Here is a 72089-nt window from a genome sequence, read left to right as displayed (position 1 = left end):
TCCAAACTGGCCCTGGGTGCATCTCCAGCCTAAGTCCAGAAAACCTGGTAGATCTCAGACCTGCCAGGTTTCTGCCCCATTCCAAGGAGGCCAGTGGGGCGACCTTGCATCGATCTTCTACCTGCCCCCCTACGTCAAGGGGGTGTGGTTGGTGGAGATCTAAAACGAACCTTCCAAAGACACCAAATTGCAGGTGGGAGCAGGTAATCAACTGGGGAGGGAATTGATGGTCTGACAGCTTCGTTGGGAGCTGCAGAGTCAGGCCCACTCCATGTCTGGGAAGGGCCTTCTGAGGCCTCTCATGCATGGCGCTGCTCCAACTTTCCAAACATCCGTTGGGGAGGGCACCTTTGATGCACCCCTGCAGGTGCAAGTGGTCCACCCCGAGAATGTTAATGCCCAATCCTGCAATTTGGGATGGAATCTACAGTGGGTTGAATAGATGGCCTGGAGTTCTGCTTCACTGCACTATGGATAGTGGAGCGGGTCCCCCAGAATTTCAAGATTTTGTCACCAAATAATGGAGTCACTCTGCTTTCTGCTGCCTATAGATGGTTCCGCATGTTTTTAAGATATATTTCTGGTTGGGAAGGGATAAGTTGTAGGCAGGACAATTCATCCATTGGGCAAATATAGTAGTCAAGCCAAGGGGGGTGATTTTAAACCCCAAGAACCGGTGGGTTGGGGTGGGTGGGAGTTGAAAACAGTTGTTTTTTTGGGTCGCGATCGCAAAATCTTTGGACTTGGCATTCCCAGTGGGAAGCCTGTAATTTTCCGCTCTGACGTTAAACCCGGAAATAAAGCCGGTTGCGGTTGCGACCCAAAAAACAACTGTTTTCAACTCTCACCCGCTCCTAGCCCACCCGTCCTTGGGGTTTAAAATCACCCCAAGGTCTCCCATATCAGAGTGACACAAATGTGTCTTACAGCCAACAATGGGTTGTAGTCGCCATCCTTTTCAGGGAGCTTCTGATCTCCTACTGCAATGGAGGCTTTTGAACTCCGTAGCTGCCATGAGAATGCCTCTTTGTAAGGCATAGTTGAGCAGCATGCAGCACACTACTACAATCTTTACTATAACTTGACAATATTGCAGGATGCCCCATGGGTGATCCAGTCAGCTCAACTGCACCTTCAATATGCCAATGGTGTGCTCGGTGATCATTCTGGTCAATAAGCAGACCTTATTAAATTCCATTCCATCTTCTCCATGTGCCCAGCAACCCTGGATACTCATATAAAATGGGTGTGTATCAATCAGCTCAAATGAGACAAAAATGACAGAAAATGGAGCATATGAAAGCATGTTATTACTGCCTCATTTGCATGTGCCCAATCAAAAATAGGTGGGCCCTTCTGCCAGCTGCCAACAATGCCAACACTTTAGCTGGGTGTTAAAGTGAGCTCTGCTACCCAGCTGATTACCATCACAAAATCAAACCAACAGAAAATCTAGGCTAGTGCCTTATGTGGAAGAAGTATCAACACAAATGGTCTCTTTCTGTGCTGTAATACTCTATGATTCACTGATAGGGAGACCCATTGGTACCAGCAATGGTGTTGGGGGCAATAAATATTCAATTGCCACAAAAGGCTCATGAGATCTTAAATGCCAGCAGAAAATAAAATCACCCCCCAAAAATGGTTAAGAAATGACTGAAAAGCAACTTACCTTAACTTCATATGGCCTTTTACATACTTACCGAACCTGTCAACCCAGGGTATCCATTTTACATGGGCATGATTACATATAGATCTGAACTTTGGCAACTGGCATGCAGGACTTCCCTGCCCCAAATCAATATTTAAATAATGCTCTCATCTGTTTGAGGTAGGCACTTCCAATGCTTCCATTGCTCACCCATGGGAAATTATACGTAGTGTAAAGTGTCCCAGATCATCTACCCACTTTTCCAATTGGAATCACCTGATTTAAGGGCATACATCAGGCAGATCCAATCAGAAAATCCAGGCTCCCTGGTCACTGAAACTGGGCCATGGAATATTTAAGATGTGATATCATTATTTCTTATGTGGGTGTAAAGAGACCATTTCTGTAGGGAGTGTCTGTGGTAGCAGATGATAATGTAGAATTCTGTAGAGAATAATATGGAATACTTCAGCTATTCCCAGCAGGGCCAAGTAATTTTATAATAATGAACGTTTGCTGACTAATGGGCACAATCATTCTTAATGCATGACAATGTTTTATGACCAACAAAGCAAACAGCAGTGAGGAATTGGCTAACTCACCCTTGTAACTATACGTAATGCATATGTGGTAGATTTAGTTACTCTAATTTTTAGAGTGGAACATTGCAGCCATGTACATACACACGATTCTGTGTACTGTTGTTGGCCAGAGTACACTGGGACATTACTTCTGTTGTGCTGCTTCAACCAATGTTAACCATGAACTCACAGGAATGAAATTATATTTCTGTACTTGAGATAACAGGAGTGATATGATTCTCACTTCCAACAAGGAGCAGTACTTGCAGGAGCACATTCGGGAAAGTTCGGGAATGCAGTCTGTGATTTTCTGTCTATTTAAATGAATAATTAAAATTGAATTAATTAAAATGAATGGATGGAAAATGACAGGCTACACTCCCATGATTTCTCAAGATTTGCTCCATCAGAGCTGCTCACCACTGGAAACAGTGGATTGGACAATCACTCCTAACAGGTCTTTATTGCACATATTTATTGGTCATCAGGCAAATTTATTCTAAATCTGTTTTCCAAGAACCTTGAAATTGAAAGATTTCACACATCAACACATAAGTAATCAGTGACGAGAAGTGTAAAGTTTAGAGCCTTCTGAAACCTTCTCGGGATAAACGGAGGTTGTTTCTCCAACCCTTTGTAGAACAGATCTGCAGGTGACATATCAGGGTTGTGCGCGATTAGCAACAAACGTGTTAACACATTCATATTAAATTATTTTATCCACTATTTTAACAAAGGTGTCAACCTGTTTACTTCAAATAGATTAATGCCTTTGTTAAAATAGCAGACAAAGGAATCTTGTACAAATGTGTCAACGTTCTTATATTTGTTCTGCAGCATCTGAAAGAGAAAGTGTGCGGGTGAACTTTATGTAACATTAATTTTCTTTCTTCTTATAGTTTATATACTTAATGATTGGTCTGTCCCATCAAGGCAGTGTTAGTATGAACATCACAATATGCTACGTGCAGTAAAACTTGTTTGTGAACAAAAAGGTCTGGGTTTTAGAAAAAAAAGTGGCTATATGTTAGGATTAGATTTCTAAAAAGTTAACTCCGAGCAATTAGGGGGAAGAAGTCTAAAGGTTAACTACTTTTTCTTGTGTTTTAGGTCCTCGGCACTCCAGGTACCGAAAAACGGCTCCAAATGCAGTTATAAAGAGAGATAGTGACTTCATATATTTTCCAGTGATTTTGCATTTCAATCCTATATTTACAGGACTTCCTGAATTTCACAGGAAAAGTTATTTATATGCAGATGCAGGAAGGAAAATAAGGATAGCTAGTAATCTGCTAGAGAAACACGAGAGATGGATAGAGAAGAAAGTTGTACAGGAAATATGGGAAAAATGTACAATCTGTAATGTGTTCAATTTTATTCAAATCCAGTTCCTCACATACAAGTTTATAAGAAACTTTTTGAGAACACTGGTGTTATAACAATTATTTTACAATGATGGATTCATTTTCCCTGTGTACACACCAAAAAGAAAAACACAGAAAAGCATACATTTTACTGTTTCACATTCCACTGTTTTTATACCAAAAGTAGGACACGTATGGTGTGTAGGAAAGATCTATTCATGAAATGCTGGTAATTGCATTTTAAAGGCAGTCAGTTCCTTCATTTAATCCTGCAATTAGGGGGGAGCTTTTTGACATCATTAAGACAGGATGGTATTGCTGTGGCCGTACATTCCAATCTGTATCAATTAGCTGAAAACATTTACATACATCATGCCCTGTTGGGATTAAAGATTATCCTTTCACAAATGTCAACATGTTTTACTGTTTAGAAGTTTAGAAGCAGAACTAGAGACACTTGAAATGAATGCAGCCTTTGTGCAGACTGTTGCTTGATAAATGCACTGCACTTACTGGAAGATTTTAGAAGGTTTAAAAATTGCAGCCAATAAGATATCCTTTCATGTTTCAGCTCTGTTTCCTTTTTATGCAAAGATCAGTAAGGCGATGTGTTTGGAAAAGATCTGCCTTTTTCTTTTTCAGATGGAAAATCGATGTAAGCTTCCATAATTAAAGTTCTATGAGCTCTGCTAGTGAGCTTGTCATGCTAACAGCAGTCAGGATTTGCTAACGGTGACATCAGGAACTAAGGCTAGCAGAAGCTAATAAAGAAACATTGACTTGAAAAGAGCAACATTTGATTCAAAAAGGCATGGAGGAAATGAAAATGTGCATAAATGCCAGGGGTGCCAATATATGGCACTTAAATGATTGTGACTGTATTAGAAAAAATAGTGCTGAGAACTTAGAGATAGATTTTGTGCTGTGAATAAAGTTAGAGAGAAATTCTTTTACAGAACTGTCCCTGTTAACCTCCCTGGGCTGTAACGGTGCAGTGGGAAATTAGTAGTGAACACACTAATGTGTTTGTATGAAATTCTTCTGTCTGCTATTTAAATAAAAACATTCATTTAAATAGATTAGTACCTCCATTTAAATAGAGGATGAAGAAATTCCATACAAGTGTGTTAATGTGTTCATCACTAATGTCACAAAATGCCATTTCAACCCACCCCAGTATAATCGGTGAAGGAATTCTTCCTTAATTTTGCACACAGAGCTACATGTACCTCTAACAGTGATCTTGTCCCATTTGTACTTATGTACAGCAAAATATACTTTTTTCGATTAATGCCATTCTCTTCACACCCGACCTTTCCATATCGAACTGGTTACTGAATAGAAATAAATTTGGTCTGATTGAAATCCATAGAGGGTATGTCCTTCTGGACTTGGAAAGTTCCATGACTTCTGACTGCTAGGATTTTAGGAGGTTCTTTTCTTAGGAATTTCTCATCTCAAAGATACTTTTCAATTTATCTGACTACTTTGTAAGCTTTAAATAGAAAATTTGGAAATATTTTGCCAGTTGAGTTTCCATAATTTCAGAGCAGTAATCAACAGTGAAAGAGGTCTGGCAGCTCTCTCAATTGTGGCAAAGCCTCGAGCTCATGTGTTGGTGGCGAATTTGCTAACATGATTTACAAACTTGATTTCCAAATGATCAACTGTTCCCAGAGTTCTCCCCTAAGGACAGTGCTGTAAATGTGTCGTGTTCAGGTGCTTTACAGGAGTAATATTGTACTTGTAGCTGCCTGTATGAAATTGACAAGAGTGTCAGTTTTTATTTAGACAGTAAAAGTACCTGATGTCAACTCTGAAAAAATATTCCAACTTTATAGGGGAAATCAGATGGGCAGGCAGTTAAAATCGGCCAGGGAGCTCACCCGCCGATGTCCCACTCTCTTCCCGCCGACTCCAGTTTTAACTTTCTCTTCTAGGCAGGGGAGAAGGACACCCGCCGCAAACCGACAGGGTCCTTCTTCAAATTTGCAGATCGGCCTCCAATTATGTCATCGAGGCCTGACTGCTATTTTAACCATGGGCCTGAGCCATGAAGCTGCTGTGGCTTTCCTGCCCGATCAATCTAATGGGAAGAGGATCCGGGGCCAGAATAGGCCCAAAGAGGCCATTTTTAAAAATAACTTTTTAAAACTTTCCTTGTGGGGCCATGAGAAGCAGAATTCCCACCTTTTAAAATCTGGGCTTATATCTTCATATGGAGTCAGAAAACCAAATATCCCTAACAGCACCATGACTTACCTATGATTATCCTATACATTCAACCCTTAGATTGCTGGCAGGCCCAATGAAATTACTGTCTTGTAAGATACACATTAATATTATGGAAGTAAAATTATTCAAGCATCAGGAGTAGTTTTATTTCCGTAATATTAAACTTAAACCACTAAAAATACTAAAAGTGCAATTTTAAGTCAAATGTAAAAAAATTAAATTCCACTAGCCCTCATGCTGTACTCCCTTTTCTCCCCATTCTCTCTCTGTTGTGTTTTAACTTTAGTTTTAATTTTATTCTTTCTCTAACTAATATAATTTATCCTACCTATTCTAACTTTTTTAATAATTTTCTGTGTTTAAAGTCACTAACTTTCCAATTTCCTTCTGTTTCTCAGTTCCCATAATCCCCCAAAAGTTTCCAGTTACAAAGCGTTCTTTTTTTAACCAATCAAATGGTAGGAAACTCAAGCTTGATCTGGTCACAGCATAGATACAATCAGGTCAATCTTTGAACTTTTTTTTACTCCAACATCTTTCCTAAAATACATTTGTTACCTGTGTCAAAAAATATTTTCCTTGCAACAGCCTCACAGAGACTCACTAATTTAGATCTCCTTCATTTTTATAGCTGCTCCATGACATTTGGTACAGGGAGTTGCTTTATGTATCAAAGAGCAGCTCCATTCACTACAACAAGCACGAGGAACATGAGTAGGAGCCATCTGACCCTAGTAAGACGCAGAACTGGCTGAATACTATTGCGTGCAGTATGCAGAACAGAAAGTACACCCGTTACATTTTCATTCCCCTTTTAGTGTTTTTTAAAGGGCATCTTTTCCATATCTCCATGACTACCACTTTCACTAATGTTTAGGAGTGTCAATTGGTACTCATTTCCTCTAATCCTGCCTCATAAACTCTTGAGAGGCATCATATAACTGTTATCTGAGGCCTAAGATTAGCCAATACCTTGAAGTCACTGCGTAGTGTCTGGTAGTGCTATTGGATGAAAGAGATCCAGTGTTAATAAATTATGAGTATAGTAGCTATCAGGCAAGAGCTGGTTGTCAGTATACTCAGTGTGATTGGTGTGTAATAATGTTCACATTGAAGGATTAATAATTGTGGTGTCATAACAACAGTTTTATCAAGAAATCATTTGCAGTTGATTATTGGTAAATCTATTGCTGATTATCATCTGGTAAGTGAGAAGAAGTAACATATTTTTTATGATGAAATTTAAAGCAGTTAACAAAATCAGAAGAGAAATGTGACTTTTACAGAAAGTGGATAAACTTGCAGAACCCAGCCTGAAGTTAACAATATGTTTGTGGGCACAGCAGAAAATGAATGTGCAGCTTTGTAAGTACTACATGGCTACTGGGATATGCAGTCTAGAAAGATACAGTGTATTTGGGAAGAACAGCAGGTCCTTGGTTTTTGTGCATGTGTTTTTAATGGAGTTGTCATTTCCTATCCATTACTTTGCAAAACACCCCCTCTCAATTGCACAACATGTCCTTGATTTACGAGCATCACAATCTGCTCAAACCATCAATTTTGATCCTATTTTTGCCACATGAAAAATATCCCAAATGTTTCATTTTACCACCACATGTGGAGCATGAGCCACACCCTAGGTGGAGAAGGATGAAGGGTCATTAAACTGTTCAGCATTTGTGAACGGAAGAAACTGCAGCTTGTTGTAGCGGGGATAATAAGGAATGTTAAAAACAGAGAGCATAAAAAAGGGCAACACTGCTAACGTTAAACCAGATTAACCCTTAGATTGCCAACAGATACACAGATGGTCATTTTCACATATACATGGGCTGATTGGTTTTGTAACTGCTCAATTGTCAAGAGTACTTTCCTTGCAGTAATATTAACTCTAAACGACTAAAATAAGCACCTAATATTTTATTTCTGCTGACCCCATCGTCTTTTAGCCCCATTTCCTCGAACTTTCCTTTTCTCTTTCTCCCATTTTTATATTTTAACTTTAATTTTAGTTTGTTCCCCCACCTAATCTAACCTATTATATCTCTTCTATTCCTTATTTTACTCAAAAAGCATTTACATCTTTTATTTGCCATCTTCCCCCGGCTCTCACTGTCAATTATCGAGTTTAGACCAACTTTCAAAAAAATCAGAGTTTCCATTTGCTGAAATTCAGCTTTCACGGCTGATTTTCCTCCCAATCAAAAGCTTAGAGTATAAAGGTCAAGCGGATCAATTTTTGACATAAAAAAGATGTTAAACAACTGAGAAACTCCACTGACAAGTACATTTGGCAGCAGCTTCTGGGTAGCCAACACCTATACAAGTAACATTTGTGGCAGTGAAAGGGTCAAGCCTTATTTTTCCCTCTTACCCAAAAACAAACATTACATTTCCCATGTACTGAACAAGAAGTGGGATGACCCAGCCAGCTCCTGGCTCAGCCAAATTACCATAATGTGAGTGCAATTCATTGGGAAGTTACCATTGTGGGGAAGAGGCTTTGTGCCGCTGCAGGATTTAAAGGTCTGTAACAGCTTAGAGGAAGAGCAGACCAATCCTTTTTGATGTATCTTATCCCAGCATACCGATAACCAGCAGCTGCTGGAAATCTGATGTCAGAGTCTAAAACGTGTTCTTTCTTTTGGTAAATTGTTTCAGTGAAGTTCCTGTTCTCTGAATGTGGTTTCCACATTACCTTGGTTTTGTCGGCAATTTTCCTGCATTTATCAACACATAGCTAAAAAGCCACAATCATTAGCGAAGTTTAATGGTTCATCTCTGGTTGTAGAGCTGTGATGTGTGCATTAGTAGAAGTTATATTCCATTGGGTGGCTTAACTCATTATCAGCAGCAATTTACTCTGCCAGAATTTGAAAGTGGCATTCTAATGACTCAGTGCATCAATGCATAGTGCAGACAGAGTTACTACCAAAGGTGTTTTACGCACGTGCACAGGATGATTCAATCCTCTATCACTGTGGCACGAGTCACATGGTATAATGGGATTGCAATATGACTTGCATGGTACAATATTACTGCAGTTTAAGTGATATGTTTATATCACACAGAAAATTTTCACTGTCAACTTTAATTATGCATTGTAAAAGATTTGAAACCAAATATAGCCCACCACCCCTTTGAATCACTGCTCGAACATTAACGCATAGGAGTGCATTATAAGGCAACAGCACAACTGGACAATTTGGACGATATGGACAAATTGCTTGACGTTCGCTATCGCACTTTATATAATGTGTACCTCCTAATATTTTCCTGTGTTGTAACATGCTCCTAGCTACATGTTATTTTGCATCTGCTGGTAATTATACCCTTTTGTATGTCAAGTCAGTGAGACATGAACAGTAATCAACCACATTCCAGGTTTTGTGATCGTACAGCAGAAGCAGAAGAAATCTATGTTTTAGTGGGAAGGAGAAACCTCCAGAAAAGGGGAAGAGCAGCCCAACTCCCCTTAGTTCTCACAGTCTGCTTCCTCCTTGAATGCATACTTAAACTGTGAACTTTTACAAACACTATTATTTTGCATTGGCTGTAACAGTGGCTGTGTAATGGAGTCAGACCCTTAAAGGAAACAGTACTGTAAAAATATTTCTATCAGTCTTGGGGATAAAGATCATGGATTAATTATAGTTGTTATTCAATTGTATCTTATTTATATACAGTACTTCAGTGCAGTACTGAGAGAGTACTATGTGTCAGAGGTGCCGTCTTTCAGACGAGGCGTTAAATCGAGGCCCTGTCTGCCCTCTCAAGTGGACTTAAAAGATCCCATGGCACTATTCAAAGAAGAGCAGGGGAGTTGTCCCCGGTGTCCTGGCTGATATTTATCCCTCAACCAACATCAATAAAACAGATTATCTGGTCATTAACACATTGCTGTTTGTGGGACCTTTCTGTGTGCACAATGGCTACCGCGTTTCCTACATTACAACAGTGACTACACTTTAAGCACTGCATTGGCTGTAAAGCACTTTGGAACATCATGAGGTCAGGAAAGGCGCTATATAAATGCAAGTCCTTCTTTCTTTCTTCCTTTGTTTCTTTCCTAATTTATTCAGGTGTGGAGACAGGTAGGAAGGTAGGAACAGAAGAAGAAGGGGCTCACCATCACCTTCTCAAGGGCAACTCGGGATAGGCAATAAATACCGGCCTTGCTAGCGACGTTCATATCCCAAGAATTAATTTTTTTTAAATCTAGAGGAAGTCATTCAGTCACTCGAGGCTGTTCTACCATTCAATTAGATCATGGCTGATCTGTACTCAACTCCATTTACCCGCCTGTACTCCATATCCCTTGATATCTTTAAATAATAAAAATCTGTCAAAAAAGTGCTTCATGATTTCACTCCTAAATGGCCTAGCTCTAATTTTAAGATTATGCTCCCTTGTTCTGATTTCCCCACCAGAGGAAATAGCTGCTCTTTATTGAATCCGTTTATTATTTTAAAGACAATAAGATCAACACTCAACCTTCGAAACTCAAGGGAATACAAATCAAATTTATACAACCTATCCTCATAATTTAAGCCTGGGTATCATTCTGGTGAATCTACTCTTTACCCATTCTAAGGCCAATAAATCTTTCTTGAGGTTCGGTGCCCAAAACTGAATGTAATACTCCAGACGGGTCTGACCAAGGCTCTGTACAACTGGAGCATCATTTCCTCACTTTTGCATTCAAACCACCTTGAGATAAAAGCCAACAATCCGTTAACCTTTTTGATAACTTTTTGTATCCTTACACTAGCTTATAGTGATTTGTGTACATGCTCACCTAAATCCTTTTGTTCCTCCACAGCTCCTAGTTTCTCACCATTAAGAAAATATTTCAATTTGTCTTTCTCAAGCCCAAAGTGAATGACTTCACACTTCCCCACATTGAAATCCATCTGCCATAGTTTTGCACATTCACTTAGTCTGTCTATGTCCCTTCATAACTTTCTCCTTCCATCTACACATGTGACAAGTAGTGTTCCCCAGGACTGTGCTTCCTAACATAGTACCATCTTCAGATTTGGGTGTACAACTCTCTATTCCTTCATCCAAGTCATTAATATATATAGTGAAAAGCTGAGGCCCCAGAACAAATCCCTGGGGAACTACTTGTCACATCTCGCCAATCAGAGAAATGTTCCCTTTATCCCTAGTCTCTGCCTACTACCTCCCAACCAATTACCAACCCATGTAACAAGATTATCTCAATTCTGTGCATTTTCATTATTGCCAATAAATTCTTGTGCGGGACCTTATCACATACTTTCTGAAAGCCTATATAGACAACATCTGTAGACCCTCCCCTATCTACCATGCTAGTGAACTCCTCAACAAATTCAAATAGATTAGTCAGACATGACCTACCCATCACAAATACTTGCTGACTGTTGTCCAAGTGCTCAATCACTCTCTCTGATGATAGATTCCAGTAACTACCCCATAACTGATGTTAAACTGACAGGTCTGTAGTTGCCTGGTTTCTCCCTCCCTCCATTCTTAAATAATGGAGCGACATTTGCAATTTTTCAATCCAAAAGCACAGTTCCTGAATCTAGAGAGCTTTGGAAAATTATGACTAACGCATCTGCAATGTCAGCACTTGCTTCTTTTAGTACTTTGGGGTGGAAACCATCAGGGATGTACAGGGGGAGGGGATGCCTATCACAGCCAACACCTCCTCCCACCCCCTAACTAGTTTAAATCTATCCTCACTGCCCTATTTACTCTTTCCACAAGGACACGATTTAGGTGTACAGCCTTCTCTGGCACCAAAAGTGGTCCTGGTGTCCCATGAATCTGAAACCCTCCCTTCTACACCATCCTTCCAGCCATGCATTGACAATCTTAATCTTTCTCTCCTTGTCTGGTCCAGTGCATGGCACTGGGAGTAAACCAAAGATTACTATCCTAGAGGTTCTGCTCCTTAATCTAGATTTAACTCCTTGAAATCCCTTTGCAGAACCTCAAACCTACTCTTATCTATGTCATTAGTTCCCATGTGAACCATGACCTCTGGCTGCTCGACCTCCCATTCCAGAACCTTTTGTATTCGTATAGTCCTTAGCCCATAGAGCCATGTCTCCTGGGTTTATGATGCAAAATGTGACGTTGGAATAATAGGCATTGCACATAGCGGCCAAATACTGTAATAATCCTGCCGTGCTGGAGTGCAGACATGTTGGAACCTATAACAACATGTAAATGCAGTCGTAAGATTGTGACACTGAAGTTAATGTGTTTTTTTGATACTCATGATGAGAATACAATCAAAGTTCAAGCCTAGCTAAAGACCACAGCTAAATGTGTGCTCACCATATAAACTGAAAATCAATCTATTATTTCCATGCCATGATATGTACCAGTGAATGTCTTTCAAATTGAGAATGCTGTAATTGCAGAGCCACTGTGAGAAATAATTCGGCAGTGGTAATAACTGAGCGTACTACTCCCAAGCATTTATGTTTTGTGGCAAAACAGGTTTGTGTTGTAAATATGGCAGCAAAAGGCAAATGAAAGTCTCAAGGGCTTATGCTGCATTCAATTTGTCCATGTAGTAGCACAAACAAAAGATATTTAAATTACATGTAAATGGTATGACTGGCAGGGCTGTGCCCTAATTACACGGCTGCAGCATCTTTAAAAATTTAGGAATTCAAATTTATGCTTTTTAAAGCAAATTACCAACAGTGAAAAAAAAATGCCTGATACAAATAAAAAAGCAAGGCTAGGTGAGAATGTGTTCCAAGAATCACAGTAAGAAATAGCAACACATTTTATATGATTAAAATGACTTTGTAACGTAACATAAAAAAACACACCATTTGTGGGTTATGTAAGTTGGAGATTACTACATGGGCAGATTCTGTGGCATGTTCACAACTATAGAAGGAGGTCTGGGCACAACACATCTGCTATTCCACTGTTATGGTGTGGAGATGCCGGTGATGGACTGGGGTTGACAATTGTAAACAATTTTACAACACCAAGTTATAGGCCAACAATTTTTATTTGAAATTCACAAGCTTTCGGAGGCTTCCTCCTTCCTCAGGTGAATGTTGTGGAAAAAAACATTTTTTCCACAACATTCACCTGAGGAAGGAGGAAGCCTCCGAAAGCTTGTGAATTTCAAATAAAATTGTTGGACTATAACTTGGTGTTGTAAAATTGTTTACAATTGTTATGGTGAACTGAAACACAATAGCACTGTACAATGGCAAAACATGCCATGAAAATTTTCAAATGCAAAAGTCATAAATTATCTGCAAATGGTTTAAAAATAGACTCCGAGGAGTAGATATTTGTCTCGGCCGGTAATGTAAAACGGGCGGTATAACATTGGCCCCCTCCCCGTTATACTCCCCACCTGATATTGAATTCCATTGACTGCAATGGACCTGAATATTGAGCGGAGCGGATAATGGGCAACCAATGCGATACAACCAGTTTTGCATTATTGCCCAAGGCGAATCCCCCGAATTTCTACCCCAGAGTATTTGTATCCCACAGTTTTGGTACTAGGATTTTGGAATAAATAGAAAGAAGGATTCGGAAGAGATACAGCAGACAGATAGCACGTTTCAGCCAGCCTTTCTCAGTACAGTCACTGGCAATTGAACGAGTGTGACAAGGCCCTTCAACATAATAATGCTAACGCACTTAAGCTGTACTGAACAACTCTATTACAAAACACAGTACAACTGCTTATAGGGGCCAAACAATATTTAGTTTCTAAACATCTCCCAAAGACTGAGGTTAAAACTGTTTACAAAAGCAATTTTCAAATGAGCTCCACCAGTTAGTTTCAGAAAGCGGAACAATATTTCAAGCTGCACTATCTACGCCAAAATGTATTTGACAAGCCAATTGTATGTGAGGAGGGAGAAGAGAACCATGAATAATTTTCATCACAATGTCACAGACAGAAATCAGATAGAAATTCCAGAACAGATGCAAATCAGGTGGGAATGGGCACAGTGGGACACCTGTCCAACATACTATGCATGGTTGTTTCCACTGAACTTCCGATTAAGCCCCTAATTAGTTATGCATGGCTAGCTCCCTCTCATGCAGTGAGCTGTCCTGGGATGTTTCACGCTTCAAGTGGGATTTCAGCTACAGCCCTTTAGAAGACTGCAGCAGTAATAATGTAGAATGTCAAACCCCCCCCCACCTCGCATTGTACTGCAATCGCTGATAACACAATGGGGCGAGCATCAAATCTGCCTGATGTCATTAGTTCAAGGCTGGGGCAATTTTAACTTCTGGACCTTCTGGCTTTGGGCAAGTCAAAATTGCAGGGCCTAGAGGCCACCTGCTGGCACCAGGCTAAATCACACGGGGGGATCAGGGTCTTTTCATGGGTGGAAGGCCCATACCGTCCTTGTGGGGCCCGGAGGAGTACTCCTGCTCCTGCTCCTCCTGGCCCCACCAAGAAAAGTTTTTGACTTACCTTAGAGGACCTCCTCTTCTCTCGTCGCCAGGATTTACTGAGCAAGTCGTCTGGATCTGGCGCTCAATAGGCCATTAAAATGTCATCGCGATCCTAATAACATCATATATTAGCACGTATTAATGAGGCTCCCGTCTGAGTCTCAGCCACCTAAAACAATGGCCGATTTAAAATAACGGCAGACAGGAATTTAGCGGGAACGGGGTGGTTATTTTTAACTGTGTGCTCACCCCAATCCCAACAGGCGGGGTGTGTGATAAATTGCTTGCTATGTTTTTTGCAAATAAAATTACAGCTATCAGACCATACCATTGGATGAAAAGTGCACAAACAAGGAAAATTAGTGCACAGTTTTTATTACATTAAAGAGGGAGAAATCACAAAGGGGGTGAATTTCCTTAGAACTTCATAAACTCCGCCTCCATAAACAGGGTTTCTGCTGAACTTCCGCTGACGTTATGGCGATAGAGCAAGAGAACGGATCCCCAGAAAATTCACCCCCAAAGTTGAGAATGCACTGAACTAAGGCAGTTTGCATTGTAATGATGCTGGAGTGTTCAGCATCTTTCAATTACTTTAAATCACTAGTTTGAATTTTGCATTGAAAAGCAGAATCTGTTCAGGTCTGAAATTAGTCAGATGGTGAGATCTCCTTATGTTTCAAAAGGTGTGCTGATCAAGCTGCAGCAAGTTTTATAGGAGGTTTTGCCTCTAATGTTTCTTGCTACCTGTGCTGTTTTTAAATACTCGCCTCCTTAAAAAAATTATGAAACCCTTGAAGGCAGCTCCTGAACATGATCTGTTAAAGAGTACCATAAAAGCACTTAAGCTCCAGTTTTGTGAGAGTGGCAAAAATGGGTTTGAGCTGGCTCACCTCTGCCAGCAGCTCAAAGGGTGGGCTGCCTTGAATTTTGTAATGAGAGTCTCTCCCCCTAATTTGAATAGTTTACTTAAGTTTGCCAATAAAGGGGAAGCTGTGGTGATGGCAGAAAAGTGGGCTAATTGCTCACAGTGGAGATATATAGACAAACTGCTCCTCTTGATGCTGAGAGTTGGAGGAGCAGTGGCAGTAAATGCACCAAAGGAGGGTGGCCCTATGTGTGGCTGAAGGTCACTCTCCAGTAAAAATACAGATTACAGGTGCATGGAGCAATATCACTAACCAAGTCAACCTGGCTACAAATGTAAAATAAGTTTGTTGGCATCAAGAGTACGGTGAAGGTAACTCTGATTCTCACTTCTACATACATTTTTTGTGGAGCTCATCATACCAGGTAGAAACCTAAAATGTGACCTATCACCCCTCCCTTCCCCTCCCTGGGGGGTAACATTTAACGCTCTGGACAGAGCTTCTGCCGTTTTGCACATACTTTTCATTGTGACCTATGCTTTCCAAAAATGCAGGACTCATGGACTGCTACATAATTCCCACATCGGCATGCATAATGATGTTTCTGCGGTCAGCTACCACCTGAACATTAATTAAGAGCAAACCCTTGGTGTTTATGTAAGACATGGGGTTGATTAAAAGGAGTCCTGATACATTCATGAGTACTGTATGTGGAGCCTTAAACTTGAGGGAATCCTGGTACCCTTAAAAACCCTGTAAATCCTTCAACCTGTCAGCAGATGCCTCCTTTCCACAGGAAGAGTGATGAAGGTGTTCTTCTTGCAAACGTAGTGTTTGATACATGTGCATACTGCAGATTGCCTGATTTGGCAAATGCCACCTATGTTGGCTTAGAAAGATCTGGTAGCAAAAAATCTTCACGTTGTGATAACCTTCATTTCTACAGGAAGAATAATCCTTATTCTAGATGTTAGCAGGTCATCCTAAAACAGATGGCACAACTTTAACATAGCCTGTCTTATGATTCAAGACAGTAAAGGAAGGTTTCCTCTAAAATATTGAGGTATGTGTGGAGGAATCTATAAACACAGGTGTGGACAAAATGCCTTAGGGGTCCTTGGACCTCCATTTATTGATCCCCCATTGACTTCTCGTCCTCATGCAGCACATTTAGAACCTCCATAGGAATTCCCATCTTTGCCCATTTTGTATGGTGTCGTTCAAATGCCAGAAGCAACCAAGAATACTGAAAGAAAGCACTGGCAGAAAGAAACCCAAAAATGTAAAAATGGCAGATTTCCCAGCAAAAATAATTAATCCATGGAATAAAATGCAGCAAAAAGTAATTGAAAACTTTTACAACAACTGAAATGATTATCTTCCTTGAAGAAGTTTGCTTGTGGAGGCCAGGTCCTAGGAATTCCATTTGGCCAGTTTAGATGGACAAAGTGCCTGCCGCGGGTAGCGTCATGCTCGAGCCCACAAGATTCAACATGGGAGCAGATTTAGTCCATGTTTCTGAGGTACACGCATGCCAACAGTTGTAATTGGATATAATATTTTGAGTGAACTTTCCTTTTTCAAATCATGACAATATGTGTAAGTGTGGAAGATCTAAAACTGACACACTGTAGGCACAAATATGAATGGTCGCGCTCTTTCACCTGAAGAAGGAAAGATCTAAAACTCATTCGCATCTGTGAGATATTCTAGTTACTCTATGACCACTTGGCCTATAGCAGACCTTTCATCCAGCCTCATCCCCCCACCACCACCTCATTTATGAGTTATTTATTTCTCCTCTTTAGGTCTGCCTCTTGGTTGTCCTGCAGGGTGATTTGGCCACCATCTCTTCCAATGCTCTCTATAGGAGATGATAACAACCCAGGTAATTCACTTATGATTTTCATTCTTTGGGAAGCACTTTATCTTTGCACCTCATCTATTCAGCGTCAGTAAAATTAGAAAGTCATTATGTGAGGAATATCCCTGTGGGGAGGGACGGGGGTTGATGGGACTAAGTGAAGTCACTTTGGGTTGAGTTGACAGTAAGATTACTTGTCTGGCAATGGAATGTTTGAATTGAGTCAATCTTCTGTGGTGGATTTAGTAATTCCGATACCTGAGCCAGGTGGTTTTGCAGTATTCCAAAGCTTTGTGTATTCTGAGTGTATTCAGATATGTGTAAATAAAAAGACTGAGACGGTAGGTAGTAAAGATACTAATGAGCAAGTTTTGATGTTGTTCCCCATAGACTGTGAATAATAACCACTTCATTAGACTGTCTTGGCAATCAGGCACCTCACACCCACAATATTAAAAAGTCTTTGTTCCTGTTTTCTGGCTGTGAACAGCAAGAGATAAAAAGATAGAAACTGAAATATAATCTGGCAGAAATATTTTTTTTGACAATCAGGTTTTTAAAGAGAAAACTGGGAGGGCTTTCACTGAGACTAAGAGGTCAGAAATGCTGCAGGAATAATCCTCTTGTTTAAGTCAAGTAAGATGACTCACTGATGTGGGGAAGTGTGGAATGTTCTTTATTTTGTATTAATACACAAAGATAAGCTGTAGTATCAAATTAAGTGAGTCTGATTATAACTGCCAGTTTGTATACTCAACTTACTATGAAACAAAACAGTTTATCAATTCATATCAAGTCACACCTCACCAAATGTTTGTTTGCTCCATCTTTGGATAGATTGAAGAAGCACTTGTGCGAAAGACATAAATATCAATCCAGATCGCGAGCGGATGCTATTATTATGTCCCTTGGTTACATTGTCGTACAAGTAGATATAGGCATGTGAAGCAACTCCTATAAAAATAAGACGTCAGAGCACTTATGAAAGTAACTGACGCCGCTGAACCCAAGAAGATATCTGAGGCAGACCCACATTTATAAAACTTCCCCTCTGACATACAGCATCCTATACTGTGAGGGGAAAGTGGCAGCTCTCCATGGAAAGGGAGGGGAAGGCAGAGGGGGAAATCAGTAATGATCTTAGTGAAGTGTTTTCTATCAATTTTTCAAATGATATTTCATTCTGAAGACCAACCCATGCTATCCCTCTTTAAACAAAGTGGCAGAGGCTTGCACCATTCAAATAAAAAAAATGAACAATTATCAACTACTCCAAACACAGTATAGTAAATGTAATCCCTATATATAAACTAAATGAAACATGTTAGAGATGGTATTCATCCACCATAGACAATATTTAATAAGCAATATCACATCAAAGACTTTGAATCACTTCTCTAGGTTTCTAATCTTTCTACAGTGAAGGAATGGAAGACAATAAGTGAATTTGAGAATTGGACTTTTATTCCTGTAGTATAGTTGAATATTTAATTCAAACGATTTTGAGTAAAAGTTGAATATTGATGAGGCAACCATTGAAATGTTCCATTTTTTTCCCAGAAATATTTCACACACAGCAAAGGACCTGAACAACATAATTTGCAAGAAATTATTGGGAGTCACAAAAAAATTATTTTTGAAGAAAGTAATTTTTGCTCCATTAAAAGAAAATTGAGCTTTTTTGCCAAAAATAATAAGCGCAGAATATCCCATTTGCAGTTTTTTCACTGAAGGAAGGGGTTTATTACCCTTTAACCCCAATAACATCACCTCCAATTAAAATATTCATGAAATCTGAAAAAGTGCATCACTTACACTCATTATTTTTACATTTTGTATTAATTCAATCTAAAAATGAATATTTAAATGTAACCCCCCCGCCCCCCCCCCAACATTCCCCCCCCCGCAAAATCAGGCATGACTACGACAAATAGTGCCATATTCTCAGAAGGACACACGAGCTGGTAGAACTTAAACATATAGACTGGTAAACTCAGGCTCTGCGCAGTTGAATTCTGAGAACATCAACTGTTTTTCTGGGGGTTTGGACTGAAACCACGACTGCTCGGTGCTACACACATTCTGAGCCACAAAGACAGAGGAGCTCACACACGGAGTGAAACTAACCAGTAAAGAGAAAAAAGTCTCAGATCAAAAACGGAGCATCGTTATTATCTGATAATATCGCAGCAGCTACAGTATTTAATGCATGTGTTTGTTTCACAACTCGTTAGCCACAAGAAATTCCCAGTGATTCAACCAAATTTTGAAGAGCTCGACCACGGGCTTACCAATCTCCTGCTCTAAACCAATAGCGAGGGCCACATACTTACAAAGAAGATTGATGACCTCACGCACCATGTGAGACGGTTTTCCAATGAGCAAGTGACTAGCTGGAGATTCTTCAGGCACAGAGCTCTGGTTGAGCCGACACTCTCTCGGGCCTCACTTTGAACCACAGAACCACAAGTGCGGTGCAGCCTACATCTCAAGACTGCACCTGAACCTCAGCGGGTTTATATATTTTTTTTTAAGCAGGTTACCCCCAGCTGGACCTCCGCACGTTTACGGTAAGCGGTAGCCCCATCACTGAGGGACTTCATAGAGATGCCACACTTCCACTGCTGCTGCTTCTTGATAATCGCTCTTTATTTTGAGTGCCTGCATATAGCTCTTGTTAAGCTTGTGGCTGAGCATTCCTGTGGCAGTATAAACCCAGACTCTTGGTTACAAACAGACACTCAGTTTCCTTTGGGATTTTTCTGCTTTTTCTTGCTTATTTCAGTGTACCGTTCTGAAGAGTGACAAAAAAACCACAAGGACCGAGAGTATCATCTGCAACGGACCATGGCATCCAACAGCATATTCGATTCATTTACAACCTATCCGCAGACCTTCTTGCGGGGTGAGTACAGGCCTCTTTTGTCTTTCAAGGCAGGAAACCTCACAGTATAAGAGTAATCTTTTTGAAGATGTATCACTAGTTCTAGTAAGTTCAGTTCAGTGCTGCTTTCCAATATATGACTGATTACAACTTATACTACAATGAAATGAGATGGAACAGAACAAAAATCTTTACATATTGGTATCGAGTTGAGTGACTTAATGATTTCAACAACTTTGGTATTTAAGAATGAATTTGTGGCTTCATAGGGCAGAAGGGTGGGAGTCATAGCCAACAGCACAGCAACCAAATCATTATTTTCCAACTCTTTGCTTTGTAATAGACTTATGGCACATCAGACGCAGTATGAAGTCAGCACTGACCACAAGAATTAATCAGTTTTTTGAAGCTAACCTTTCCATCTGACTAAAGTTATTTCTTTGCAGGAATGGTTCATCATTATCCAACACCCCCTCCTCCCTCTCCCCCCTCCGATACTTACCAGGAAAACCAAAGGCACGTTATTTTCCTGGATTTAAGATAGAATGGTTTAGCTGTAATCCATATCTCGAATTTTGCCCATGGTGTCCAGAAAGCAACACTTAATTATTGCTTTAGTTTGAATGTGTTAAATTACAACTTTTCTTCAAATTGTACCACTGACTTCCTCATTTCAAACTGAATATGAAGCCCTGCCCTCAGGACTCTAATTGGTTGGGCTACGTTTTCTTTCTGTAATAGTAGGAACACAAAAACCCGACTCAAATTATTAAATTGCTAAACGATGAAATATTCATTTACATTTCTTACATGGTACGTTTGAGGCACTTTCCAAAGCACATAAAAGCTGTTTGATGCCCATTACATACTTTAAAGTTTACCATTTTTGATAAATTTGTGGAACAATATGGAACTTTACATTTACAGGTTGTCATTTAATTGAGCACAAGAGCAAAACTCAGCTTAAGAGTTGAATATCCAGGAATGATCCAAATATAAATTATTGCATTAGATTCAGTAAATGAAAATAGTATATGTCTGAACATCTGATTTTGTTTAGCTGAGACTATCGCTTCAGGTACCAGCTTCTTTTCAGCTTCATTGCATTTGCACTGTAACCAGTGCTCTAACTGGAGGGCCTGGGCTGGGAGTGCTGAAGGTTACTATCAGTTCCTTATGTTACTTATGAGATTCTGGCAGTGACACCTATGAAGAATATTACAGTTATCTTAAATGAATACTGTTGAGATGTTCTCTGTGAGTAGCACCAACAGTGGACTCAGTGAAAAAGATCTATTCCACCCATAGTTTTTTAAATTGAACTGCTTTGTTCTCAACTTGTGGGTTTGAGCATCAATTGTTTTACTCAAAAAGCCAATTCCAACTTTGGTTGGCACACTTCACTCAGTAAGTTGATCATGAATCATTTCTCCCAGTGTAATATTGCAATCTTCTAACTCTTTTCATTTTGATAGAATATGAGAACGCATTTATGGAAGTTCAAAATTTTTTGCTACCAAGCATTTCTGCAGCATAAAAGCAAAATTGCAACTAGCTAAGAAACAATGCATGGGAAAAAAAATATTAAAGACAGTCAGTAATTAGAGTTAGACTGATGCCATCTTCACGTCATCAACATAACCGGCATTTCATGCTTTTTGTATAAATTAGATTGCATTCAGTCCACTACAGTAGTGTTTGTAAACCTACCTTTCTCACAGTCATTTCGACTGAAATAGATAATCACTGTGTAAAAACGCTTTCATGTGTTTGTTTCACAAAGTGGTGTGTTACAGTTTTTTTTTATTTCTGGTTTACACATGAATTACAAAGATTAGATTATGCCAAAGTTGGTTGGCAGTGACCATGGAGAAGTCTGCCACCTCAACCGCCCAACCCTCCCAACCAAAAGAGGAAGTATTGCAGTGGTGGGCAGCACTGGTAAAATCTAAAAAGAGAAACGGGGAAAAACAAAATTAAGCTTAACAAAGAGCTACACTAAACTCTAAATATCAGTTACATGGTTATGTTTTGTTCCGTTACAATGGAAGTTACATTTTACTGAAAAATGCTTCAGTTCATTATTGTTGAGCATTAGAATCACTAATAAAAGCAAAGGCTTAAATAGCATGCCAGCTATAAAGAGAATTCAACTGTTACGTGCGATTTACAAGAGTTTAATTACCAGTAGCTAGTACCACTGCTCCTGACCAGCTTCCAGATACCTGCTGTCTCCTATATTACTCTGTCTCCATAAGTAGCAGTGCAGCACTCACCAGCTAATGGGCACCCTGTTAACAGGAACATTCAATAAAAATAAGATCTTTGCCCACCACCAGGGTGTTCCCATGGAGAGGCTTCTACTGTATGCATGACAAAATCACATATGCTTCTGTTCTGTTCTGTTCTGTTCCATTCAAAGGCTGGTGGTCGGCTCATCACAAAATGATGTAAGATGAGATTTTATGAAAGCTCTTGGCATTGGAAGGTTTACAAAGATTAAGATGACAATTTTTTTTAAAACAGCTTTGTGCAGCTCAGCACGAATTGTAACTAAATATCACAGAACAACTCATAAACATCTTCTTGGACATAAGCATTCAAAGAAGGGGGGGGTGGGAGTCTGCTTCACTTGAAGAAAAGTCAAGCTCTAAATGTGGTCTGCAGGCCCAGTGTTCTTAATTAAAGGCGATGCTTTGCCAAAATAAGTTACAGACTGTTTAAGAAAAAAAAATTGTATAATCATTTTCAAAACCTCCTACTTTTCCTCTGATCCAGATGTGCGCATAGGGGAAGGTCCTAGAACATTCATTTAATCCCAATTGGCAAAAAGGCTACAATTTACTGAACACTTGGAACATTCTTCACAGCTGTTGAGCAATTAGAGACACAGGAAGAATATCCTTTTGAACACTGCACTTAGCATTTATCGTGGACACATGTAAAAAGACAAAATGGCTTTAGAAATGAGATAATCCTTCTGAAGGTACAGAGGGAGGGGGCTGAAATTGGACCTCGCTTCGCCTGTTTTTTGGGTGTGAAACGGGTCCACAACATATCAATTTATAGCGTAGATTGTGTGCGACCGAAACGCACCAGAAGTGCAGTGATAGCAATATTGGTGTTGCTGCCTCTTAGGTGTCCCAGGCGCTTGCCTAAATTAAGCCCGGAACCAATTAAAATATTTTAATGAGGGCCCTTGCACTGATTTAGGGCCCATTTGGGAATTTAGTTTGGGCCAATGCCTGATTCGTCAGTTCTTAAGCCCCATAGTAAATTATGGAGGGAACAGTCAGGAAGCAGCCTTCACAAGTGCAATTTAAATGGATCTTCCCCTCCATTAAGGTAAGTCTCTTGTTAGTCATCTCAGGCTAGCAGAGTGCTTGCTGGGCTGGCTTTGGCTGTTATGGCTGCAATTGCAGTTCTTTGAAACATCTTCAATCTACTGTTTAGAGGTGCAACAGCTATATTATCTTCACAATTCTGCGCAGCTGCTGCTGTCACAGGTGTTCTGTTGAGCCTGACATTGGGGCTGTCGGATGAGGAACAACAGCACCAGCAAGAAAGAATCCACAGATCTGCATTTGCTGCAAGAAGAGGGAGAAGGAGGTGAGGCTCCAGGAGGCCCGACACCAGATGTGGAACCAACTGTCATACCTCAACCTCATTGAGGAGCAAAGCATTGCACTCCTCCGCTCCACAAGGGAAGTGGTCACAGAGCTGTGTCATCTGTTGCAGCACGAGCTCGAGTCCCAAACCAGGGCCTGGACAGCACTGCCTGTGGTTGTGAAGGTCACCGTGGCCCTGAATTTCCACGCCACAGGGCCATTTCAGGCTGCAACAGGGATGTCCCCGAGAATCTCTACTCCAGGAGGAACGACTTCATTTCCTTCCCCATGGATCCAGCAAAGGAGGATGAGAGAGCTAGGGACTTTGCCAGGATTGCAGGCTTCCCAGGAGTGCAGGGAATAATTGACTGAACCCACATCACCTTGCATGCACCGCGTTAAGACCTGGGCATGTATGTCAACAGGAAGGGATTCCACTCCCTCAATGTGCAGGTGGTGTGTGACGACAGGTAGAGCATCATGCAGTCCTGTGCCTGGTTTCATGATGCCTTCATCCTTAGCCGGTCCTCAATACCCCATATATTCCACCCAGACGATTGGCTATCAGGCTGGTTGCTAGGGGAGAGTGTGGGGGTTATGCCCTGAGCACGTGACTCCTATCTTCTGTCAGGAACCCAAGCACAGAACCTGAGGAGCGCAATAATTGGAGCCATGCATCCACTGGAGCTCTAATTGAGCAGACCTCGGCCTTCTCAAGCAGAGGTTCCGCTGTCTTGACCAGTCGGGAAGAATTCTGCAGTACAGAGACTGCAGTACAGAATTTCGAGCCTCAAAGTTCATGGTTGGCTGCTGCATGCTCCATAATGTAGCTCTCCAAAAGAGCCAACCCTTGGAACCACCTGGGGAGGAAGTAGTAGCTTGAAGATGATGATCAAGATGAGGATGACAAAGTAGACACGGGGCGACCATTTGCGCTACCTGTCAGACAGCAATTAATCGAGATTCACCTGAACGATCCCTCCCCTCCCCAATGCACCAACACTTCCTGCTCCCATCTCTCCAAGGTCACCCAGCTGAGGTCATTGGACTTCTTGTGGCATTGCAACCATGTGTTGGATGCAATGCTCCTGGCATTGATCCCCTCTGCCACCTCTTGCATGGTCACTTGTCAGGAGACTCTTTGCCACCACCCCACCCCAGGGGAACAGCACCTCCCTCCTCCGGTTGATCGCCCCAACTAGGACCCCAAGTGTAGCATCTGAGAACTTGGAGGCCCTCACAGCAGCTGTTTCAGGCTTGTCTGAAGTATCCGCGACAGATTTCTGTGTTCAGCAGCCAAAGTGCACCTCCCCTTTAAGAGGGGTCTTTAAATAGCGTCATGGACACGTCACTTTCAGAGCCCCGATTAGGCGAGCAGCCAATGAGCAGCATGAGTAGCACTGGCAGCCGTCTATTCAATGTTAATGAGGAAATTAAGTAGTAATTTCACTACTTAACTGCGCCCACTTTTTTATGCATCGGCCGCGTGCACCCCTTGGCCGGGGACTCCAAGGAGTCTGCAACACAACTGATTCACCATGACTGAACTATCTGACCACAGTTGCTTTCATAATTCAGTTTTGCACATGAATGAAACCCACCGTATTTCTACATACAATTTAAAAATGACTCACTAAGCTCCCACCATGGGTCAGCAAATTTATCCAGTGTAGCTAGTTGCGCAGGAGTGAGAGCAGCTAACTCAGCACAGACAGAAGGTTGAAACTGGGATCTTCCTGGTTTGTATGGCTTAGAACTTTATCTAGTAACAGAGCCATAGAGACCAGAAAAGACTGAAACCAAGCCAGTGTTGAGTTAATGATTTGCACGGTAAGAAGTCAATTTCCCTTTCACAAGAGAAGAGTAAAGCAAATTGGTATGGCAAAGAACACAAAATCTAATGCTATAATAATAACCATTTCATTAGTGTTCTGAGCACAGCCAAATTAATAAAATCCTCTTCAATAACACATTACAAAAAAGTGACTCTGGTTGACAATAGATTTTCACCCATCTAAATTACATTTTAACTCATTAAAACCCGTTGCTTGAAGTTTAACCATTGGAAAATAATCTTGGTGTAAAAGAACTAGTCAGTAGGGAAGGAAAAAGCTACAGCAAAAGCATAATGAAACAATAAATGGCCCGTACATGAAGGAACACATGTAATGATCTTAGTTGCAATCTAGTAAGTTGCTTGGTCATTCAGCTCCCTCCAATTAAGAAGTCTGAGGATAGTTGGAAAGTAGAATTTTCAGCCAGCAAACTATAGAAATCCAATAGATTTTTTTTATTAATGGAACTCATGAAATTTGTTACAGGATTCCACCATAGGAATTGGACTCTATAGGTCACTATTTGTAGTAAGCACCCTCTGAGTCGTAGCATTGTAGGCAAGGGTTCAAATAAGTGAACGTGCCATCTTAGTGAAGAATGACAAATGAGAAACATGGATAACCCAAGGCTTTATGTAGGGTCTTCAAGGACCTTACACACAAATGGCCCAGCGGTCCAACATATCAATATAATTGGTGAAATCAGGTGATTAGTGACTGCAAGCAACAGCTTCACTTCACTTTCAGAACATTTGAGACTAAAGGCTGCCTTTCACTTCAAACATTGATCCTAACTGATTAATTTTATCACTCTGTGACCAGGCTGCTATATGAAACTCAATGTGGTGTTGGTAGGGGTGGGGGGATGCTGAGAAACACAAGCTGACACAGATTGACTAATTATACTGAATTATGCCTGCTCCCCTCCTGTTCAATCATGAAGTATCATTAACTGCATAGTTCAAAATCCATGACCCAGACCACCTTGCCCTGACTGGAAGGTGCACAATAATAAATGCATAGTTACAGGTAAAAAATCAAGGGTTAAATGTCAAAAATAGTAGACAAGAAGTTTATAGAGTTGTAAAAAGGCTTAACACTTCAGTTTGTACCATAAGTGTTAAGCAAATTTGTGTGGGATCATTTTTTTCTCACATAAGTGTGATAACACTTTTTTTTAACCATATAGACCCTCATCTGCATAATGATTGTGACATCATCCTTCCGAACGTGTTCCCAGCAGAAATCGCCTCGGCTCATAACATAACTGAAGCCATAATAAAAATGAAAAATGAATTAAAATGAAAACATATGGTATAACTGGAATAATATCTGCTGTTGTATTTGATGTGGTTTGATTCCACTCATTAGGCAGGCTCCATTGCTTGCAAGTAATGTGGCCAGCCTCAATCATGGGATAAAAGCCATGTCAAATACTTCATCACATAGTTCCTTGATTCACAATACCAATGCAGGTAATGTCATAAAGTCAGATCTTCACTGGTGGATATACTGCAAAATTAGACTTAAATCGTAATCTGATACGTCCTGAAAGTAAAATAATACTTGAGTGCATTAAATATTAGAAATGTTAATCACAGTTAAAATAATTAAAAGTGGAATACTGGCTATTCTGTGTTATACATTTATGTGGGAATCTATTCCTAACAAGTAAATATAGCTTTACAGAAAAGGGTCTTAATATAAGGGAATCAAATTCAAAGTTGCTGCTTCATTGTGTCCAGCTCACATTGTAATGTCATTATGAGGATGTTAGACCACTATGAAAATTGTTGGTTTATCGAGGCTAACTCAGATTGCAATCTGAAGGATTGTGTTATGTTGTAATTTGAATGCTCATAACTATGCTGACAATTTCTTAGTGAAAACCACCTACAATTTAATTTCTGTCCCCAAACACTGTTCGGGGACCAAAGGCCTGATTCTAATCAGTATGCATCTGTCATAAATTGGCATGCACTGCAGCTGAGTTTGATATGCCAAGCTAAGACAGATGAGTGATGATTAGAAACAGGCCCTGGGATGTTTTAATAAAGAGGAAATTAACTTATAAATTTATTTGTAATTAGTCTCTATGGTCTTATTAATTCAACCACAAAGGACTATTTTATCTTGCTACTTTATACTAAATATGTTAGAGACCATCATAGTGCAAGTCATACACAGTCTGTAAAAAGAAATAGGTCCAACAGGCTAAATAGCTTTTTTCCATTCTTGCTTTCTTATAAATGCATTCTCTAAAGTCAATGACATCTTGCATTTTTATAGTGCCTTTAATGTAGAAAAGCATCCCAAGGCATTTTACAGAGGCGTGAGGAAAAAATGGATGCTGAGGTAGATTTGGAGGGGTGACCAAAACCTTGGTCAAAGAGGCGGATTTCAAGGAGGGGTTTAAAGGAGAAGAGGGGGGTAGAATGTCTTAGGGATGGAATTCTAGAGAGTAGGCCCTAGGTGGTTGAAGCTCAATCGCCAATGGCGAAGAGAGGAGGAGATATACAAGAGTGAATGGAAAGTTTGGCGGGGTGATAGCTTGTAGGGTTGGAAGAAGTTACAGAGATAGGGACAGGTGAGGCGATAGAGGAATTTAAATACAAATCAAGCCTGTGTACCGTCAAACAAAGGAAGCATCTAACCTTACTGACAACACTTCATCTTAAATATTCAATTTCCATGTTTTTAGCTGGCTGGCTATGACTTTCTTTTCTTTTTCATTGCATTTTTAGGAGTTGAGATACAGATACATATTTTATATGCGACTTAATTTTATTGTGCTTACTGGAAAGTGCTTAGGTACATTAAATGTTTTTACATGACTATGCATGCACTAAGACCAATGCATGATTAAGGGTTGAAACATTATGATTGACTTTGGTTCCTGATATTCAGTTGACCAGAGAGAACAAGAGGCCTTCTTTAACCTATTAGGTCACCTTTATTTGCTTATTTCCCTTCTTGTGTTGGTCTCCTTCCTCCTCTTGGGAGAAAGCTTGAGCTTTTGGGAGATGGGGCTAATTGATTGCATCTTGAAGAAGGCTCAAGTCTACCTAGTCTTCCTCCAGCTCCAGACAGTGACCAAACATTATTGGTTCTAATGGGAATATTATCCTGTAGGTATTTCACTGTGGGGAGGGCTGCATTCCATCACAATAGGAAGATGCACTTCCTTATAGTTAACAGTGAGTATTATGCCAGCTTGTCTATTGCTCTTTTCCTAGTGGACAGAGGCCTGAAGCTACAATGGTCCTGAGGTCATAGCCTTTATGGCATTTTGGCTTCTCAGACTACTGATTAGTTGGCTGTGGTGACATGATCAAAACATGTGCAGAAGTGTGCCCTTCAGGCCCCTTTGCAAAACCTACCCCTCATACACATATGATTTTCAATTAGCTGTACCGTGTTCTCATACATTCATTCTGTAGGTTATGCCAAGGTTGTTTCCAGAACATTATTAATTTGTAATTATAATTAATGCCTTAAATTTTTCCACTCCTACCTTAGTACACTCACCTGTAGAAACTTGTAGAAAATCAGTTCCGCAAGTGCAATCAGGAAATGATAGCAGGTCAGGTAGATAAGGTGGTTAAAAAGGCATACAGGATACTTTCCTTTATAAGCCGAGGCATAGTATATAAGAGTAGGGAAATTATGCTAGAACTGTAAAAAACATTGGTTAGGCCACAGCTTGAGTACTGTGTACAGTTCTGGTCATCACATTACCGGAAAGATGTGATTGCACTAGAGAGGGCACAGAGGAGATTTCTGAGGATGTTGCCAGGGCTGAAGAATTTTAGCTATGAGAAAAGATTGGATAGGCTCGTGTTGTTTTCTTTGGAACAAAGGCAGGTGAGGGGAGATTTAATTGAGTTATATAAAATTATGACGGGACTAGACAGAGTGGATAGGGAGGACTTATTTCCCTTAGCAGAGGGGTCAGTGACCAGGGGGTATAGATTTAAAGTAATTGGTAGAAGGATTAGAGGGGAGCTTAGGAGAAATGTTTTCACCCAGTGAGTAGTGGGGGTCTGGAACTCACTGCCTGAAAGGGTGGTCAAGGCAGAAACCCTCAACTCATCTAAAAAAGTACTTGGATGTGCACTTGAAGTGCCGTAACCTACAGGGCTACGGACCAAGTGCTGGAAAGTGGGATTAAGCTGGATAGCTCCTTTTCGGCCGGCACAGAAACGATAGGCCAAATGGCCTCCTTCTGTGCCGTAACTTTCTATGATTCTATAAACTGTGCATTACTGAAGCTGGAAAAGTCTTTCATTACTGAAAGGAATAATGTACTGGGTCTGTTTTGAACCTGTGACTGTTCGGAATGTACTGTTGTCGCATCTTGGTTTGTGAATTAAATATATTATATACATTGTATCTCTGTGAACTGGGAACTTACATTTTGGTTCAGAATGGTGCATAATGAACTGGCTTTAAATTATTGTAACTGCTAGGAGTAAGGATTCAGAATGTTGGTATTATAATTATTGCAAATGAGAGTCTAGAATGTTTATATTGCATTTACTGAGCATACCAGTAGGTGTCTATAAGAATGTGAGGTTAGAATGTATTATCAATGCTAGGAATTAAGGAGGGGCGTCTGAGCCTGAATTCAGGATTTGTGTACTATGGACGTGTCACCTTATGTTGACTTTGATCCTACAATGGAAATTCTCAAATTGTAGATTACTTTATTAACCCCATGATTTGATATTGAAAACCTCTTTATTCAAAACAGTTGCCGTTGCTTATCATTTCTCTGTATTACAAACTGTGTTGAAGCCTTTATTGAACAGGGTCTATTTTAAGCATATGCCATTGGAAGAATCTTACAAGACCATGAAAGATGATTGTATAAAAAGGAAGAAACTAGTATTGTAGACAATTATATTAGGCCTCCAGCCTCCTGTGGCACAGAGACTCACTTGTGCCAGGCTCAGGTCGGAAAATTGGGGGTGGGGGAAGGGCCACTTGAATATACACCATATCTTGTGACGTCCAATTCTTGGGGCCAAGAAGGAGGTTGCAATGTTGGCAATAGTGAGTCTCATTCCCATTGAATATTTATTTCAATCAGGTCCCTCACAGAGTTTCACAATATTAGGTGAACTCTGTCCCCAGCAGCCATATAAAATGGATAGATTGATAGTCCTGTGAGCTGGCCTACTCAAGTAGGCTTCTTAAAGGGAGATTAATGTTTTACGGTTGTTATTATAAGTGGTTTTTTTGCATTTGCAATTGGATTTTGATGCATTTTTCTCCTCTGAGCTACCAATGCAGATGCACCCTCACGGGTGAGTCCAGCCCCAATTATGCCATTCTCAGAAAATGGGCTCTGTCAGCAACATAATAATGGAGCGAATTTAACAGAACTTAATCTATAAATTCTGTTGTAAAGACAACTTACAACAACAAAAAAATAAGCTTCAGAAAATCAGCCAGCATCGCCATTCCTGATTGTTACCATTGACCCCTGTTGGAAAGTGGATGTATGAGGACAGAACTGAGCTCAACTATGTTATTTGTTATTTTTGTGTTAATATTATCCTTCAGTTAACAGAGCATAAATGGAAGTTGGATTGGGAGATTACAACTTGACTGACAGTTCCATAACGGAACTAACTAATAGGCTGAATAATTCAATTTCCCAATAAACTAAAGTTCATATTGACAACAGTAAGGATAAGCATTCAGGTTACAGCTTCACTCCTCATCCCAGAGTCTGGTGTGAAAATTCCCCATGTCATTCAAGGAACATGGAGATGAACACATTCTTCCCACCCTCTCTCATGACCTTATTGCTAGGAAATATAGATGCATACTCGCTATTATGCTGGTAGGCTTCAGACACAGATCCTATGTCCCTAGGACTATGTACAAATCCTTCACCACTCTGGACGATCAGCTCACACTTGCTTAATAATGACCCATACCTCACCACTCCATTACCAAGAACTGGATGCCCCACCCTACTCATCTGCTAGGGGAAATAGGTGGCACTGAGTATGCTACCAGAGACCGATAATGATTTATAAAGCGAGATAATAAAATAAAAGAAAAGTATTCAAAAAATAAGGTTTGTCTATAGAAGCTGCTCACTCACTCTCCATTATTTAAAGTAGAACTGTAAACTGTGGCAGTTTACAGAGGATGGTGGCGGACATGTGCACATGAAGTTTGTTCTTTTGAATACTCATTGTACCATTTTTTTTTAACTATGAAAGCTGGCTTCCCATTGTCTGGGTGGGTAAATTTTGCAATGAGTCATATTAGCTGGGATGATCCCAGCTTCAATCTGTGTTGAGTTACAAGATTTTAGTGGTAAAGCAGTAATGGAGGTGCTGCAATCGGCATCAGAATCCTTGGCCTAGGGAAGGGAAAATTTGATCAGTTCTCCTGCTCCTGATCAATATCTAATGATCCCTCTTGGAGTTGCATGACTTTGAGTACTGTGTGAGAATAGAATCAGACCTCTCTGTGATAGCCTGCACAGAGCAAAGCTCCACGATCACACTATATATTTGAAGGGAAGTACTAAACGGTTATCACTATCCGTGGAATCATACCCCAGCATGAGTTAACGCTTTCAGGAAAGAAGGGGAGGTGGGAAAGCACAACTGGAGTGGTCTTAATTTGGCTATTTGCCTCAGTTCAAATACTCCCAAAATGACTGAAACTGGGTCAGTTCTAGTTCAAAATTCATGTTGGTGTTCAAACCAGGAGTCTCTTAGCTTATCATTGATGCTGTTACACTTTTATTGCACAATGTTTGAACTTTTTCATGGGCGTTTATGTCCAGACTAATTAGATATTCCTGAGCCAATGAAGATTTAATCAGACTGGATCAAAACGCACTGGAACAAGTACAAGACTGAAGAAGTAAGAAGCTGGAAGTGTCAGCCCTTACTAGGTCAAATACCAGGCAGAGTTTACATTCTATGCTTGGGGAATGTCTACTCTAGAACTTCCCTTGTCACAAATCTTACAATTTCCTAAATTGTTTCTGATAATGTCAAAGGCTACCCCTGACTGTAATGTTTCATGTCATATGTAAAATCGAATTTAAATGACTGTGAGATAGTGGTTAGATGTCTGTCCTCAGCCAGGTTCTTATCAATTATTGACAACCGTGTGGTAAATTATAATAGCAAGAGACTTAACCAAGGTGTTAAACCAGCAACCTATTTAAAGCATAAAGAAGTCATCATCTGCTGATCTTAGTACTTAAAAAGAGTAATTTCAATACATTCTCGTGGAATGGTGCAGATAAAATCATTCCTGACCAAAGAGTTCCAACGTATCAAATTAGGAATTCCTAATGCTGCAAAAACATTGTAAAATTAACAGTGCTTTAAAACAATATCTGGGGCTTTAAATATTTCCCCAACTTCCTCTTAGAAATGCTTTGCCATAGTATTAAAGTTAGGGGGTCTCGTTCAGTGATGTGTAGGGCTAGATTTTTTGATCTCTCAGACTTTTACAATACTGAATTTTGCATTCATCAATATCAGTGCTGGGGAATGGAATAACTTTTACTTCTTGCACCATGTCAAAATCAGGCACTCTCAAGCCCTGTTAATTGAGGTGAGGCTGCCGAAACTAATTTCGTACTGAACTCTTAAAGCCAGCAGAAACAAATACTTTGATCCAATCAGTCTGGGCTAGATTTGAAGTGCTAGATTTGAATGACAGTGCGGGGCGCAGCGTGGCATAGCTCCTTCTGTACTATCCCAAATTTTGGCTTTGATCCCAGTCTCAGAAAAGCACCATCCACTGAACCTGTGTGACATTTCTATTTTCATTACTAGCCATCTTATGATTTCTATGAGCGAGGTTACCGGTTAGTGCCACTCCCGCTGAATTCTGAGCTGTTTGTTGCTGTGGGCTAATGGCCACTGGAAATTGGGTTAAGATTGCCAAAACAAAATTCACATTAGACCCTTATAGACAGCAGAGAGAAAAACATCATCCTATCAGTTTGGGCTGAATTTAAACAGAGGAATGAGAGTGTGCTCACCTACGGCACATCCTGGTGTGTCTTCACTATTTTATAATATATAAAAAGAATGTAAAGAATTTTTAGGAGCACGCACCAGTAATTTGACTCAACACGCTTATCCTCGTTTTCCACATAATCAATTCCACCCACTCGCCTTTCCATTATATCTCTCAATTCCTTCTCTTTCCAGAAGACATCCATCTGCTCCAATGGCCTTCTCTGGTAATTTATTTTATAACTATTTTATCCTCTGGCTAAAAGATTTCCACATGACTTCCTGTCTTACTCCTATTTTCTTAGTTTTTAATTTGTGCCTCCTGGTATTCGAACCATTTACCACAGTTCAACAATTTACTTGGATCAATTTTCTCAATTCCTTTCAAAATCTTGAAAACTTCAGTTAGAACAGTTTGTAGCTCCTCTTTTGTAAGGAAGCAAGCGCAACCTCTTTTCCTCATAATATAAATTCTCTATACCTAGAGTTATCTTCATTGCATATCTCTGCACACTTCTATTGGCAATAATATTTTGTGATTGAATAAGCAGAACTGCACACACCATTCAAATGGAGATATGACCAATACCTTATTAAGCAACATTATAACTTAATTTAATTGGTAGTATATTCCTCTTCCTCCCCCCCACCCCCCACCCCTTCCAGTGCTCCAGACCTTCCCTGTCCAAAGGAATTGGCTGGATAAATAGTACACAATCTTAGATTGCCTTCTGATCTTCTCTTGTTTCCTGTAAGGAGAAAACATTGCATTTCACTGGATCTCCCCACAGTTGAAATAAATAATCACTTGAAAAACAAAGGAATGAATTTACATCCTACCCCACTCTTTGATACAGTGCTTTGGTCAGCCATCATTGTGGCACAATGGTCAGCTTCATTGTGGTCTCTTTAAAAACCATAATACAAGACTTTTTATATAAGAACCAATTGCTAAATGTTTATTAGAAATATGTTTTGTAGTGATCTCCTTCAGCATGTGGGGTATCGCAAACCATTCCACAAACTTTTCCATACCATTACCAACGGTCTCGCCTTGACCACCAGCAAGTGCAATCATCAGAGTGGACGTTGACAGATTTCAGCATCCAGCAATCTTGAGACCTAAACCTAGGGCCTTTCAATTGTGAACCAAGTGATCTTATTGTTGTGCTACTCTCCAATAAGGGCTGTGAAATTTAAATGCACTTCTTTTTTTTTATGGGCTTCGTGGTGGCAAAGTATGGCTTTGGAGAGCAAAGGGATGAACTCTTTTATAAAAATATTACAAAAGAGGATACTTCATAGGAATGGAGGAAACTTCCTGTTTATTGGATGTGACTGCCCATTATAATAAACATCATTTAGGTTGGTCCCAATAGTTTGATCTTTAGTTTGGATAAAAATTCCACTATGCGGCTCGCCCTACAAATTTAATAAATAGTGTATTGACTTTCCATTCTTGTCCTGTCTGCCAAACTATTTTTCTTTGCTTTGATCTTTTTGACTTTTTTTGTGGCAATATTTCCAATTATTGGTTGTTGGGGTAGGGGTTATTTTGTATGGGAGCAGGGAGCAGGCTGTGGATTATTTGTCTGTAAAGAAGCCGTGATGAGAGGGACACACAGCTGATACTCTTTATGAGCGCTGGAGTAGGTTGGATGTGGGACAAGAGCTATGTATATTTACTATACTGGGTGCCTGAGGTAAGCCAATATCCTCATAATCATTCTCCAGGTATTCCCATTATGCTTTAAATATCTTTTAAAGAGTTGCCAAGTGGTTAGAAACATAAGCCCTGAATTTCCCCAATGTCAGTTATGTCATTGTTATACCAGAAAGTTATGCCGTTTACACATGGGTTTCCTGGTGTAAGTTAATTTAAATATTTTTGGTGCCGCTGTGGTGTAACTTGAGTGTAGAAACTGTGTAAGTTGTTAATCATCCTCCAGAAAACTTCCACGAAACAACGGCGTAACTCTTTAAAAGCACTCTACAGACACCCGACAGCAGAAGAGCCCTGTCCGACAGCAAGGTCAACCAGCTGACAAGTAGTCTTGTAGGCAGTTTCCACCAAATCACTTGATGGCATCTGTCACCCACAGTATCAATCCAGATTGGTACCATTCATGCCCACTTAGGCACCAACTGTGCCCACTCAACAACCACTAGAGCAGCCAGCTGAAGTAGTCCAACTGGTTTATCTGATGAAGACCTCCAAGCTGTCCTCCAAGAGGTACGAGACAGGAGCCTCACACTCCTGGGTCTTCCATTCACCAAGCCAGACACCAACATCAGTCGTGCCACCTACAAGTTACAGGTGCTGACTGACAACTCCCTCACGCTCAGGAATGATCAATAGTGCAGAAAGAAGTGAAAATGCTTTATGAGGGCAGGCAAGTTTAGCATGTTGCCACACTCTTCCTTTCCTCCCTGCTTGCCCTGGGTGCCATCATATTCTTCACCTTCTTAAAGCAACACTCACACTACTAAGCCTTCACATTACACTCTGGGTAAGGGCATCCACAACTTCTCTAACATACATGTACTGCCTTGCACAACCCTAAAACATCTTCCTCCACTCTAACATCTTCACACCTCCACATCTCTCACTTCATCTCTCCCATCACAATTGCCATGCATTCCTTAACTGATAGTCTTAGCCTCACACACACAGAGCAGCTGTGGCAGTGGAGTAAGTCTGCAAATCTTCTTGACGAAGTTGTCAGAGATGCCCAATGGCATCCTTGGAGAGGTGCAGCTGTCGAATGCACAATTCCTCAAAGAGGTCCTCATAGGACCAGTGTGGCCTGTACACGCATTGGAGAGAGAGTCCTCTTCCTGTTTCTCCTGGCCTCGACACATTGCTGCTGCAACTCCTCCTCCATTATGGTGACATAGAGTGGTATGCCCATGGGGGAAGCCATCTGTAGTTGGTCTGAGTGTGGGTTTGGGGGTGGGGGAATACTGGGGGTCCCAAGATTTTTTTTCTGGGATGAGAGGAAAGTACTACAGTAAATTGAAGTGCTTGTATCAGTGATTAAAAATTGTGAAGGAAGGGGTTAAAAAAAGTTCATTGGAAGCTATAATCAGTAAGTGAAGTCGATGCCCTCTTCACCTTCTCACTTACACTTGTCTGAAGTGATAGAGGGAGCTATTAGAGTGTCTTTTTGGGGGTGTCCAGTTACACCAATAGCAGGAGCGGCATAAACTCAGGAAATTTCCATTTACTTGAACACTGACACTCACTGCAGCTATGCAAATGATCCCTGAGGGGCTATTCACGGGACTAAGGTTTGCTTTTTGAAAACATGAAGGAAATTTACATTTCGAGCAGTAATGACGCATAAAAGGCGTAATGTGCTAAAACACAAATTTCCTTGATCGTTTCAGCGCAGTAGCGGCGAAACAATGGCTGAAGACAATGAGGAAATTCAGGTTTTTAAAAATATTTGTGTTACACGGTCTGTATCTTTTTAAAGTGCATTTTAAAGGGACCGAATGTATGGTTGCTAAATTTGCTGATGACACAAAGGTAGGTAGGAAAGTAAGTTGTGAAGAGGACATAAGGAGTCTGCAAAGGGATATTGATAGGTTAAGTGAGTGGGCAAAAATTTAGCAGATGGAGTATAATGTGGGAAAATGTGAACTTGTCCACTTTGGCAGGAGGAATAGAAAAGCAGTATATTATTTAAATGGAGAGAGATTGCAGAACTCTGAGGTACAGAGGGATCTCAGTGTCCTAGTACATGAATCACAAAAAGTTAGTAAGCAGGTACAGCAAGTTATTAGGAAGGCAAATGGAATGTTGTAATTTATTGCAAGGGGAATGGAAAATAAAAGTAGAGATGTTTTGCTACAGTTGTACAGGGCATTGGTGAGACCACATCTAGAATACTGTGTGCAGTTTTGGTCTCCTTATTTAAGAAAGGACATAATTGCTTTAGTGGCAGTTCAGAGGAGGTTCACCTGACTGATTCTTGGGATGAGGAAAGGTTGGACAAGTTGGGCCTGTATACACTGGAGATTAGAAGAGTGATATGTTATTGAAACATATAAGATCCTGAGGGGACTTGAAGGGGTAGATGCTGAGAGGATGTTTCCCCTTGTGGGAGAGACTAGAACTAGGGGCCACAGTTTAAAAATAAGGGTCTCCCATTTAAGACAGAGATGAGGAGAATTTTTTTCTTTCAGAGGGTCATGAGTCTGTGGAATTCCCTTCCACAGAGAGTGGTGGAGGCAGGGTCATTGAATATGTTTAAGGCTGAGTTAGATTCTTGATTAACAAGGGAGTCAAAGGTTATAGTAGGTAGTCGGGAAAGTAGGATTGAGGTCACAATCAGATCAGCCATGATCTTATCAAATGGCAGAGTAGGCTCGAGGGGCCGAGTGGCCTACTCCTGCTCTTAACTCGTATGTTCGGTATGTTCGTATTTTTCTGTTTGTGGAGGACATTTTTAATCAATGTGTGTGACTCACAACGGTAGCACTAGGCAACGGAATGCGATGTTGGCAGGCTACTGGCTACTATGGTCCTGATTATTTTTATATTCGGGGAGAACTGTTCCAGCCTTGGTGGTATTTTGCCATGTGATAATTTTGCGCAACACCGCAGTGTGTTAATACCATTGTCTCACCTCATTCATCTAAAGCAATGTTTAAAAAAAACTTTACCTGATCTAAAATTGCTTTGTTGATACTTTTGCTTGTTTACCAGCAGCTTTTTACCAACAATTGGTACCGTAAAGAGTATATTGCTTCTTAGTGGACTTCATCTAATTATGGAGGATCTACATTACACATCAGTTAATGGGTAATTTCTTAATGGGGATACTCATTTAAAGGAATCATTTATCAAGGCATCAAATCCTTTACCTATACATACCAATAGAAAAGCACTTAGTTTATAGAACTTTAAGTTCCTTCATTGGGACAATTCATCTCGGGTCCTCCAATGGACCCATTATTGGATCAGTGAATGTACATACTTGCAGTAAAATTTTATTTGCTTATAGATAACCAATCGTAATGACCATCTACTTGGAGCCCTGATTATGTTTTTCATAGGCAGATAAAGTATAATTAGTATGATTGTTTGATATCCTCTGATTTCCATATCCTCTGCTTCTGTCATTCTACACTGGGCAAATCCAAGGGAGCTCAATGGCTGAGTTTTGTAACTTTCTGTTATGCTTTAATGTCTAGTCTCTTATAGAATGTGTACACTAAATGGCATTAGAAATTTGGGTTTAATGATTTAATTTAACGTTTGGTAGCAACAACAGGATAAAAACAATTTTTTACCGCAAGTTCTCTAAGTGAACTCTATTGGGTTGGTAAGTGTCTGACAAACTGAACAAGATCTAAGCATTAATGAAGCAATGATATTGAAAGTGTTTATTTTTGTATAATTAGATATGATTCGCTGTTTGGAGGAAAGGGGGCATTGTCTCTCTATCCCATTCCCTCCATATTGAAGGTTTGAGACAATGTCTGTTCTTAGAACTGTAAACAATTTTACAACACCAAGTTATAGTCCAGCAATTTTATTTTAAATTCACAAGCTTTCGGAGGCTTCCTCCTTCCTCAGGTGAACGATTTCATTTCATTCCTCAGATTTCATTTCGTTCACCTGAGGAAGGAGGAAGCCTCCGAAAGCTTGTGAATTTAAAATAAAATTGCTGGACTATAACTTGGTGTTGTAAAATTGTTTACAATTGTCAACCCCAGTCCATCACCGGCATCTCCACATCATGTTCTTAGAACAACTGGGAACTGTGTACTCTAAACACTGTTCAGTCATCACTCTACTGCTTACCACAGTGAGCTCAGGCTAGAGAAAATGATTTAATCTTTGCTTTAATGTTTATTTTCTCCCAATCAAACTTCCTCAAAACCATAGTTTTCTTTCGCTGTTTGAACGGCTATTTGTTCTGATGTCCTAATGTACAAGGCCTGATAATTGACAGCTGGAGTAAGAGCAGCACAGAAATAAAAAGCCATCACTTTGCATTCAATCAAGCTATTTTACATTTTTAGATTTCAAAAATGAAACGGATTTAAATGGTAACTTTGCAGGGGTTTCTTATTTTGTGGACTATTGTTGATGCTAATTGTCAGTTTTTAATTGACAGCCAGCAATCCCTATTTCTGAAACTATATTTTAATTTTTATACAATCATAGTAAATTCATTACATTTCTGGTTTATGCAGAGTTAGCTGATCTTGGATCGAGCAGTAGTTGGTGTATAATTGGTCTCAGAACCACCTAGGCTAGGCAACCAGCTCCTGGTGGTTATCCAATAACTGCTCCTAGAAAGAATGTTGGTTTGAGTACAGGATCAGGCTCAGTTGTGATAATGTCCAGAATCAAATAGCCGATGAACACTTACTGTCCAGAGGCATAAAGAAAAAATGGCCAGTTTAACAAAGTAGTGGAGGGTGGGTGGAACCAGTGGAGCCATAACCCGGCATCATTCAATGGAGCCATAACGCAGCATCATTCAATGGAGCCATAACCTAGCATCATTCAATAGAACCATAATTCCGCATCATTGAGTGAAGCCATAATCCAGCATCATTCAATGGAGCCATAACCCAGCATCATTGAGTGAAGCCATAATGTAGCATCAGTCAGTGGAGCCATAACCCAGCATCATTCAATGGAGCCATAACCCAGCATCATTGAGTGGAGCCATAACCCAGCATCATTGAGTGAAGCCATAATGTAGCATCAGTCAGTGGAGCCACAACCCAGCATCATTCAATGGACCCATAATCCAGCATCATTCAGTGGAGCCATAATCCAGCATTAATCAGCACCTTCAGCAGAGGAGGGAAGAATACAGACAGAAAAGAAAACATCTGTAACTGTAACTAGTTAAACAACCAATGTTCTTTTTGACCCTAAAATGTGAAGCATCAATGCACAGGTCTATCATTCAATAATGTCACAGATTTTCATGAAGCTTGATGTTTCTCTGAAAGCTAAGGCTTGTTTTGGCTGCAGTATCATGAGGTTTTGAGCCCACAAATTAGTTCTAAATCTTTGACAGTAAATCACTGCCTTTCTTTGAATAATGCCATGGGACCTATGAAGTCCACCTGAACAGACGGCTGGGCCTCAATTTAATGTCTCAACCGAAAGATGGCAGCTCTGACATTGTAGCAGTCCCTCAGTATTGCAAAGGAATGTCAGCCTAGATTCTGCACTCAAATCTTGAGTGGAGCACAAACCCGCAACCTTCTGACCCAGAGTGAAGATTCTGCAGGCTTAGCCAAGTTGACACATAGCTTATTGACAGCTATGCCTTTTCTGCCCTGTACTGTATTAGGTTTTGTGTAAATTTTTCATTAGAGGGAAGATTTCCTCTATTCTCTATTTGAAGTAAGTCGTAAACATTTTCTTTACACTGACAGTTAGGACTTTGCTATAAATGGCGAAGAGAAAACCTCCCCACAATTGTGTTCTCATTAAACAAGTCTTATCCAAAAATAAAATCTGGTAAACAGGGAGGGGGTGAATTCCTCAGGGGGGTTCTTCCGCTCTGCCACCACAACTTCAACCTAAGTTCAGTGGAAACTACCTTTACACGTGTAAACGGAGTTTCTGCCAAAGTTACGGCAGCGGAGCAGGAGAAGCCCCGAGAAGATTCCCAGCACGTTGATATTACATTCATGATAATATATTGGCAATTTCATTTCATTAAGTGTAAAAGACCCATAGTTCATAAGCACTGTCGGGGTTAGTTAAGTATGGTAGCTTTCTCACCTGTACAATAATACCAATAATGCAAAGCAACCAGTTCAACAATCTACTTATGCATACTTTATGTGTGTCAGCCGTGGCTCAATGGTAGCACCCTTGCCTCTAAGTCAGAAGATCGTGGGTTCTAGTCCTATTGCAGTGCTAAGGGAGCACTGCACTGTTGGAGGTGCCATCTTTCGGATGAGACGTTAAAACCAAAGCACTGTCGAACCTCTTACGTGGATGTAAAGGATCCCTTGGCACTATTCGAAGAAGAGCAGGGGAGTTATCCTTGGTGTCCTGGCCAATATTTATCCCTCAACCAACATCATTGAACCAGATTATCTGGTCATTATCACATTGCTGTTTGTGGGACCTTGCTGTGTGCAAATTGGCTGCTGCGTTTCCTATGTTACAACAGTGGCTACACCTCAAAAGTACTTCATTGGCTGTAAAGTGCAGTATGTAAATGGCACAGCAGATTATGTCAGGACAACACATTTAATAATGGAAAAGCGGCGACACATGGCAAAAGGAAAACTCACATTCAAGCAATCCCATTTCATAACATCAGTCAGACTTTAGAGTAGTCAGAGGGTGTGTGGCAAGGTCAGTTAGTGACAGCCTTGTAATGGGGATAATAGTGAGAGTTGCAAATAAAATGTGTTGTCAAAACTGTTTTCATCTCCACCAAATATATGCAGCTCATAATTAATTTCATTTCAATAATAGCCGTAAAAACTGGGGTGTGACTTAAATGCCGGATTTTGCAGCTATCTAGCTGGCAACCACCAAAATGAAAGTTTCAGTTTATCACCTTTCCTGGGCGTGTCACAAAATGAAAACTGCCATTCCAGAGACCCAGTGTAAATGTTCACTCTGATTCACAATATGCAAAAACAAACATTAAAATACACCACCCTTTTACTGAAACCTTATCTGATAAACGCATCAAACTTTGCACAAGTACTTCTACCTCCAAAGAGAAAATAAAGAAGATTGCAATCTTTTTGTTCAGAGGATTTGGGGGGCATGTAGAAACCTTTGGTTTTCTGCAATTTTATCTTGTGACATTCAGCATTTAAAATGAATGGAAAATCCTCACTGTTAATAGAAAAAAACCTGATACATTCTGGAAAAACAGGATATAACAATTAATTCTATTTAAAGTAATGACTCGAAAGCCTCTACGTTATGGTGTTCTGTGGAGTACTACACTTTTAATCTTTTGATAAATGACGGTAGTGAAGGTAACTCTGACACAGTTTGGAGTGCAATGCTGTCAACTGAAATAGTTTATTATTGTGGTAGAGCATATGGAGCTGTGGGTGAATGTGGGTTAAATTGTACGCTGATTTCTCAAGGTAAGAAGGTAGAGCAGAATATACACACTCAGTTTGTACTGGTTTAATCTCAAACTAACTGTAACAAGTGCAACATGGAAAATGTTCCATAACCAGTCCCAGCATAAATCCCTTAACTGCATAAATATATACACACAGTATGATCCTTTCATTGCCACAACCCCCTGTACACATTCTCCCACTTCTGACATTATATGAGCCATACACAGTCTGACCCTTTCACCTCTATCTAACTGATGTATAGTCTGACCCTTTCACCACTATCTAAACCAATACAATGTCTCTTTCTTCTATCACTATATTAACCCACACATAGTTTGATTCTTCTATCACAATTTTAACTCCAACAATTTCTCATGCTTTCTCTGCTGGATAGAACTATAAATTCACACTTATATTTGCATTATAAACTTAAACTGATTAACCCTTTCATCCAATAAACTATCTATGAGTCTGAACACAATGACTCTTGACCATTAACCACTGCTACATTCCTTTGAGTACAGTTGCCAAAATTAAAAGTCATGCCTGTGTGTCATTCTGAGAGCAAAGTTAATTGCAACAGATGTAGATCAAGAATGACTTTAGCAGAATGATTCCACAAACTCTGTCTCACAACATCAGAAACAAATGTTGGACACAACTTCACATCAGGCAGACCTTAATACTGATCTGAATGCTTCAATAAGCAAACTTGGATAGTGATCAGATTAAAAGGCAATCTACTTTACATGGGATTTAACTGTATTCTGTTTTCTTGACTATAATGCTTTGGTCAAATTGTAGCTTCAAATGAAATGTGCTGCAGATGTGCTTTGTAAATTGAACATTGTTGAAAGAAATCTGTTTTGTATCATATTTAGAAGGATTAGGTGAGGCACTATGTGAGCAATGATTGATAATTTAAGGCATGATCCTTTACAGAAATTCAAGATAGATTCCTCATAGGTCCATTAAGAGACAGCAGCAGTTATATAGGGTGTTCGGTTTGTCCAGTAATGCAGGATGTGACATGGTTTTTGAATGGAGGTACCTGTTCTCAAGAACTTTATTTTACAAAATAACAGCATTGGCATTTAAAACAAACAAGCATAGAAACCACATGCGTCATATATATACTAACTTATGAATCATCATGAGGCATTCATATATTTCTATCTCCAGTCCTGAGATATTATAATGGCAATAACATTAGTCATGAAAATGAAAATGATTTCTCATGACCAGAACACTCGGTGACAGTTAGTGATCTTGAACTGCCTGGCCAGATGACAATACTAAATTATAGATAAAAAGGAAAATTGAATGCTGGAAACCTGAAACAAAAACAAAAAGTGCTGCATATGCACAGCAGGTCAATAAGCACCTGAAAGAGAAAGACAGGTTAACACTTCACATGGGATCATTCATTAGGTTTGCATAACTAGGTTCGGATGTAGGGTCCCATCAGAAACATCAGTCTGCCTTTCTCTTTCAGATGCTGTGTATTTACAGCATTTTCTGCTTTTATAGCTAAATTATATCTGTTTTATAAACTAAAATAATAGAATCTTACAGCGTAGAAGGAGGCCATTCGGCCCACCGTTCCTGTGCCGGCTCTTTGAAAGAGCTATCCAATTAGTCCAACTCCCTTGCTCTTTCGTGTTAGCCTTGCAAATTTTTCCTTTTCAAGTATACATCCAATTCCCTTTGGAAAGTTCCTATTGAATCCGCTTCCACCACCCTTTTAGGTAGTGCAATCCAGATCATAACAAATCGCTGCGTAAAAAAAATTCTCCTCATCCCCTCTCCACCCCAGTTCTTTTGCTATTTGTTTTCGGGTCTGATTTCTGATATAAATTGATATATCTGTTCCATTCGGGTGTGAATATATTACGTGGATTAGAATGCATTTTAATTAGAAATGAGTGAGTTGTATTAACATACAAGTATGTCATTATATAGAGATCTTTAAAATGATTCATGTTCACTATTGGGCACACTTTATTCTGGTTTTGTGAATGTATTTTTAGGAACTGGGTATTTGCATTGTACAATACTTTGTTTTATTAGATGGCATTTCACTGATCTCTTCATTTTAAGTTTATTTTAATTTCCTTAAATTCAACACTATAGTTAACTATCAGATTCATAGAAACATACTACCGATGTGTCCTACTGTGCATTGTTATAAAAATAATCTGTTTCATATCATAACTGTGCCATTTGTTGGGACTGATGCAAAGTCGTAGTTCAAATTTAAAACATGTCCCTTACCGCAGAATCCTCTTGGAGTTCCCAAAGGATCTTGCATTCCATAACTAATAATAAATACATTGTAGAATTTATCATTTGTGCTATGCAGGATTTATTTAAAAGCCTGCAAAAGACCTAAAGTCTCAAATGGGATTTGGAGAATAAGATCGCCTCTGAAATCTTGCAATAAAGTGATTCATATTTTAAGTAAAGAAGTACCACAACTGTTTGTTTTATGAAGCTTTTGTCTAGCTATAGTGAAGAGAACGAAAGATGGAAATAATGAAACTGGAGGAGATCAGAAAAATAAAAGTAAATTTAAGGGAAAAAATAAGGAAAACAGTGATAAAAAGCTGAAAAAGAGAAAGCAGAAAAATATCACGTACTCTGCACACAGTCTGGTAAAAGAAACAGTAGCCTCTTTGAAGGGTTGCATAACCTAGATTTCAAAACTGTCATAAATCAAGTTAAAAGCCCCATCATTTTCCAGCCTAGTGTGAGAATGTTAAACATATTTTTGATATATTTAGTCTGAAAAAAATGACAGTGGTACCACAAAAACTGCTCATAAAACAAATTCAATTGCAGCATCAAACTGGACTAAAACATAAACAACCTAGAAAGTTCCTCAAAGCTGAGGAGATTTTGTTAAGTAAGTAGTTTAGCTTTGCAAACAAAATATTCAAATTAACAGGCACCATGCAGTACACAAATATCTATAATTGTATTAAGCAGCACCTTAATACTGAATATACACATATAGTTACAAAGTTTAGGTGGGGCCAGGGGAGACTTAAAAAATACTTTGATTATATTTCTGACATTAACACTTTAATTGCTGACTTTAAATAAACTTATACATTTATTCAGAGATACAAATGTGTAATATTTTAATTTGCATTCTGTTATGCAAGGAATGCATTCCATTTAATGCAATAAAGTGTGCCTAACATAAACAGTTTAAGCAATGCAAATGCTGGGGAATGATATATTTCCCTCTCCCTGTAAAGCACACTCGGCTAAAAAAAAAATTTGGGCAGCTCCATTTTGTTCTTCCTGATCTGCACCTGGAATAACAACTGTATGGTTTTTTAATTCAATGATTTATTTTTCTAAAGTCATCCATGATTGGCCAATCTGAATCTTTATTTGCTGAATCCGTGGCATTGAAGAATAATACCAGCCAAAGTGTGAAATAGCCGTCAGCTCTGTATTGATCATTCCTGCTCCTTTACGTTTATATGCATATGGCAAGGGCTGGAGGGTGGTACAATCACCTCACAGCTGTGTAGCATTTGGCATGCCATGAATTACATATTAAACAGATACTCAAAATTACTGCATGTGATACCTTTCAGAACATTTCAGAATTCCACTTGCTTTTGGGACTACCATTATGTGATGAATGAAAGGAGAAATGCAGCTATGATTTAGATCTTAGCAGATCGGAGAATTCTTGGATCCCTGGTCGCCAAGAATATTCAGGGACTCTCTGCACCCACTGGAACAACCTCCCCATGTCCATTCAAACACAAACGTGTGGTAAAATGCATGAAGAACTAGGCCCTTGAACATTTACACATTGCATTAATAATAAAGCAAATCATATCATAATATACTCCACTTAAGTGAAACGGATCCAGCCGGAGGCCCTGAAAAGGTTTGAATTATTTTTGTGAGGCCAGAAGGATCTTCCCTCGGCCCCACAAGAATTATTTGGGCCACTGTCGCCCTTGGCTCCACCCCACCTGCAACCGCAACGCCCCCCCGCCCCGCCATCCCCCATGATTGCAACCTCCCTCCAACGGACTTACCCTGCTGCTGCCCAATATTGGGGTGGCCTGAATCTGGTGAGGTGCAACGGGTTGCCCACTTGACACCAGCAGTTCGCCGGTTCCATTTAAATGAGGCTCAGGCCTCTGGAATGGGTCGGCTGTCGGTGTGCTCCGCTGGTCAGTCGGCAAAAGGTAAAAATCAACCCCATAGAGAGTAATGGATACCTGGTGTGATTACACAGGGAGTAATGGATACCTGGAATGATTACACAGAGAGCAATGGATACCTGAAGTGATGATATGCTAAAGGGAAGATACCTGGAAAGATTAGATAGAGAAGCCTTAACACAGCTCTCTGGGGTATGTTCTTATTTTATAATGCATTACATACAATATCAGGATCTTCTGCAGCAATTCTATGGGGGAGTTCAGGAGGTAACTTTAAGTATGAAAATGAAGTTTAAATAGTTAATAATTGTTATCCACTCGAATTTAAATATATGCAGTTGGTAAGAGCAGCCTTATTTCATTTCATTTGTTTCTTGGTAGTCACAGTTGTCACAACTAATGTTGATTGCTAGGATGCTTCATGCAGTTGATGTCTTCACTGAAGGATTAATAATTGTGATGTGCTCGCTGCTAGTTTTTGCATTGATAAATCGAGTTGATTACCAGACGGCAACCATGTCAATAAATTATAATCTGTTTATTCTATCTGGTGGTTTTATTCAGTTCTCAGCATGTTTGTTTTGCTGACAACTGTACAAATCATTTTACAAGTGGGTCCCATTGACATTGGCAAACCATTCAACCACATTGCTCCAGACAGAGCAAAGGAGCAGTACAATTGAGAGGCCCACTCACAACATTGGGAGGGGTGGTGGTGGAGGGGGGAGGAGGTGGCAAATGATCCAGGATATTCCTGAATAGATCAAGAGACTTGTATACAACTGTTTTGATGGTTGCTGAGTGTTAGTGTGTTCCAAGTTATTGATGCACAATAATATCCACAGGGAAAGATTAACAATTCTGATATAACAGTTGTAAAAGAAATTGAATGATAATCAACAATTGATTACCATAAAATAAACATAATTAGCCCCTAGAGATGAGCAGGTTAACGGTGTTTTAGAGTGATTGAAACAAAATCTATGTTCCAGTTGCCATGTAAATCATTCTTTTTACTGTTCTTAAAAGTTTTACACAAAATGTTATAGAATATTTTTACACATTTTCCATCAGCAAATCTTTTTAATGGTACATTAAGACACTAGTGTTCGTAGTGCAATTTTGTGCTGAATATTCCAGTGTTATCCAGTGATCTGTTAGTTACACATAAGCTATTTTAAAATTAATTTAACTCATGTTAAATTACATTAGAGTGCCAGTATAAAATAATAAGAACACACATTAGAAAGTATCCTACACGTCTGCAGCAATTAATCTATTTTCATATTCAAGCCACCTTAATAAACTGTTCTCAAATAATAAGAAATTGAGGAAATAAAACACTTTACACAATAATGGGTTGGATGTTGAAACACATCTGCCCACATTTTTCAATCTAATTACTTATTCCAATCATTCCCAGAGAGCATTTTGGCTGTTATTTTCTCTTTAATCTTGGGGGTCCTGTTAAGTCATTTTTCCTGTTGCAGTTAGACTGGCTAAATATTGTTAATGAGAAATTATATCAAAAAATATCCTGAACTTATTATTAAAGTGTTTCACGATTTGGGTTATTAAAGATAACTTTGTTAGTGTGCAATTATTTTCCATCAAAATTGCTACCGATCAGCTTTTTCATAATCTCTCCACAGGGCTCAGTCCCATATCAGTGTATTATGCTGTGTATTTCAAGCTGCTCTTTCTTTTTTCCATTGATTCGCTTTGTAATTTCAGGTCAATTGTGCCAACCATCCAGCAATCCCTGTGTGCTGATATTGATTTTGGAGTGAGAACTATTAGTAAATAGACAACTGCACTTGAAGTTTAAATACAGTTTACATGTAGAACCTGATATATTGGCATTAGTGCAATGCTGACATTTCGGCTTAAGTAATACTTTGGCATTTTATACTACAGTGCCACCATTCAACAACTACAACATGCGTTTATATAGTGTCTTTAACATAGGAAAAAATCCCAAGGTGCTTCACAGAGTCACCATTGGACAAAAATCAATGCAAAACAAAAGAAGGGGCTATTAGGAGGGCTGACAAAAAGCTTGGTCAAAGAGGTGAGTTTTAAGGAGGGTCTTAAAGGAGGAGAGGCAAGTGGAGAAACGGGGACGTTTAGGGTGGGAATTCCAGGACTTAGGTCCCAGATGGCTGAAGGCACAACCACCAATGGTGGGACGAATGAAGTGGAGGATGCACAGGAGACTGGAGTTGGAGGAACACAGAGTTATTGTAGGGCTGTAGGCCTGGAGGAGGTTATAGTGATAGGGAGGGACAAGACTATGAAGGGATTTTACCACAAGAATGAGAATTTTAAATTTGAGGTATTGGGGGACCGGGAGCCAATGTAGGTTAGAGGGCACAGGGGTGATGGGTAAGCAGGACATTGTGGAATAGGATACATGCAGCATAGGTTTGAATGAGCTGACATTTAAGAAGGGTTGAGGATGGGAGTCTGGCCAGGAGAGTATTAGAATAAACAGTTCTGGAGGTGACAAAGGCATGGATGAGGGCTTCGGCAGCAGATGGGCTGAGGCAAGGGTGGAGGCGGGCGATGTTATAGAAGTGGAAGTAGGCAGTCTTTGTGATGGAGAGGATATGGAGTCAGAAGCTGAGCCCACGGTCAAAGAGGACACTGAGCTTGCAAACAATCTGGCTCAACCTGAGACAGTGACCGTGGAGGGGGATGGATTCGGTGGCGAGGGTAAGGAGTTTGGGAAGGGGCTGAAGATAGTGGTCTTCACAATGTTTAACGCTGAGGAAATTGCCGTTCATCCAGGACTGAATGTCGGACAAGCAGTTTGACAACAAAAAGGCAATGGAGGGGTCGAAAGAGGTAGTGGAAAGGTAGAGCTGGGTTTTGTCAGCGTACATGTGGAACCTTTCAAGAAACATTCAACTTATACTAACTTTCTCCATGAGTAATGTACAATTCAGGAATGGCTATTAAATGCCTTCATGGTCTATGTCCAATTCTTTTCTAATTCATTCTTTGTAAATAAGTATGAAGGTGCAATATTATACTACACTGTCCGAACTTTGGAGTTATGAGTGCCATAGGGTTTCAACTTGGAGGCAGCAATGTATCGATTAAAACCATATCTGAGATTCCTCTCTGACTCTCTAGGCGATTGAAACTTGTCCAGGAGATCACTCTGGCCCTGATTAATGTCATGCAGTACCTATCTTTTCGACAAGGTGATCTCCACCCCAGCCAGAAACAGTTCCAGCTCTCACTAGAAGGAATTCAGCAAATCGGAATTCACCACACGAGCCGGCAGCCTGTTCCACAGGTCCACTATTCGTACATAGAATTACATAGAATTTTACAGCATAGAAACAGGCCATTCAGCCCAACGGGCCTATGCCAGTATTTATGCTCCACACGAGCCTCCTCCCACCTTATTTCATCTCACCCTGTCAACATAGTCTTCTATTCCTTTCTCCCTTATTACTTATGTAGCTTTCCCTTAAATGCATCTATGCTAATCGCCTCAACCACTCCATGTGGTAGCGAGTTCCACATTCTCACCACTTTCTGAGTAAAGAAGTTTCTCCTATTCTCTGGGAAAAGAACCACCTCCTGATATCTAACCTAGTTCTGGCTTTATATAACTTGAAATTGTGAACCCTGGTCACCGCTAACCTATTTAGTTGAAACAAGCAGTCTACTCAAACACAATCTATTCCCTTCATCATCTTTAAAACCTCAATCAAGTCACCTCTTAGTCTATGCTCTTTTGGCCTATCTTGATAACTAAGATAATTGTTTTTAAATGGTTGCATGCCTTAGTTCTTCAAGATTTCTGCCACAAGGCACGTAACTACCTGCCTTTTTCAACATTCATATTATTTAAGTCTTTGTTACATTTGTTTTCATACCAGCCTATGAATATGTTTCAACCAACAAACACCCATTATGGACAGAATACCTCTTGGATGGGATTAGCGTGCATCTTTTCAATGTTGATCACAAACTTCTCTTCTTTCTATGTAACTAAGAAAATATCTCATCTGTGAACGAAGTCCAATTAAAGGAGATGCAATTCTAATTCAGGAAAATTATAAGACAACTAATTGTATTTAAAGTGCAAAAAAATTGACTGGTACAGAACGACAGTTGTGCTGAAAGGGTTAATTTCCAATGAATCACCTTTAACGTGTACATATTATTCCTGTATCTTTCCCATAATTAAGTCTAAAGTACATCTGAAATGGTGTTTGTTCGTAACAGTTTTTTTCTTTGGGAATGAATAGTTTGCCATTTAACTGTGTCTGAATAGGTCTATATATATATATATATATATATATATATACATACTTCAGACTATGCTGCCACAGATGAAAAAAAAACCCCAACACTGCAATCTGCTTCTGCAAGTCAAGCAACCTGCAAAGCTGTGCTCGACAGATAAGGTTTAAACTTTACCACAAGAGCTATAGTCCTCACGCTATGCTAAACACACAACCGCCATTTTGTCTGGCGAGTTCTGCATTTCTAGCAGGCTTCTAGTCTACCAAACCAATTCCCCTGCCTGTGAATGAGACACTTTTTTTTTCTCTTCTTTGTTTGAAGTTGAAGTTTCAGTCCTGTCCACAGACAGACAGCTGACCAAGTCAGACAGACATCCTCTGTGTGGCCACAAACTCCCAATAAGGAACTACTGCAGACTTCTCAAGAGCATAAAAGATTGTGGCAGCAATTGTTACTCAACCATCTGCTTCAAATCAGCTCATAAAAATGCTTAAATCATTATAATAGAAATTATAAAGTGGCAAAATATAGCTTTAGTGGGAACTTATCTTGGCCTCTTCTAGCCAGTCAGCTCCTCACGTCAGCAGACAATGCGGGACTACCCCTGGCTTGCCGTTAATATTACGTCGCGGCACCGATGACGCCATCAGACACCACAACTTTTGTTTCTTAAGTAGACCCCCGCCAGCTTTTAGTGGGAGCCTCGTCGCTGGCCTGAATCACTGCCGCTAATATTACGACGGCCAGGAACGCGGCGGGGTGGAGATGGGATTTTGATTTTCGGTAGGTGGGGTTAAAATCGAGGCCTCTGTATTTCCATATTGTGCACCAGAGCAAAAGCGACCCTACATAGCACACATTTCATCATGTAAACTTCTCTACACAATAATAATTATTAAAATCCGTTCAATGAGATTTCAATGAACTGGAAATACCTAAGACAGAATTAAATTCTTTAGAACATAAATACTAGTGAGGAAAATGGCATTTTAGTCATTACAATGAAAATAATATGATTATAACTAATTATTTTATCAAATTCTAGAACTAGCAGATTAAGTAATAAATTCCAGATGTATTTTTGCCTGAAAGAATTCAACTAACTTGAATAATTAGCATACAATATGTATAAAATGTATCTGTTCTTTAAAAAGTGTTTTTTTTAAACCAGAGATCATTTTTATATTAGAAAATGTTTTAGTCTTACCTTGGAGTCAGATAAGCACATTAATACTTTCAATTGTGCAGACATAAGAGTTCATTGACCCCAGGAAACCAGACTAGTGACCGTTTTAACCTGCTGATACATTAAAATAAGTGTTTAAAAAAGGAAGTGCCTTAAACAAAAAGAAAGCCCAAATTTACACTGAATTTTGCTAAATTTCTTTCTTTCTTTGGCAGTTCTTTTTGAGGAAAATATTTTCAATAGCCTTGTCAACAGTAATACTAGGTGTGCAGTTGTGTTCTAAATATATAGACCTCAAGGTACATTATAATTAAAATAATCTGATTATAACTAATTTTCAATAGTTCCAACAAAAGTTCATGACCCATCAAATTTTTGTATCCAATTCTTTAAATTCTTTTGTGGATCAAGATTGTTTCAAAATAAATTTAACATGTTAAGTTCCACATTCAAATAACCTCTCAATGCCTACAATATAAAACCATCATTACAGCACAATCTATTATGGAGAAACTGCAAGGGAAAGGGAAAAATCCTTCACACCTTTACAGTGCTTCAAAATATTCTTAATTTACATTGCGTTAGATGGAAGACTAACCAACAATCTCTACAGTAATGTTCTATCAGCCGTAGGCCGACATTCCTCTCCAATAACTTCAACAAAAAGGTAGGCCTAAATAGAAAGTGGGGTCACATCATGAAAAAGTGCCAATGGAGGATTTTTTTCTTGTTTAGTGCTAATCTGCAAGAGTTTAAAAAGACAGTCATAAAATGAGAAAAAAAGTCTGATTTTTTTCATGAGTGAAACATGGTCAAATTGAAGAGTGAGTATTTAACTGCAGGTCCGACCTGGAGTTAGTGAATTTAATGAAGGGAAAGATTTCAAATGTATTGTTGACAACAGTGAAAGAAGTCAACAGCATTGAGGGATCTTCTGTCCTACATTGTGAGTGTAGCAGCTATTGGCTGGTATATCTCAGTGAAGCAGCAGGAGAAGGAGCAGGCAGCCTGGAAGTGTAGATTGCATATGGAGGTGCACAACTCACAGCAAATAACATCCTAGTACCACAACAGTCAGATTCCTGGGCATGATGGAGAATCAATGCGCGAGAAGCCTTATCCCCAGCAGTGAAACTTTGACTGAGGTGTGACATCTGGTCCACAAAGAATTGTAGAAATAGTTATCCATCTGTCTTCAGCGTTTATGCCACAAGGCTCTTGCAGTCACTCAGAGGGCATATGGCAGGAGTCAGTCACTTTGTTTTACTTTTGGGCAACCGAAGATTTATTTATTTGCACAATGAAAGACTGATGCACTGCATGATATATTAAAAGCGAAATCATTTTATTCAGTTGTGCCTGGTTGTATGTATGTTTAATATCTTTGGTCTTGATGTTTGCCTTTTGAGTGTCATACACTTCTCCACCTTGGTTGTTGATGTGCCTTCCTACCAAGTGCTCCTCTCGCTGAGGAAGTAGCACTGGTGGATGGCTGCCGTGGCAACTTGTGAGCTTCAGGGGATGGAGAAGGCATGCTATGTGCATCTGTAACTAGCTATGATGGCCCTGCATCAGTGAAGGGGCTCTTTTGCTTTAGTTTGAGCTCATTACTTTCAGAGGCATCTACTGTCAATCACATAGGGATAAGTGTTGGCACAGATGTCCCATTGAACATAAGTGCCAACCAGCTGCTCCATGTCACTCCATACATGCTACTGCTGAAGGGCATTTGCTTATGATGTCCCCTGATCTATGTGAGCAAAGAACAGTGGACATCTGTGAAGTTTCTGAATTTGTCCATCACAGTTAGCTGTAACAATTCTGTAAGTGAGTTGAAGTTGGCTCTGACTGCATCTTGGAGTTTGGACCCAAAGTCTCCATAGTAGTAGTGAGAGCATTCATAAAAAGTGCCGTGCCAATGGCCTGTGTAACTGAGATCTCCACAGTGTTGCAACATACTCAATGGCAGGCTGCAATGCGTTCAATTGGTGTTCCATGACATCACTCACGATGGTGGCAGCAGAGTGTATCTGAGTGTTAAACTCCTCCACACCATCTATACCACCTTCTATTTCAAAAAGCAAGGGCTATATGATGATGCTATTTCTTTGAAAGCAGGCCTACTGAGGTCTGTATCCTGATACAACTCAACAGGGGCCTTCAGCATGCTGAGCATCTGCCCTGTATCAAGTGGTCCCTCACCAAGCATCATCACTGCCACTGCTTGTTCACTAATGCCTGATGCCTCATCCCATGCTTCCTCATAATCATCACTTTTTACTTCTTTCATAATCTGTGCTGGTACCTGTGCTTGTCGTGTGATCAGGTGTGTGCTGCTCTTCAGGTGCGACTGTGAGATGAGAGAACAGCAGATGGGATATCATGAATACATAAATACAATTATCCATTTAGGTACTGTATTGTCATTACATCTTTATTATGAGCAATCAGTTCGTATATACACATTGATATAAGTGTATTGTGAACCATAGAATATATAGTCATCATGGTACGTATCAGTAGTACTGTATACCTCTCCAATCTCTGCAATGCTAATCCTTCTAAACTCTCCCTCCCAAATAAAACAGTAATAGCTTTTTTGTATGGAGTTATGGGATTCACCACCTCCTCCACGCTGTGGCCACCTGCTATATGCAAATTTTGCCTTTAGATATAAAAGCAGTAGGAATTGAGACATTGTGATTTGGCCCATGGAAATTCCTTGCTATAATTCCATTTCCCATCAAGGCATGTATAATGTAATCTGCGTAATCCTGCTGCTTTCACTTCTAATACCTCAATTGCTACATCTTTGCTTATGTTTCTCTGCAGCAGTATAACAATTGTTCATGTATATTTAACAAGTACTACTTTACTTCATCTACACAGATGTTGTGTGCTGCTATTTTACAGCAATATTCATGCTTTGTTTTAGTGCTCTTCTTAAGACATATAAATTCTTCTGGATCTCCAGCCGAGTAACTAAGATGGAGTGCACACTGTCAGCATTGCTACATTTCCTTTGCACATTTGCTGGCTGTCTTTCACACTATTATTGAGATTATAAGCACTCGCAGGGTCTCATCATTAAAATGGCATTTTCTCACTTCTCAACTATTTACAACAAAGGCTGCACACTCCACACCTGGATTAACAAACTTTTGGACATTTACATCTATTAAGTGACTTAAGTGCTGCTTGAGAGGTATTAAAGGATCAAGATTGCTGGTAAATTATGATTGGCTGCTAGTTTTCCACTGTTGCTAATGGTATAAGTATATTATGAATCATAGAACATATAGTTATTATGTTACCTACCAGTAGTACTGTACACCTTTCCAATCTCTGCAGTGCTAATCCTTCTAAACTCTCCCTCCCAAATAAATCAATACTTGTTTCAAAATTATGTATTCTTACAATTTTGTTAGTTGTTCATTAATTATGCTGAAAAAGAGGCATTTCTTCTGTTTTTTCAAAAGAGGGACGTTGGGTCACACATGATTTGTTATGGATCCATGGAAGGTACACACATTATGCTGTTGTACAAATTGATTTCCAGAAAGGGGTCGCTGTGTACCTTACACGACTGGTTTAATTATTTCACTTTTTTAGTTATGATCAATCCCTATAGTTATAATCGGTTCCAGATCCTTTTCCCCCGCATGCCTCACTGCTTTTCAAGGGCTCGCTGATTGTAAACTGTCATGGTTCTGGAGACCAAGTAGCAGATTGAACACTTAGTCACCTCCAAGTCCAAAATCCTGTCGTATCTTCATCCTGGCTACTGGTCTGCCCTCTACAGCTCGGCACGGCACATCAGTGTACTTTCACTTCACTATTTCAAAGTGGGATTCCAGCTCTTGGGTCCCACCAAATACTGTCAGCAGACATTCTAATATTTCGAATGACTGTTCTTTCCAGCTCATAACATCACGTTTCTGTCATGTGACAATTGCATAAATGATTTGTAAATCTCCAACACTGACTATTATAAAATGGCATTCGGATAATTTAAAGAGCCATTTTTTAAAAAGTTCACGGTATTGTATTTTTAAAAAGTACTCATGCAATATATTTTGGTCTAGAAATTTGATCGTGTTCGAAAACCCACGCTATTCATTGGCTGCACTCCTATTTTGGGGGGCGGGCGGGAAATTGGGCATCTCTGACTCCACCTTAAGACAACAGCACCTCTTAAAGGGGAGCTGCATTCTAGCTACAGATTGCAGAGAAACTACCCAGATTGCAGAAGATGGCTGGAAGAGGTCCAGTTGGGGCAACCAGGTTATCCATTGTTATATTGGAGATCCTGGTGCAGGCTGTGGACAGGAGGAGGGAGATCCTGTTCCCCCCCAGAAAGCCCTCCAAGAAACACCTGTGTCGCCAGTGGGAAGAGGTTGCAGAAGAAGTCAATGCAGGAAGCTTAGCTTGCAGGACATGGCTCCAATGCGGAAAGAAGTTCAATGACCTCACCATATTTGTCAAGGTAATAATACTGCTCTCTTACTCTCTGCTTACACCTCCGCCACCTCCAACCTTACTACTCACAATACTCTCCTCCCCTGCTTCCCTTCACTCTCTTATAATAACTGCACTACACTTCATTCCACCTCCTTCCCCTCATACACGCACCGTTATTATAACCCTCACTTCCCCACACCTCACATATTACACACTGCATACCAACTATTTGACCATGACAGGCATATTCTTGAAACACCTCACAAGACTGTCATGAGCACACTCCCTTCTTTCTTGCAGGAGAAGGTCGCGCACAACTCCAGACTGGAGGCTGCCACTGTAGGAGGCCAAACCTGCCAGCACACCCTCTCCCCTGTGGGGGAGCTAATACTGCCGCAATGGAAACAGCCATCTTGGGTTTGGGGGCCAGTGTTGACAGGGCCGTCCAGAGCACCACATGACTTCTGAACTCTGTTCTCATGCAGAGCTGAAGGAGCGCTGAGGCGCAGTCCCAGGAGAGTGGCCTTGGCTGCATGGGAGTGGCACCTTCTGTCCTCTCGGGATGAGGGCAGGCCCGTTTCACCCGTGTCCTTGTGAGAGCCACACACCAGCTGCGTCAGACTGACCGGCCCGCGCCGAGATGCTGCAGTCTGCAGCCGGGCCCTCATGGCCCAGAGCTGCTCAAGGTCATCCATCACAGCCATCTATTGTGTTCTCAATGGAAGCTCAGCAGTTTTTCACCTCCCAAGCTTTAGCCACTGAGGAAACACTTTGTAGAAGCACTAGGATAATTAAACAAGCACAAAAGACAGGCACTGAGGGCTTGCACAAGGGTGATTCATAATTATTTCTGTTACTATTAGACATGAATGGAATTGAGTTGTTCGATAAATTTGTTTTTTGTTCTGGATTTGGTATTAGTGTTTATACTTGTAGTGAAGGGAGGGTGAGACCCACGAGGCAGGACTAATGGAAGGCAATCAGATGGTGGTATTAAGGATGGTGGTGTTAAGGATTGTGGAACTGTTGGTGTATTGGGGATGGGAGGGTTGGTTCATGTTAAGCACTCTTGGATGAGCTGCTCTCAGAGCTCTGACAGTAGGGGGCACTGGTGGTCGATGCTGCTTCTGCACTTCATACTCCTTCTGCTCCTCCTACTGCACTTCTTGCTGCCCAGGCGGATGACAAACTTCTGGAGCGTGCAGCAGGCGATCATAAATCTGGATACCCGCTCAGGGCTGTACTGCAAAGCTCCTCCCGCACAGTTCATGCAGCGGAAGTGTTGGCTGAGCATGCTAACTGTCTGCTCAATGACGTTTCTGGTGGCAGTATGGCTCTCGTTGTAGGCCAGCTCTGCAGATGTGCCCGGGTTCCTGACAGGAGTCATGAGCCAAGTCTGAAGGGGCTAGGCCTATAAGCCCAGTAGCCAGCCTGTAACCTGACTGCTTGGTTGGAACAAAAGTGGCACAGAGGACTGGCACATGATAAATGAATCATGACTGCTGCCAGGATAGTGGGCACTGACCTGCATGATGCACTGTCTGTGGTCACAAACCAGCTGGATGTTAAGGGACTGGAATCCCTTGTGACTGATAAAGGCACCAGGATACAAACAATGTGGTTGCAGTCTATGGCAACCTGCCATGGGGAAGCCTGCAATGCAGGCGAAGCCTATTGTTCTCTCGTCCTGCTTCGCAGTGTCCATGGGGCAAGAGATGTAGGTGTTCCTCCTGCCATAGAGATCTCCCTGATACAGCGGTGGACTGCAAACTATGAGATGTCACTGATGTCACCTGCTACAGCCTGGAAGGGGCTTGTGGCATAAAAGCTAAGGGCTTCGGTGACCTTGACAGCCACAGACAGTGCTGTTCATGCCCAGGTTCGAGGTTCGAGTTGTGGCTGCAGCTGGTGATATAGTTCGGTGACAGTCTCCTTTGTGAAGCGAAGGCAGCTGAGACACTGCTCCTCAGAGTTCAGGTCGGAGAAGTGCTGCCTGAAGACCCATTATGGGTGCGGCCTTCTGTGCAATGCCCACCTCCTCCTCCCTCTTCTCCTGCTCACACCTGTCTTCTTTGCTGCCCCCCCTCATCCTTCAGCCCCCAAAGACACTAGACCACCCATGAATGCAGTCAAACTCTTTTGAAGGCAGCCAAAATCAGCTCTCAGGAGTCAGAATTAAGTTGTATAAGTCAGAAAACAGGCCAAAAAGCGCTTAGATGTTAATGAGCAGCCTGAAAGGACAAAACAACAACTAACATGTATGGAGTGGATAGCACCTTTAAATAGAGTTGCTGAAGGGTTCTTCCTGACTATTAGAAGCACGAGTTGCCGAGCGAGTTTCTCACACAGCGAGTCAGGCACTGGGGCAGACCAATATCACAAAAGGGTGCTATATCAAGCTAAGGACCCTTATTTCAATCAGTGTTTAACATACTTTTGGTTTGTGCCCTCGATGCCTATGGAGCAGCCCAATCCAATACGGCAGGCGACGCACTTCTGGTGCGGAATGAGCACCTGCTTGCCGCTCGCCTTATTGAACGGTTAGGCGCCCACTTTGTGCCTGAGAAACGGGCCAACTAATTTCTAGGCCATTGTGTCATGAGCCAACCATGTAATCTAATTCCAAAACAGCCTCTGTCAATCATATCATGGTGTATTACATAACTCTAACACTCTACTCAGCCACTTAATAACAACATAATGCTGTAATTATCAACAAAAATTGTACACTTCACATACAAAGTCTGCTCTACTACAAAAATGGATTTAATAAGAAGAATGTTTCACAATATCAAACAACATTTTAGGGCCATATAAAGAACATACAATTTGGATATTTATATGGTTAAGTACTTATTATATCTACTTACTTGTTGGTTGAACAATGCATTTATTGTTCCTGCTATTTCACAAAACCACACATTTTACAGTGGGGGTGGCAAGTGGCGGGGAGGCAGGTGGAGGTGGGGGAGGGGGTGGAAGGACCAGCTTCCTGTAGTAAGCTCGCCGTCCTGAGCAGCAATTTTCTCCCTTGCTTAACTGCTGCTATCACAGCAAAACTACCACAGCTGCACAAAGAGCCTTTGAGCAAGTGCATGTTTTGCACTTGTACATCTACAGCAGATTTTAATCTTTTATATTTAATTTGGATTTTGACCTGTATCTCATGGTAACTCCTGCATTCTGCCTCCGAATTTGTCATTCTCCTAATTTAGTGTCATCAGCAAACTTCAGTATCATTCCTCTTATGTCTATGTCCAAATCATTTGTTTGAATAAAAAACAAAAGAATTCCCAGCTCAGATCTCTGAGGCACATCATCATCCACCAATCCAGAAAACGTCCATTTACCCTGACTCTTTGTTTTTTGTACCCAGCCACCTCTCTATTCGTGTGGCCATGTTCCTTTTAATATCCATGATGTGGAGATGGACTGGGGTGGACAAATGTAAGGAGTCTTACAACACCAGGTTATAGTCCAACAGCTTTATTTGAAATCACAAGCTTTCGGAGCTTTGCTCCTTCGTCAGGTGAGACTCACCTGACGAAGGAGCAAAGCTCCGAAAGCTTGTGATTTCAAATAAAGCTGTTGGACTATAACCTAGTGTTGTACGACTCCTTACCTTTTAATATCATATGCCTTCATTTTTGTAATGAATCTCTTTTGTTGCACTTTATCAAATGACTTCTGAAAATCCATATGTAGAGCACGGACAGCATTCCCTTAAAATCAATTAAATTTGCACCACCTGCCCTTTACAAATCCATGCTGACTGCTCTGATTAGCCCATGCCTTTCTCAGTGTTCACCAATTTCATACTATACAATGGACTCCAGAAATTCATCCACAACTAAAAGGTTTGGAATTGGATAGTCATCTGACTTGACTCACACTGACTGTAGCACATCACAGTCTGAGACTGAAGCTAAGGCACCTTGCTGGGACACAATAGAGGAAGCTTTACACTGCACCTAACTGGTGTTTTATCTTGCCTTGATACTGGGTCCCCATAATGGAAACTGTGCTTTTCTTAGCATTGACATCTTCCCCTTGAGAAGCACAAAAATAAACAAAAACTTTTTTGGGGGAATGGGGAAGGAGAGGAGATCTGAATGATCTCATCCAGAGCTTCTTAAATCCAGTCTGATCAATCAAATCTAACAAGAGAAACAGTGTTTTAATCCAGTACCATGCTCACCCACATCAACATCAGTTGAGGTAAATATCATTTGACTGATTCTGGAGAAGGCAGTTGTCTTGCTGCCATTCCCTTCTGTTCAAACTTGTAAAATTTGTTAATTTGTACATCTGAAGTTCTGGGGATTTCCACCACTTTTAGTCAATTTATGCCTTGTCTCAGAGCAGCTCAGTCACAGTGCACCTAATGTTCCTACAATTTCAGTACATTTTTGTGGAAACATTTTGTTTTTAGACAGATTTTATCAGTCTTTTCTGTATCTTTGAATAAGCGTGGAATTTCAGTAATTTTTGTTTAAAGAAGGGGGGGATTCTTGAGGGGCTCGAGCAAAGTCAAATTCTATTATAGAAACAGCAATTGCTGGAAATACACAACAGAGAGAAGACAGATTAACATTTCAAGTGTGAATGTATGATCCAGTGCTCTCGGAGTGCATTTTAGGAAATTGCAGGTGCAATTTCATAAAAACATAGGACAGAAGTGGGCCATTCAGCCCTTCTATCCATTCAATTAGACCATAGCTGATCTGTACTACACCTTTGCTCCATATCCCTTTGTACCCTTACCTAACAAAAACCTATCGATCTCAATCCTGAAAATTTCAATTGCCCCAGCAACAACAGTCTTTTGGGGAGTGGGGGGTGGGGGGGGGGGGCTGTTAGTGTTCCAGATTTCCACTACCCTTTGTGTGAAAAAGTGCTTCCTGATTTCCCTCCTAAATGGCCTCCCCCACCCTCACCTCCAACAAGTGCGAGGAGCTCATGGACTTCTTTATCACTAAGATTGAGACCATCCGTTCAGCTGCCTCTGCTGCTTTCTTCCCTTCCGCTAGACCACCAAGCCAAATTTCCCCTAAGGTTCCCCCTGCCCTAGCCCTGAACTTGCATCTTTCTCTAGTTTCTCTCCTATCTCCCCTCTTGCCCTCTCTGAGCTCATCTTGACCATGAGACCCACCTCCTGCTCCCTTGACCCTATTTACACCAAACTGCTGACCACCCAATTTCCCAATTTCCCATATTAGCTGATATTGTTCACAGTTCCCTCTCCTCAGGTATTGTCCCCCTCCCCTTCAAATCTTCCATCATCATCCCCGCCTCAAAAAACCCACCCTTAACCACTCTGTCCTTGCAAACCACTGCCTCATCTCCAACTTCCCTTTCCTCTCCAAAGTCCTTGAATGTGTCATCGTCTCCCAAATCCGTGCCCATTCTTTCCCATGTTTGAAACGCTCCAATCAGGTTTCCACCACTGCCACAGTACTGAAATGGCCCTTATTAAAGTCACAAATGATGTCCTATGTGACTGTGACCATGGTAAACTATCTCTCCTCATCCTTCTCGATCGGTCTGCAGTTGACCGCACCATCCTCCTCCAACGCCTCTCCTCCATCGCCCAGCTGGGTGGGACTGCGCTCGCCTGGTTCCACTCTTATCTATCCAGTAGTAGCCAGAGAATCACCTGCAATGGCTTCTCTTCCCACTCCCGTACCACTACCTCTGGAGCCCCCCGAGGATCAATCTTTGACCTCCTCCTATTTCTTATCTACATGCTGCCCCTCAGCGACATCATCCGAAAACACTAGTTTTTTGTGATTTATGCACATGGACACCTAAATCCCTTTGATCTTCCACAGTTTCTGGTCTCTCATCATTAAGTAAATATTCTGATTTGTCTTTCTCAGATCCAAGGCAGATGGCCTCACACTTCCTCACATTGAACTCCATCTGCCATAGTTTTGCTCACCCATTAGTCTATGTCTCTTTGTAACTTCCTGCTCCCATTCGCAAAAGTTACTGAGCCTCCATCCATTAATTTTGATAGATGGAAAATCATGGACTGAACCCTCACAATGTGCTCTTTATGATTGTGACCCCCTCCAGACCAAATCATGGAATTAGATTCTTCAGATGGAGACTCTTCATCAGAAGTTCAGCATTCAGAACAGTTCTCCATCCAAGATGTTAACTTATTTTTTCTCTTCCAGATATTGACAGGCCTGCTGTGTATTTCCAGTATTTTTAGTTGTTAGTTCTGATTTCCAAAATTTGCAGTTTTTCTTTTTATTTCTCAATTTTTATCATGCTGTTTACAAGCACGACATTCAAGATTTGAGGGCTGTATTTTTCACAAAAATGATAAGTTTTACTAATAAATGTGCTCAGATCTAAAGTCATTTTATTCTTAAACTCATTTCAAAAACTTACTACTTTCAGTTTTGTAAAATATGCTTCAGTGTCACACTAAAGGAATGGAAACAGAAACTATGACATGTGACCCAGGTTAACTTGCCTCACACAAGGGGGCTGACTTTAACTTGGACAAATTATTGTTAACAAAATGGGGTTGGTAGGCTTATCGCCCCGTTAACGCCAACACCCCAGCTCTGGCCATTTTTAAAGGGGCCTGCCGCTGGGTGCCCCAAGTGTCCAATTGTTTCAGATGGTAGACCCTTTTAATATTTAAATCAGGGTCCTATGACATACATAGGACCCCGATTGCTATTTTAGGACAGAACTGAGCAGAGTGTGTAATTTCAGCAAAGAAATAACTCATGACATTGGCATGGACTGAACTACCAGGTCAACACCTGGCTCCCTTATAGATTACCAGGGTTTGGTTTAATCCATCATTATAGTGAGACCACTGAGCCTTATTTCCCCACCACCCACTGGACATGGAAACTTCTCATATTCCGTCAGTGCTGCCATGAAAAGAACAATCCCTATTAGATTCCTAGGAATATCGCCTACCAGTGTTTAAACAAAACTAAATTCCTCTTGTTGATGTACCTCCATGCCAGTAGCTATTCACCGTTCACCTATGACGGCAGTGGACCATAAAGCAGGATATGCATAATGGCAGCTCACTTATACAGAGAGCGTTTTAATCAATCAGGCCATTTCTAATCTAAAGTGAACTGGGCTATATGTATGGCTTTTGATAAATTAATGTGAGATTGTGTCAGGTTCAGAATCCATATTGGCTCTCATTCCCACCTCACACCTAGTCTTAAATGCATTTGGAAATCTTCCTGGTAGCATTACCGACAAGCACATTCACAATTCTTACTGGTGCACAAGGTCACTGACTCATCCTAAATTTGGCTTGTATACCTCTCACTCTCCCCTCTCCTCTTTTATACAATATAAAGCTACTGTGCAAGTGTAAAACTCTAATAAACAAACTAATAAGAAAGAAAGAAGGTGTATTTATATAGCTCCTTTCAAGGCTTCAGGAAATTCCAAAGTGTTTATCAGCCAATTAAATACTTTTTTGAAGTGTAGTCACTGTTGTAATGTACGGAAATGCGAAAGCCATTTTGTGCACAGGAAGGTTCCACAAACAGCAATGAGATAAATGACCAGGCAATCTTTTTTGATGGTGTTGGATGAGGGATAATTATTGACCAGGACACTGGGAGAACGCCCTCCTCTTCTAAAATTCCTGTCTATGCTATTTTAACACAGATTTTAACCCACCTATTTTAAATGGGTTAACATCTGTGTTTAAACAGCAGAATTTATGCAAGTGTTTTAACAAGTAAACCAAAAGTAGTAGAAAAGTAACCAAACCCGCAAGAGTCAAAATAAAACTTGTCATTTTTTAAAATTTACAAACATTGAATCTTGCCTACATGTTACAAGTCATGTAGTTTTTAATGGCATTAGAGGCTTAACAGCAAATCTCACTATAGCCAGGTGCCAATCCTAATTGCTTTCCACTCTAGGGAAAAATTGTTGGTGACACAGAGGGTTAACCTTCGATAATTCTGTTTCTAAAGAGAGGCACTAGGATCAATGTGAGATTGTAATGGGTTTTCCCCAATCCAGCAATTTAAACAAAATATGACCTATTCGCCATTATCTGTTGTACTCATTTCAATATCATAGCTCTGAAATGACCTTTACTTGCTCTGAGTAATCACTAAGTTTCTCATGGTTGCTGAATTTAAGAACAACAGTTACCTGTCCCCTGTAAAAAGCCACAATAAGTATGAAACAAGATTAGAGATGAGATTATTGTTACCTCATTACATAAATCATAAAACTGAAATGAGCCTGTTTCCCCTTTATGTACTGAATGCCCTCTAGAACGTTCAAATATGGACATTTTTGATCATTCAGTACCAGCAAAACCAATTACAAATGCTTCCAAAAATGTAGCAATTCAGAAGTGCAAAGAGATGGCAGTGTTTCTTAATTTGTTCATTTCAGACTGAACCCCAATTTCTTTTTGCAGTAATACTACTGTATTCCTCAGATTGTTTACAGAGATAGACCCCCATAAAACAGTTCAACAGTTATTTTATGATGCTTAAAAATAGATACAGGAATTTTTAAATCTATTTATATATTCCCTAGGCTGAATTTTACCTATCTATATCTGTCTGCCCATATTATTAAATATCTTGCATCTGTATGAATGTAGTGATAGAATGTTACATGCCATATCGCCAACCAGATCAGAGAACTAGAGGTCACTGATCCTTCAACCAACAAAGTCCCAGAGACCACTGTCCTTTCAATTTGTCCGTTCAACCAATCAGGTCCTTAAACCAGAAAGCAAGTCAATATCAGAACCATTTCACCAGGAATAATCTGATCTCGGAACCTTTTCTGTTGTGCCATTCCTGATTGGTTTGCCATATTACAGCAACAAAAAGTATAACAGCTTCACGGTGAGTCACTAAATTTTATCACAGAACTAACATACTAAAAAAAGCAAAATTTTACACAAAAATCCCAAATGTATCTGTGAATTTCACCACCTATCAGTTACTCTCATGTCGACCCCCTCCTATGAGAAATCAACAGCCTTGGCCCCAGGTGTACCGTCCAAACAATGTCATTCATACCCAAACCTTGCATCCCAGAGTCTGAACCAATTTGGGCTTAGTATCCCAAGGCCTGACAAAAAGAACTCATGAGTGTGCAGGTGATAAAGGCACACATTTGTTGACAATTCTAATCCCTCTCACTTTCCAATGCTGTCTCCAACTACTCCATGTGCTTTTTTTTTTCTTATTTCTACCAATTTTCTCCCACCTCTTCTCCTCTCGTGAAACAGCTTATTCCTTGTTGGGGTATGGTTCCATGGGCGCAAGTCACTAAAACAACAAGAACAACAACTTGCATTTATATAGCACCTTTAACATAGTAAAACGTCCCAAGATGCTTCAAAGGAGGATTATCAAACAATATTTGATACCGAGCCACATAAGGAGGTAAAAGGACAGGTGACCAAAAGCTTGGTCAAAGAGATAGATTTTAAGGAGTGTCTTAAAGGAGGAGACAGAGAGGTAGAGAGGCGAAGAGGTTTAGGGAGGGAATTCCAGAGCTTAGGGCCTAGGTAACTGGAGGCACAGCCACCAATGGTAGAGCGATTAAAATCAGGGATACGCAAACGGCAAGAATTGGAGGAGCACAGAGATGTCGGAGGGTTGTAGGGCTGGAGGAGGTTACAGAGATAGGGAGGGGCAAGGCCATGAAGGGACTTGAAAACAAGGATGAGAATTTTAAAATCGAGGCGTTCCCGGACCGGGAGCTAATGTAGGTCAGCGAGCAGAGGGGTGATGGGTGAACGGGACTTGGTGCGAATTAGGATATGGGCAGCAGAGTTTTGGATGAGCTCAAGTTTATGAAGGGTGTAAGATGGGAGGCCAGCCAGGAGAGCATTCAAATAGTCCAGTCTGGGGGTAACAAAGGCATGGATGAGGGTTTCAGCAGCAGATGAGCTGAGGTAGGGGCGGAGATGGGCAATGCTACGAAGGTGGAAGTAAGCCACCTTGGTGATGGAACGGATGTGTGGTATCCAGCATCTCGCTCAAGTGGTCATTCTTGATGTATCAACTTAAGACAGTGAGTGTCTACAGGCTATTCAATCATGAAGGGCATCAAAGCCAAGCCTAAACCCTATCCTCACCTGGCATCAACGCACACTTTTAACAGATTAACTTTTTTCTATTTGCACACGAGTAAATCTGTGGTGGCATAAACTGTATCAATTGCATCATTCTGTCACATTTGCTTGATGTCACCACAAGGAAAATGGCTCCCTACCTAATCAACAAGAAAAGTTTTCAAAACAGTTTTTTTTTTACAAAGGCAGTGAGGTAAATCTCCTTGGGCCTTCTCCTGTTCTGCTGCCTTAACATTGACAGAAGTTCAGCAGAAACCCCGTCCATGGAGCAGGTGAAGCCCCAGGGAAATTCCAAGGGTCGTTGAATTCAGAACATAAAAGAAAGTAAAGAAAGATTTGCATTTATATAGCGCCTTTCATGACCTCAGAACATCCCAACGTGCTTTACAGCCAATGAAGTACTTTAGAAGTGTAGTCACTGTTGTAATGTAGGAAACGCGGCAGCCAATTTGCGCATGGAAACCTTCCACAAACAGCAATGTGATAATGGCCAGATAATCTGTAAAATAAACTGGAACAAATAGAAATTGTGAAATCGTTCCCCACCTCGTTAACTTTCAGCATGCTACAGACATTCTTACAATGTGTTCATATACTTGAGGATAGCCAAGAATGAAGAAATGGAATGGAGCTCTGTCCTGTATGCTGACTTGTCATTAAATGCCCGCTTTACTTTTGTTTAGGCACAACAAATTGCTTCTGGTTCTCAAATTAATAAAGAAAACATATACAAAATCTCTCCCTACGCCCTTTAACGTTGCTTTCATATGGCTCCCAAAGGGAGCGTTATAGAGACAGGCTACTGTAATTTTCAACATTAGAAATTTATAGAAAATCCAATACAGTTGACCCTAACTATAATGAAGTTCTCAGGAGCCAGACATTTACTGTGTTACAATGAGGTGCATGTATAAAGCAAGAGGCGCTGAAATTCTGTTCCCTAAGCTGCCTTACTCCCTGTGTGTCTCCATTACTTAACAAAAAACTGCAGACTGAGCAGTCTGAGTGTCTCAGTCAGAGTAATTGCCTCAGGCAAATAATGCTGCTCTTTAAGACCAGATTGTACAAAGAAAGAAATTAAGGTCTGTGTGAAGTTCTCATTTGGCATTATTAGGCCATAATTAAGGATGGGGGTCAGTGATAAATGTCCCTTCTAATGTAATCTAATTCTCCATGTTGGTCTGTAACTATTTCATAGTTATTTCAATTATTTAGTTTATGGCTAGGAAGGACTTGTTGAGCAAACTGATTCTTGTTAATAACTGGACTCTGTAGCATCACTGACAGTTGCTGTGTCACTACGTAATAGAGTTACAAAATGACCCAACTTCTGACACAATAACAAGATTATGAGAAAACACTGAATTTTAAAATCAAGTGCATTCTAATAAAGTATAAGGAGTAATTTTGTGAGGCTCCATTCCCAGCATGGAGATCCATTAGATATAAGTGTGGTGGCAGTATTAGCCCCATTTCCAGTCTATGCTCCTATCTAGCACGATTCCATCCTGCTAGCCCAGTCTCACAAAATGATCTATATATTATTCACTTTTCCTCACCCCCATTTTTCTTCTGTTAAAGGCCCACTGTTGCTCTCCTCCCTACTTCCTTCATTCAATGGGATGGGACAGCTCAGGCTGCAAACTTCTTACAAAGCAATAATCAAAATTGCTCTGATTTTTTTAGCAGGAGGCACACTACTGCTATTGGTCCAGCAAGCTTCTTCATGTCCCTCTTTTAGAGAGATAGACCTTTTCAGTACTACAAAGTGTTCTATTCAGTCAATGGAACTCATCTGCTAAAAGGAATTGAGTTTGAATGGAAGTTGAACTTGGGGCTTCTGAACCAGAACAGTGCATGGGCTGCTAAAATAATCCTGGGGCAATTTGGGGGGGGGTTCAGTGGACAACAGGGCTTAGCAAAATAGCTACTAACTTCATCACAGCCATTTCCTATCGCCGGTGGCAAGAAAGAAGAAAGAAAGACTTGAATTTACATAACGCCTTTCATGACCTCAGGACATCCCAAATCACTTTAGAGCCAATGAAGTACTTTTGAAGTGTAGTCACTGTTGGAATGTAGGGAAACACGACAGCCAATTTGTGCACAGCAAGATCCCACAAACAGCAATGAGATAATGACCAGATAATCTGCCGTAGTGATGTTTGTTGAAGGATGAATATTGTCCACTAGAGAGAGCTGCACTGCTCTTCTTTAACTAGTGCCACGGGATCTTTTATGGACACCTGAGAGGGCTGACGGGGCTTTGGTTTAAAGTTTCATCCAAAAGACAGCACCTCTGACAGTGTAGCATCGCCTCAGCACTGCACTCAAGTGTCAGACTAGATTGTACGCTCAAGTCTGTCGAGTGGGACTTAAACCCACAAGCTTCTAATCCAGGGGCGAGAGCACTACCCACTGAGCCAAGGCTGACACCTAAGGTATAAAATTGAAATATACACATTTTCTAGAAATACTATTCAGGCATTTACATTTGAAACAGTGACTATTGGCTGTCCAGTCCATCAGTAAAGTACATTTGAAAATGGGAACTTTTAAAATTGTTATTCTAACTGTTCTTGAACACAAACATTTCATTGATGGAGTCTGAGGACATGAGAAGTGTTTCACTGACTTCCTGTAACACTTTCTCCATCACAGTTTATTGATAACACCTTGATTGTTAGAAGACAGGATATTGTCCAACCCACCATGAGCATTTCCAAAGGAGATCTGCTAGTAACATATTAAATGTCTTCATATAATAACCTTTGAAAGCTAGCTCCTTCAAAGATCCGGCACAGGCACAATGGGCTGAATGGCCTCCTTCTGTGGTGTATCATTCTATGAATTGTGCACACTTCCTGTAAGTGTCATATTACTTCCTGTAACAATTTTTACATTATGGTTTTCTGCCACATTATATCAATAAGGCTATTACCATTACAACTTTCTATCACATTTTCTCTCGTGTAAATTTACCTATTGATTTTCCTTACCTTGCGTCGGTTCTCCAACTTCTGATTCCTCTTCATCATCCAACCTACCATGAGCAGCCCCAGGGAGATCCACTAGTAACATTTATTAGAGCGGAGTTAAGGGCAAGTTTCACTTATTACCACTCCAGTACTGACGTCAGAAAATTCTGCGCAGTTACCATCAGCCTGCCCTCTAGTAACATAAATCAGCTATAAGAGCAGGGTGGAGGCCATGTACAGCCCTCTAAAAATGGGCAGTGATGATATTAGCACCTAAAAATAGGCGTTGAAATGATTTAATACACTGTATTCCTTGTTCAATCTATATGTAGAAATTCACATATCCTGTTCAACCTGACAATGGTGTTCCTGTCATATCAAATAAAAGTTCATCTGTTTTCAATTTAACTTGATACAGAAGCTAGTATGACAGATTAAAAATAATATAGTAAATTATTTCTCTGTTGTTTATCAACAACACCAGTAAAAAGAACTGCAGGCTCCTTGAAAATCACACTTGTAGATAGATAAAATCAGATAGTTTAGTGGATTGGGTGTTGTATTAGAACTCTGTAGATTGTGGGTTCAAGGGTTTGTGGAAATAGCATTTCACCTTAACCATATGTTTTCTGAAAACTTTTGTGCGTTGTAACACATACTATCTCACGCTTTTAAAATGGCAGTTTTACTAAATGCATCCGTACCTGTTTTGTCAAATAATTTGCAACTTGAAGAGTATACACAACAGAAAGGAGAAACTAGAAATGCTACAAGGAATCTACTTATATTTTAACACTTAATTCCTTTTTAAAAAAATAAAGTTCCCTCTAATATTTTTAATATTCTAGAGTTTGAATACAGGCATGCTTCCTTTTTAAAAATGCTTTCTTGCTAATTTTCTCTGCTCCTCTCCCGAGGGCATTGACTGCTTACTGGGGCCCTGTTGGGCAAGTGACAAACACTCTCCAGTACCTTGCTGAAGCAACCGTTATTTTGTGTGACTTCTGGGACTGACTGCTGGCAGGCTTTTCAACCATCACAGTTAACATTGATTCTGTCCTTGCCCGCCCTCCACACAGACACATTTTCAACAAGGGTCAATGGGCAGCACTCAGGAACAGATACCCTAGCTGATATTCCCCTAACTGAGGATCATGTAGGCCCATAGCACCCCTTCTTCTGCCTGGCTAAGATCATGATGTGGAGATGCCGGTGATGGACTGGGGTTGACAATTGTAAACAATTTTACAACACCAAGTTATAGTTCAACAAATTTATTTTAAATTCCACAAGCTTTCGGAGGCTTCCTCCTTCCTCAGGTGAACGGTGTGGAAAAATCACCGTTCACACACCGTTCACCTGAGGAAGGAGGAAGCCTCCGAAAGCTTGTGGAATTTAAAATAAATTTGTTGGACTATAACTTGGTGTTGTAAAATTGTTTACAAATGGCTAAGATCAGTTCACTCACTACGTACTGGGGACCAAATCTAGGACTTTACCGGCCTGCATGATTTAACCACTCACTGAGCTATCGGGGACCACAAATAATCATCTCCATTTGTAAAACTTCCACCATATCTATCATTTGTCCATTAATCTTCAGATGCCCTATTCTCAACACACCTCATCCCACTCGAAAACACTGACCATTTTTTCTCTCTAATCTTCTCTCTTCTCTTAAAGGTGCATTTTCACATGAGGGTAGAGCCCCCAATTGTACTGAGACATGGTCTGCTTATCGTATTTGTCAACCATGCCTAGATCCAGATGAGACTGTACCTCAATCTCAGTTTTTATGGGGTCAATAGAAGTTTGCCCTGTTACTTTCTCCCTGTATATCTGTTGCTCTTCTCCAGCTGCAAACTCTTGAAGCAGACCACTGACTGCCATTTGAGAATCCCAGTGCTAGGCTATAGCTCTACATGTACCAGCAGCCCTCCGGTAACTTATCCAAGTGCCAATTTTCATGTATGATACTTGACAGTGAGTTGGAGTTGGAGGCTGTTGGAGTTATCACAGCTGAACTGACTTTGTTCTGTTTCAACATCCAGATACACAGCGCAAATCCTGACTCTATTCTCCCCTTCTTAACTCTGCATCACCAAAGTTAATTGTAGTGCTCCTACCATTGCATTATCCATCGGCTAACCCAGCAAAGACCAAGGCTTGAACTTGGACCTTTGTGGTTTTTATGGCCAAGCATTACACCATATGGTACATCTACATGCTGAGCCATGGGGGGAGGGAAGCAAACCGTGGTGCCTGTATGACCAAAACTGTATAATTGTAAACTCTTACAGTGGAATTATACTGCACAGAGTGCATTGATGCAAAATGGTTTTGACTTCACATCAATGCAGATTGTGTGGTGTAACTTAGGTGCGAGGTCAATTGAAGTGCACTTGGGTAAGAGAGTGATACAATCTTGTGAACGTGACCTCATC

This window comes from Heptranchias perlo, chromosome 26 (assembly GCF_035084215.1).
Source record: "Heptranchias perlo isolate sHepPer1 chromosome 26, sHepPer1.hap1, whole genome shotgun sequence".
NCBI classification, from domain to species: domain Eukaryota; kingdom Metazoa; phylum Chordata; class Chondrichthyes; order Hexanchiformes; family Hexanchidae; genus Heptranchias; species Heptranchias perlo.
This window is presented reverse-complemented; position numbering follows the sequence as displayed.